Source organism: Gymnoscopelus braueri (genome assembly GCF_963280865.1).
Source record: "Gymnoscopelus braueri genome assembly, chromosome: 14".
Lineage (NCBI taxonomy): Eukaryota > Metazoa > Chordata > Actinopteri > Myctophiformes > Myctophidae > Gymnoscopelus > Gymnoscopelus braueri.
The window spans coordinates 4921288-4993376 of NC_137619.1; the positions used below are offsets into that span (position 1 = coordinate 4921288).

Sequence of the window (72089 nt, forward strand, 5' to 3'; positions counted from 1 at the left end):
ATAGTCATATCCAGAAAATATGTACAGTTCTCCATTGAAGGCAAAGGCTGCATGATCCTGACCTTGTCCTGGAAGAAGCTGTGCAGAAGGTGTGTTCAGCCAATAGTTGGTCTCTGTGTCAAACACTCTGATGTTGTTGTCCTGGTGCTCATCTCCCCCAAATACAAACATCTTTGTCCCGATGATGGTGGCAGAGTGACGTGATGAAACAGGTGCTGGAGTGCCTCTGGTGTTAATTAAAGACCAGATCATTGTGGTGGTGTGCAACTTGTAGATGTCATTAGTGTGTTCAGTCAGCTGGTTCCGTCCTCCATGGATAAACATGACCTTCTCCAAGACACAGGCTGAGTGGCCGGACCTCGCCTCTGGAACAGTTCCAGAAATCTTCGGCTTGAACCATCTGTGGGCGTCGACATCAAATGCATAAAGAAGGTTGTCCTTGTTCCCGTTAACGGTAAAACAGTTACCTTTCACTTCTATCTCACAATTCACTATCCCTCCCCAGATGTAGATGATATCTTCTATCAGGACAGCTGTGTGTCCGAAGCGCATGGAGGGAACATCAATGGAACATTCTCCTCCTCCAGTTGTCACTGGGGGCAACGTCATCCAGCACAAAGTCACTGTGTTGAAGACGTGAACATCAATCTGATCCTTGTTGTAGGTCAGCCTGTTATAGAACCCTCCAAAGGAATACACCTTGTCCTCCACTGGCCCAGAAGCACAACCATGGAAGTGGTCTGTCTGTGGTCCTCTTTTCAGAGGCACCGACCAGCACAGCATCGCTTATCTCTGTATCTCTCTCCGTGTCTCACCCTGTCCACGTCTGTCTCTGTGTGTCTCTCTGTCAGGGTCTCTGTATCAGTGTCTCTGTCTTAATCAAATAATCTCTCAATATTTCTCACGTCATCTCCCTAGATGTCTGCAAATGCTTATATAGGCTGACAAAGCTCTGGTCTGATGTCACTCACAACACAAACTGATGATGTCATGCATGTGTAACAACACCGATTAGTGCAGGTGTTTGCACACATTTCTCTCTTAAATTACACTGGATCCTGAATTCTGATGCTGCTTTCCAGTCAAAACATTTCTAAAGCTACCGGCAAGATAACCATGATTGATAAATTATCAACCTATGTAATCAATATGATTTAAAAAAAGTTTAACTTATACTCTCAGCTTACGATGTGAAATGTAATGTCCTGGCACATTACATTTCACATCGTAAGCTGAGAGTATAAGTTGTTGCTGGGCCAAACTCACTTTGTGATTCCTTCATGAGAGGAAGTAAGAACTTGGCACTATGCCAAATGAAGGCTTGAATGTTAAAAATAAAAAAGATCTTGAAAATGAAAGCAAAACAATTAAAACAACCCCAGTGGCCAGGACGAAATGTTTGCATTGTACGTTTCTGCAAACAAGAGATCGATTGAATTTGCACGTTTCTGAACGCAAACATGTTTCACATTTCTATATGGCTGCCTATAAATAGAATGTTTCTGCTCTTGAAATAGCCTCATATAAATTATATATTTTTTTACACACCACATATTATTTTGAGAATGTGTTACAGGTTTGATGCACCTATGTTTCTGTTTAGTGAGACTCAGACTGCAGCTCATAATATCTTTGCTTGTTTTTTTCCGTATTCAACAAGGCAGTAAACAAACACACAATGTCATCGTACAGCTAAACAGTACACCAAAGGATGTTTTTGAAAACGTTTGAGGCGAGAAATAGGTAATGCTGTAACATAATATGTTATGCTATATTATGTCACTGCATTGAATATAAATATAATTATGAACGTCTAGATTCATATTTAATCAAAATTTCCTGCCTGAGTTTTAAGCAATTAAATACTTTCATAATGAAATCCTAACCATGGTGTTTTGCCAATTATTTGGGGGCCAACTTGCAATACCCTCACGGCCCACAGGTTGGGGATCACTGACCTACAGTTTTAAACATGAATCCACCTACAGGATTGGATCGTAAGATATCTATATATAGGGCATAGAAGTGGTGGCCATTTTGTGATGCCACACATAGAAACCCCATTCAGTTTTCCCATACAGATAAGTTATTTTCAGCCTGGAACCAAGCCATCCTGGATCCTGGTGAATCATGACCATAAAACACTTGATTCTGTGTCAATTTATGTATTGAATATTTAATTATATTATATACTATAATCAATAAATACCCTTTTTTTGGGGCGGTTTTCAAATATTTTTTGGATCACTTTGATATCCAATCTGTGATCATAGAATGATCTCAGCAATCATTTTGTCAATAAGAAATCATTGCTTTCATGTGGAAACCTTGTATGTCCAAAACTGTTACTTTTCAGGATTCAAATAAAAAAAATAGCGAAAATAGCAGATGTCCAAGCTCAAAACGCGCCGCACTGTGACACGATTTGAGCTTGTAGATCTGCATATTTTTTGCTGCTTTTGTGCGACACTGTGACGAAATAGGGCATTAATTGACATGTTAACATACGGAGACGAAAGAGTTCTGCCCGACAGCAACAAGCTATTAGTTTGATTAATCAAATAATATCTTTAACACCCCAAAAATCCAAATCTGATGCACTCGGATAGGGGTTAAAGGTTTTGAACACTTGGGGGAGCATGAAGGTACATAAGCTATCCTCATGGTTACTCCACAGTATTTCAAAGGCATCGTTTAGGAGTATAAATAAATAATATGAACAATATTATTTTCAAAAGATGTTTATACATTTGAAAACTTGTGAAATGGGACATTCTGCATAATGAGTACTTTCTACTTTCTATACTTTAAGTACATTTTGATACCAATACTTTTGTACTTTTTATCCCGGACTTTTACTTGTAACAGAGTATTTCTACATTGCAGTATAGATACTTTTACTTAAGTAAAAAATTAGAGTACATTTTCCACCACTGAAAATAAGGGATAGAGCCCATCTATGTCTCGTCCGTCAGACTGCAGATGGACTCTCCAGATATCTTCCCAAACCTCACGAGAGTGTGTTGCTGGGATAGAGAAAGGTTGATAACAAACTTGATTTTCTCCTGATTTGTGAAAAAAAAAAAGCCATATGAAAATCTTGTAAATATTGTTTATCTTGTGGCGATCGGGTCCAATATTTATTTTAGTTAGTCAGTGACCATGGGACTAAAGAATGGTTCAGAAGCTGTGTTCTCGTTCTCTCTTCCATTGGAATCAATAGACTCCAACCTGCTTCCGCTCTCCTAAAAAGGCGTCCGGCTAAGTCACGCAGATAGGCCTACGGGAAGTAAACCGCAGATGGCATGTCTTGGTATTTCCGTCTTGGTTCTCGGGACCGGAATATTCCAAGATGGCGGGATTTGAATTCGCTGAAATAGTGGCTTCACTACTACAGTAGGTCTCAAGATTCAAGAGATTTATTGTCACAAGGATGTACTGTATGAACACATACACTGTGAATAAACTTAGGTTGGGGTGCTCCATGATTACACAATAAAAACAATACATTAAAAACAATGTTAAACTAATAACAGCCCTATAAAGCCATTTCTAAAACTAGAAAAAGTGCTCCTCGGAGCACAGGTCTCCGCCAGGTCAGGTAGGTTATTATGGCCTCCTGGTGGCGCTATAATAGGCCAATGTGAAAAGGGTGCCATTTATTCTTAGGTCTTTCACGGCAATCAGACACTGCATTCATGATTTGAGGCATTTTGTTCCAAAAATGTGTTTTGCTAAATTAGACCTGCTGGTGGCGCTATAACAGGCCAATTTGAAAAGGGTGGCATTTCTTCCTCGGCCTAGTGGGAATGTGCGTGTGAAAATTCACGGAAATCGCAAGCTGCGTGCATAGTTTGAGGCTTTTTGTTCAAAACGGACCAATCCTGCAAACTTTGGAAGCCAACCATAGGCAATGAGGATGGAATATGGGAAATTGGACAGATTCGTGTTGATCACATGACTATAGAGATACTGTGTACCGATTTGCATGACGTTTGGATAAAATCTGTAGGAGTAATGTAAAAAAATGGGTTTTGCACAAATCGGCCTCCTGGTGGCGCTATAACAGGCCCATGTGAAAAAATTGGGGCAAAGGTTCTGAATTGGCATCCAGGGAGTGTGTGTGCACAGTTTTGGACCGAGATTAGCTGCTAACACACAGACAGGACGGACACACACACGGATGGACGGACAGGGGGCTAAACATACTCTCTCGCCATGCCTTTCGGCCTGGCGGAGACAATAAGGTTCAAAACTGTTTAAAAACCCAGGTCAGCATACAAAGGCCATAATACCACAGATGATGTTCATCATGTTTTTTCTTAGCAGGCAGTGGTGTAAAGTAACTAAGTACATTTACTCAAGCACTGTACTTCAGTAAAATTTTGAGGTATTTTTTACTTTACTGGAATATTTCCAATCGTCTACTGCACTACATCTCAGAGGCAAATATTGTACTTTTACTCCACTACAATTATTTGACAACTTTAGTTACTAGTTACTTTGTTGATTGTGATTATTATTACAAAACATACATTAACCACTTCAGCCCTATATATATTTCGGACTTTTGAAAATAGCCGATCTACAAGCTCACAATGCGTCGCATCGCGACGCATTGTGAGCTTGTAGATCGGCTATTTTCAAAAGATGTTTATATATTTGAAAACTTGTGAAATGGGACCTTCCGCATAATGAGTACTTTCTACTTTTGGTACTTTAAGTAAACGTTTTTACCAATACTTTTGTACTTTTACTTGAATTCAGGAGTTTTACTTATAGAAAAAGCAGTTTTGATACTTCTACTTAAGTAAATAATGTTAGTACTTTTACCACCACTACCGATACCTCAAACCCGATGGCAAACCGTTTGAACAGACTGTTCTGGGGGCGTTGTGGGGGTCTTTGATGCAGTGTTGATTTCGTCGACTAAAACTATGACGAAAAATGTTGGTCGACTCCCTTTTTACACTGACGAAAAAACGGAATAAAAACTAAGCTACGATGACTAAAACTAAGACTAAATATACTGACAATTTCGTAAACAAATAAAAAAAACTAGACTAAAAATGACTAAAAGAGTCCAGTAGAACTAAAAGTCGAGCCATTTTATATTTGGTTGCGCTTCGGGTGTTGCGCTAGAGGTGTAACGATATAGTAACTGCATCGGAAAATCGTTTTGAATTTTCAACGATCTACTATATCGATATGCAAACAGCAAAATATCGATTCGTTTGACTTTGTATCGTATCGAATCGTTTTGCAATGCAAATAATCGTATCGAATCGTTTTGCGATGCAAATAATCCATTTTATCAATACTAAGTACTTTTAAGAAGAAAAAAGAGAAAGAGGGTTTTATATCCAGTATCCAGGTATTTATTTTTCTCACAGAATTTTTGGGTAAATAAATAGTTACATATCGATTTTAAATCATTGAATCGAATCGTATTGTTCTAAATTAACCTGTCCTGTATTGTTCATGTATCGTATCGACTAAATCACTGAATCGAAACGTATCGTATCGTTCTAAATTAACCTGTATCGTTCATGTATCGTATCGACGACCAAGTATCGTGATACGTATCGAATCGTTGTTAAAGCGTATCGTTTCACCCCTGAAAATTTTTCAGCATGCAACCAAGTGTAAAATCAGCCATTAGAGGAGGGCGGGGTCGAACGACGCACCCTTTTCTATTTCCCTTCCTGCACAGAGAAGTTCATGTAACCATACTTTTTTGTGAACAAGAGACACTTGTCCTCTCCCATTACCCGCAGTCCGTTTTAATTTTAGTGAAACGAGTCGAACGCAATCGGTAAGTAAAGTGACGTTGTGCTACTCTCCGCACACGGCCGCCAGTCGGGACGAACGGTGCATACACGGGGGTCGGACGGCGCGGTCGGATGAAATGTCCTATAACAAGCACATACGTTACATTTCTGGCATCTAACTCTCATTGATGCTTCAGTAGAACCCTACGAGCAAATGACCATGCTGATAGTCAAATAAATGTATCATCTTAATGTCCCCTCTGTCTTTTTCCTCAACTTTGTGTTTTACACATGCACCGTTCGTCCCTCCCTGTCCGTAATGCACCGAGTGGCTTAATGCGCCGTTCGTCCCTCCCTGCCCTCCCCGGATGTTTTGCTAGCTAGCACAAAAGCTAATGAATATTTTTCAATGGAACCTTCACTGAGAGTTAGCCCACAGATTAGCCTAACAGACAAAATCCATTTACAATCGGCACCAAATAAACACAGCAGTACAAATGGAAAACACTCAAATAGGGTATTTTTTACTACAGTGTGGAAATACACAAAAGTGGCTTCAACTCTGCCAATTTTGATCAGAACTGGGAAAATTTTAAGTGTAGCATGAAAAAAGGTCTGTGTTGCAACCGTCCCTGCGCGTCGTTCGTCCCGGTTCTACCCTACGACGCCATCAAGCCACCGCCAAAATACATTATAGTCGACTAAATCAACTGTAGTTCTAGTCGACTACAACTAAAACATTTCAGATGACTGAAATATGACTAAAACTACATATAATTTTATTCAAAAGACTATGACTAAAACTAAATCAAAATTTGCTGTCAAAATCAACACTACGTTGAAGACAACTCAGGGATTTCCTCTCGTCATAATTTATTTAACTCACGACCATGTTCACATGGTATGGAGCACAGATATCATAAATCATACAATACATAACAGAATTCATACAGATGTAGCACAAGGCATGGCAAGCTTTATTTGAACAGAGGAAGAACATTTTTCAGAAAAGCACCCAATTTATAAATAACTTTTGGCTTATCACATTGCAGTAGTAAAATTAATTTCAGCATAGATGGGTGGCTTATATAATACTTTGGCAGGTATTTTTGTCTAAAATGCATAATGTTAGTAGTTTTGCACTCAAACATAACATGGAACTCATCTCCAACTCGATTGTCATTACGTAAATTGCATAACCTCTGGCTTCTTTCCAGCCTTTTATATCTACCAGTAAACCTTTGGGATTCTTGTGTTGTTCACCCTGAAATTACAAATGGCCTTTCTATTCTCCTGGTTTTTACACAACAGATATTTTTCCAACTTAAACTCTTGTTTGTACTCAACATAAGTGTCACATGGTGTCATATTATCAAGTTCACTTTGCCACTTTTGCAAGAACTGATCTTTCAACCTTTTGTTCGACTGTTCGTTTCAACCAGTCAATGTTATTACATTTCTGTGTCAGCCAGATGTAAGACATACCACAGTCGTCCAGTATAGGCTTCACCTGTGAAACCCATGGTGACACACACCTACAGTATGTTAAACAGGTTAAGCAGACAGTCGTACATTATTCGGCTCAGTCTGCTCTCTTTGCCCTCGAGCAACCGGGCCCAATAGCCGATAAGTCTCTTTTTAACTAAAATACAAATTGGGTACCTCCCCAGCTCTCCATACACCATATTACTACAGGTGGTTGTTTTTACTTTTAAGATGTAATTGAAGAATTTAAGATGTAATTGTTCTAACCTTTGAATTTGTTCAAACCCCCAGACTTCACATGATTGTGTATTACATAACTGGTGAAACCAACTTGTCGAAAAGATCTAGTGCAATGTTTACTGGTAAATCCAATGTTCTACATTTACAAGGGAGGGAGTTCATGGCACGTGGGGCCTGCTTATGCAGCTCTTCAAAAGTAATCTTAAATTAACCATTATAATTCATAATAATTCCAAGGAATGTAAAACTATGAACGACCTCTAAGTTGTCTCCATTACAGACAAACTTTAGTCTGCTGATGACAGCCTTTCTATCCAAAGACTGTGACATTTGTTTTTTCACTATTGATCATCAATTTTTCACAGAAACCACACATCAGGTCAATTGCCTTCTGTCATCCCTCCTTTGTATTAGACATGACAATTGTGTCATCCGCGTACAACAATAACATAAGCTGGAAATGGTTATCAATCACTGTATCATTAAAGTTGATAGACTGGCAGCCATTGTGTATAAGGTAGTCTCTTACATAAAACTTAGAACTCTGATCTCATGCCGTTAACAAAAACACAATTTAACGTTTTTATACATATGCTTTACTACATCCATAAATTTGCCCTTGATTCCTACTTCTGACAGTTTATACCAAAGAGCATCCCTCCAGACTCCAGCTTTGCTGTAATCTATAAATGAACAGAATAATCTCTTCTTTTTAAAGCAAAACAAGTCAACAATGTATCAGGTAGCGCTGCACAGCTCCTCCAAACTGGGCCGTTGACATCAAGTGATTTGTTCGGCTGTGCGTACGTTACCACCCAGTAGAATCCAACGGGTGATGTCACCATTCCCTTGTGTTACAGACTATGGTTGAGAACCAGCTGTCTCATAGAACCGATTCTGGCTTCTCCACAGACTTCTAAGACAGCCAAGCTCTTCACACTTCCCCCGACCTTTCCCTGATCTTTTTCTGTAAAGTCGTTTTTTTCCCACCATATATATATTGCCATGCCTGATTTGCCTCCTTGTTTCCACTGAACTGCCACCATTGAATTGCCAGGTGTGAAACGGCACCAGTTCACACACATCCCCTTTCTCTGTGACAAGGCTTGGACTTCCCACTGACTTCCCCCTTAAGTGCCGATGGCAGGCCCTTAGAGATGGTCAGATGTCTTATCTGTAAATGTCTCATGAGCGCGAGTCTGGCTTCTCCACCATGCAGTCTCAGAGCCTGGTGCATGGCCTGTGTTATAGAACAGAGTCTGGCTTCTCCACCATGCAGTCTCAGAGCCTGGTGGATGGCCTGTGTTATAGAACAGAGTCTGGCTTCTCCACCATGCAGCCTCAAAGCCTGGTGCATGGCCTGTGTTATAGAACAGAGTCTGGTTTCTCCACCAGCCTCAGAGCCTCGTGCATGCCCGCGGCGGACAGCTTGCGGTTGATGTTGCGGTAGCGGCAGCGCAGCAGGTTGCTGTAGGTGGTGCGGAGGTCCCTGTTGAAGAAAGAAAAAAAGGCGTAGAAGAGGAAGTTGTCAGAATTCCGTACTCTATGTTTTATTTTTTTATAGGGACATAACAGTTTCCTGTTCTGCAATGTTGTTAGCGTTTACTTTATTGTGTTTTATTTTTTTAAGTAATGCTCCTCCTAATGTTTTTCCTGTTGTCTCTGTAGCTGTTAGTCTGTCTTGTCTATGCTGTGATTGTTCATTTGAATCACCGGTGTTTCGTTTGCAGCCAATCTCTGTGTTGATTGTCTTTTGAGTTTCACCTGTGTCTCGTTCGTTCTCTGTGTGTGTATAGACCGTGATAGTGAAATGCAGCTCACTTCTGCCAAGACCCGGAAAAGACGCGCTGTGATTGGCCAGTACTAGTAGTCACTTTGAGTGGCAGTTGGGGCAAACGCTCGCCCCAAAACATGATTTACGATTCTGTCCCTATCGGTAGATAACTCGGACGGCGCCGAGTCGGCTCAAGCAAACATCGCAGCGTTCAGCATGGCAACTCGCTCGCTTTAGCTCGCCCGGTGGTGCCTCTCATGGCTCCAGTTCGCTTGAGACTGCGCACCTCCGTCGCGGTCCAAAACTATACTTTATCGGCCAAAAAAAACTGTCCGCGGTTGTCAGAAAAAGAGTACCAGCAGCGGAATTCGCTGTTGTATTAATTATTTTAAGACTAGAACGGTGAATCATGACCATAAAACATTTGATTCTGTGTCAAAACATATTTGAAAACCGCAAAAAATATATAATATATTAAATATATAATATATAATTGTCGGGAATCGGGACACACAGCTACAAATCGGGACAATCCCGGCCACACCGGGACGTCTGGTCACCCTAACTTTCCACCACCTGGTGTATATTATTACCTGTTGAAGAAGGCGTAGACGAAGGGGTTGATGAGGGAGTTGGCGTAGCCCAGCCACAGCAGCGTGCGCTCCAGCCACAGCGGGACGCAGCTGCACTCCACGCCGCAGACGAAGGGCCGCGCCGCCGACACCAGGAAGAAGGGCAGCCAGCAGAAGGTGAACGCCCCGACCACGATGCCCAGCGTGGCCGCCGCCTTCTGCTCCCGCTTGAAGATGGACTGGTTCCTCTGACGCCTGTGTGACGGGCGGAGGTGGTGGTGGTGGTGGTGGTGATGGGAGGAGGAGTGTGGGAGGTGGAGGTGGTGGTGCTTTTGGGGGTGAGGAAGCTGGTTTTGGGAGTGTGGGAGGTCATTTTGAGAGGGAGGGAGGTGGTGGTTTTGGGAGTTAGGGAGGTGGTCTTGTTGGTTTTGGGAGTTAGGGAGGTGGTGCTGTTGGTTTTGGGAGTGAGGGAGGTGGAGCTGTTGGTTTTGGGAGTTAGGGAGGTGGTGCTGTTGGTTTTGGGAGTTAGGGAGGTGGAGCTGTTGGTTTTGGGAGTTAGGGAGGTGGTCTTGTTGGTTTTGGGAGTTAGGGAGGTGGTGCTGTTGGTTTTGGGAGTGAGGGAGGTGGAGCTGTTGGTTTTGGGAGTTAGGGAGGTGGAGCTGTTGGTTTTGGGAGTGAGGGAGGTGGTGCTGTTGGTTTTGGGAGTGAGGGAGGTGGTGCTGTTGGTTTTGGGAGTTAGGGAGGTGGTGCTGTTGGTTTTGGGAGTTAGGGAGGTGGAGCTGTTGGTTTTGGGAGTTAGGGAGGTGGTGCTGTTGGTTTTGGGAGTTAGGGAGGTGGAGCTGTTGGTTTTGGGAGTTAGGGAGGTGGTCTTGATGGTTTTGGGAGTTAGGGAGGTGGAGCTGTTGGTTTTGGGAGTTAGGGAGGTGGTGCTGTTGGTTTTGGGAGTTAGGGAGGTGGTGTTGTTGGTTTTGGGAGTTAGGGAGGTGGTGTTGTTGGTTTTGGGAGTTAGGGAGGTGGTGTTGTTGGTTTTGGGAGTTACGGAGGTGGTGTTGGTGGTTTTGGGAGTTAGGGAGGTGGTCTTGGTGGGTTTTGGGGCGGGGAAGTTGGTGTCCATGGTTTTGGGAGTGAGGGAGGTGATTTTGGGAGCGTGGGAGGTGGTGTCGGTGGATTCGAACGTCCTGCCGGAGCTTCAAAGTCGCCGACACACAGCCCAGGCTCTCCTCTTCTTCTGCCTCCTCCTCCATGATCTCTCCATGGCCTCCTCCTCCTCCTCCTAGCTGCCGCGCCTCCTCTTCCACCTCACCACCTCCTCCTCCTCCCTCTAGCCCTCCCTCTAGCTCCTCCTCCCCCTCCTCCTCTCGGGGGAAGCCGCTGATGATGGTGTGCTTGGCGGCGCTGTGCTTGGCGGCGCGGTAGATGCGGTGGTACATGAAGAGCATGACGGAGGTGGGGATGTAGAAGGCCACGGCCGTGGAGTAGACGGTGTAGCCCAGGTCCTGGCTGATCAGACACACCTGCAGTGGGTGGAGGAAGTACACATACTTGTAGTTTTTACTTAAAGGCAGTGGTGGAAAGTAACTAAGTACATTTACTTAAGTACTGTACTTAAGTACAATTTTGAGGTATTTGTACTTTACTTGCGTATTTCCAATTTCCAATACTTTTACTTCTACTCCACTACATCTCAGAGGCAAATATTGTACTTTTACTCCACTACAATTATTTGAAAACTTTAGTTACTAGTTACTTTTCAGATGTAAATTATAATATAATGAAACATACATTACCCACTTTAGCCCTATTTTATACATAGGCTATTTGAAAATAGCAGATCTACAAGCTCACGACGCGTTGTGAGCTTGTAGATCTGCTATTTTCAAATATTTAGTACTTTTACTTTTGGTACTTTAAGTACATTTTGATGCCAATACTTTTGTACTTTTACTCAAGTAAATTTTTAATTCTGGACTTTTACTTGTAACAGAGTACTTTTATATTGCAGTATTGGTACTTTTACTTAAGTAAATAATTTGAGTACTTTTTCGACCACTGCTTAAAGGACGACTTCACCTATTTTCAACCTGTCTTCATATAATTGGTCCTCACTAATGCTCATTATGTATGAAACCATTTCTGTCTATGTCTCAGAGGAGGGCTGTGGACAGTTCAGAAACCTGTCTACCAGTGACATCATCGATGGGGAATCCAAGCTAATAGAAACGTCAGGCTTTCTATTTCTGGAAAGTTAGCATGCTATAATGGAAGCCATTGTTCTCACGTTAGCTGAGAAATAAAGAATATAAATGGAATCTGGTAAAAAAAACTAAATAAAAAAATAAAACCCTGCCTAACGATGATGTCACTGGTAGGTGGGTTTCTGAAGTGCCCACAGTCCTCCTCTGAGAAGCAGAGTGAGTAGACAGACACGATACCATATTATAATGAGCATTAGTCAGGACCAATTATATGAAGACAGGTTGAAAATGGGTGAACACCATTAAAGGAGTCGTTCACCCAAAAAGTGACTTATTTTATATCAATTACACACAATAATTTGATGACGAGACTCTGGTTGGAGACTGAAAGAGTCGCCATTGGGTATCCTACTGCCGGAGACACTTAAGTTACACTTTTTTTTTTTTTTTACATTTTTTTCATCTACACCAAATCTCTTTGCCAAAAATAGCTGATCTACACAACCTCACAACGTGTCGCATCTGCTCTTTTCAGCGAAAGCTGTCCCCACTAGATATACGTATATGCTGGGGTTTAAGTGGTTTTAGTGCAGTACTTGAGTAAAAGTACTTAGTAACCTGTCCGTCGTTGACGTTGTGAGCCCAGCCGAACAGCGGAGGGAGGGTGATGGATGCGGACAACAGCCACACACACAGGATCATCCTGGACATGCGGCGGCCGCTCTGACGCACCGGGTAGGTCAACGGCTTGGTGATGCCCAGGTACCTTCAGAGAGAGACAGACAGGCAGAGGGGGAGAGAGAGGGAGAGAGAGAGAGACAGGCAGAGAGAGAGAGACAGGCAGAGAGAGAGAGACAGGCAGAGAAAGAGAGACAGGCAGAGAGAGAGAGAGACAGGCAGAGAAAGAGAGACAGGCAGAGAGAGAGAGAGAGAGAGACAGGGAGACAGGCAGAGGGAGAGAGAGACAGGCAGAGAGAGAGAGACAGGCAGAGAGAGAGAGACAGGCAGAGGGGGAGAGAGAGGCAGAGAGAGAGAGACAGGCAGAGAGAGAGAGACAGGCAGAGAGAGAGAGACAGGCAGAGAGAGAGACAGGCAGAGGGAGAGAGAGAGACAGGGAGACAGGCAGAGGGAGAGAGAGACGGACGGACGGAGAGAGAGAGAGACAGGCAGAGAGAGAGAGACAGGCAGAGGGGGAGAGAGAGGCAGAGAGAGAGAGACAGGCAGAGAGAGAGAGACAGGCAGAGGGGGAGAGAGAGGCAGAGAGAGAGAGACAGGCAGAGAGAGAGAGACAGGCAGAGGGGGAGAGAGAGGCAGAGAGAGAGAGACAGGCAGAGAGAGAGAGACAGGCAGAGAGAGAGAGAGAGAGGCAGAGAGAGAGAGACACGCAGAGAGAGAGAGAGAGAGACAGGGAGACAGGCAGAGGGAGAGAGAGACGGGGAGAGAGAGAGAGAGAGAGAGAGAGAGAGAGAGAGAGACAGGCAGAGGGGGAGAGACAGGCAGAGAGAGAGAGAGAGGCAGAGAGAGAGAGAGAGAGACAGGCAGAGGGAGAGAGAGACGGACGGACGGAGAGAGAGAGATACAGGCAGAGAGAGAAAGACAGGCAGAGAGAGAGAGACAGGCAGAGGGGGAGAGAGAGGCAGAGAGAGAGAGAGAGAGACAGGCAGAGAGAGAGAGACAGGCAGAGGGGGAGAGAGAGACAGGCAGAGAGAGAGAGACAGGCAGAGAGAGAGAGACAGGCAGAGAGAGAGAGAGAGACAGGCAGAGAGAGAGAGACAGGCAGAGAGAGAGAGAGAGAGACAGGGAGACAGGCAGAGGGAGAGAGAGACGGACGGACGGAGAGAGAGAGAGAGGGGGGAGAGAGAGAAAGAGAAAGACAATTGTAATTGAGGACAGAATCAATGAAACAATTCAAACCAGAATATGTATTTTACTTAGTAGTAAAGTAGTTTACTATAGTGTTTTTGTCAGGCAGAAACCTCTTCTATCCATATGTTAACTGTTTTTTTCATAAAGTAACGCCATGCTTGATCGTACTACAGCATCACACAAAAGTAGCAGATCTACAAGCTTGAAACGCGACGCGTAGCGAAGAGTTTGAGCTTGTAGATCTGCTACTTTTGCATTTCTTTTAGTTGAATCCTGAAAAGTAACAGTTTTGGACACATGAGGTTTCCGCCCGAAAGAGACGATAAAGTGTATTATTTTTATGTAACTGTTCATATTAATCTATCTATGGAAATACTTCAGTAAAGTAAAAGTGCCTCAAAATTGTACTTAAGTACAGTACTTGAGTAAATGTACTTAGTTACTTTCCACCACTGGGGTCCCCGGGGAACCCACACTTTGAGAACCAAACCAGGCGTTAAAGGGGCGTAGAGGGCGATAAACGGATGTCACACGCAGTGTACGGTAGGGCTTTCACCAACTAGTGGTTATACTAGTCGACTAGTCAACTAGTATAACCACTAGTCGACTCTGTTGGTACTAGTCGAATAGTTGAAAAAAAAAATGCCTATGTTTTAATGCCATAGTAATGGCCCGTCTTACTATTATTATTATCCTCCTGACTTTATTTTTTATCAAAAGGGGGTCAAAAGTATGCCCAATAAAAGCCTATTATTGGGCAATGGGGATCCTTGGAGACGCTGCTGTGGTGCTGTGCTGCTGTGCCAGAAGCGCTTCCCTTAAAACGCCATAAAAATAAGGGCAGGAGGATAATAATAATAATAGTAATATAGTAGTAGGATGGCATTAAACCAATGCTCCCCCCCCTAAAAAAAAAAAAACGTTAATTTCGACTAGTCGACTAGTCGACTACTAATTGGTCAAAACAGTCGACTCACACAAATCATTAGTTGTGAATGCCCTAGTGTACGGCGTACCTGTCGATGCTGATGACGCACAGCGTCATGATGGAGGCGGTGCAGCACATGACGTCCATGGCGATGAAGACGTTGCAGAAGAGGCGGCCGAACAGCCAGCGTCCGCCGGTCAGGTCGGTGACGCTGACGAAGGGCATGACCGCCAGCGCCACCGACAGGTCGGCCAGCGCCAGGGACACGATCAGGTAGTTGGAGGGCTGCCGCAGCTTCTTCACGAAGCACACCGACGTCACCACCAGCAGGTTGCCACACACCGTGGACAGGGTCAGCACGGCCAGGACCCCCCCGATCACCACCTGTATGGTGACAAAGTGGTGGAAAGTAACTAAGTACATTTACTCAGGGCCGGATTAACCCTTCGTGGGGCCCTAGCTACGACCCGTTTCGGTGCCCCCCGGGACCGTTTTGTCAGTGGGGTTGGGGGGGGGGGGTGTACGCTCCTCCAGCAGCCGCTGCTTCTAAATTTCAGCGCTTTCACTTTCTCCACGCCGTTTGGTGCCCCCCCCCCCCCAAGGTTGGTTAGCCCTAAAGCCTTTCTGTTAAGCTGGCACTGCATCTACTCAAGTACTGTACTTAAAGGGATAGTTCACCATAAAAAAACGTGTTAGTCACCCCATGGAGACTTGAATTCACGGATGTTTTTTTTTCTAAGCCAATAATTTGATGACCAGCGGACCGGTAGGCAGCGGTTCCGGTAGGAGACACAAAGGAGACTCTTTGTGTCTCCTACCGGAACCGCTGCCGGTCATCAAATTATTGTCTTATGAATGAGACAAAAACAAAACCATATCCATGAATTCAAGACTCCGTGGGGTGACTAATCCATAGAAAAAAAGTCATTTTGGGGGTGAACTATCCCTTTTAAGTAAATTTTACTGGAGTATTTCCAATTTTCAATACTTTTACTTCTACTCCACCACATCTCAGAGGCAAATATTGTACTTTTTACTCCACTACAATTATTTGAAACTTTAGTTACTAGTTATTTTATAGATTTTGATTATTATTACAAAACATACGTTAACCACTTCAGTCCTATATATTATTTCAGCCATTTGAAAATAGCAGATCTACAAGCTCACATTGTGAGCTTGTAGATCTGCTATTTTCAAAAGATTTTTATACATTTGAAAACTTGAAATGAGACGTTCTGCATAATGAGTACTTTTACTTTTGGTACAGTACTTTAAGTACATTTTCATGCCAATACTCTTTTACTTTTACTCAAGTACATTTTGAATTCAGGACTTTTACTTGTAACAGAGTATGTCTACATTGCAGCAGTGTTGATACTTTTACTTAAGTGAAACATTTGAGTACTTTTTCCATCACTGCCACTGAGTCTCTGAGACAGACCTGTTGCACTCTTGGTTCAAGTTAATCCTTTTAAATTGTGTCATTTAAGCCTCCTGTTGGTGCAGGGAAAGGTAGCTTTGGTTCCGGGGTATCTACCCTGTTTATTACTGTACGTAGGTACGTTTCTGTTTATCCACACCAGCATAGAGGTGTGCCACCTATTGTAATGTCCGTTTGTTGTTAGCGTAGGGAGGTTTTTGTTTGTCTATGATTAGGTTAGCTCTTTACTTTATTTAGGTAGTTCCTTTTCCCTGTGTTTGTTAAGTTGGCTTTATAGCACTTTGCATTATTCGTCAGCTCTAGGCACTTCATCCGTCTCTGTTCAAATCTGTCATTGGGTATTTGTTATTGTCCATTATCCGCTAGACCAGGGGTCTTCAACGTTTTCATGTCAAGGACCCCCTAGCTGAGAGAGCGATGAAGCAGGGACCCCCACTACATATTGTATAAAATTGTGTTTTAGATTGAACTTTTTTTGTTTACTTGGTCTGCTCTTTTCTCCCCTCTACACCTATACTTCTTTGCCAAAAATAGCCGATCTACAAGCTCACAACGCCTCGCAGCGCGAGGCGTTGTGAGCTTGTAGATCTGCTATTTTTTGGCTAAAGTTCTCCTCAGAAAAAGGGATGCTAGGGTTCAAAATAATCATATCACACAAAGATTAGGCGGACCCCCTGTAGTAACTCTGAGGACCCCCTAGGGGTCCCGGACCCCCTGTTGAAGACCCCTGCCCTAGACCACCTAGGAACATAACATTTATACAGTGCTTGTCATGAAAACATGTGTCCACATACAATCCAGTAGAATTTAGAGCCTCCAGAAAAATGCAATTATGCGATCGCAGAATTTACAACTTTTCACATATTTCGATTTTTTTTTGCAACTTTTCGCATATCGTATATTTTGCATATTGCCGCGTATTTCACAACTTTCAGCATATTTCGCAATTTCCTGCAATTTCACCGCATAAAATTGAAAAAAACCCCGCATATTTCATCGCAAAATCAAGATTTTTAGCCCGCATAATCAAGAGTTTTAGCCCGCATAATCAAGGATTTTTGTCCGCGTTTTTCTGGAGGGTCTAAGAATTATGGTTATCAAAGCGAAATTTGCAGTTGCAGTTATTAAGTCAGAGATGCGACATACGGCATGGATTTCTACTCAGAGGGCATTTCTTTCAACATTAACGCTGCATTCAAGTTCAGGAGAGTTTGGAAAAGACAATTCTTTTGAACGCTGCCTTCAGGTATCACATGGAATTTACATTTCTTTCACCATAGTAAATGCTGCAGTCAGACCATGGTAGGGAGAGAGGATGCTTTTTGCAGACAGGTAAAAGGGCAGGGTCTTGAGCCCCCTGTGATGTCTGTGTGTGCACGTGTCTGGGTTGTGTAGTTACCTTGCCATGATGTAACTCCAAAAGCTTGACAAGAAATAAAAAATAATTGCTCCATTGACTAGAAATTGATAATTCACAATATGCTCCTCACTGACTTACATTGTAGCTCCTGCGGGGCTCAGGAGGAGCTCTTTTAGCACATAAAGGAACACAAATAAAGTTGATTCAGACATAGAACATCACCAAACCCAGTAATGTGTTTTTTTTTTAAATAAAAATTTCAACTTCCTATTGATTTAGCTATTTTTATTAGGAAGAAAACCCGTACTGAATCCGCGGATCCGTATCTTCAAATAGTAAAATCAATAGGAAGTTGACATCTTGTTTTATTTAATTTTTTTAATTTTTATCCCATGATTTTTGTAACCCATTTTTCACCCAGTGCCAATGCCTAAGCTTGTAATCCGGGGCACTACTCTCCCTCTGCCAGCCTGGGGAGAGCCTCGAACTTGAGCTCATGCCTCCTTCAACGCATGAGGAGTGAGCAGGGCAGGCTGCTTCTTATCACCTGACAGGGGGGAGTTTCCCCGGTAGGACGTAGCGCGTGGAAGGAACACGTTATTCCAACCAGTTGCTTTCCCCTCCATCAGGCGCCCCGGCTGACCAGGGGGAGGCAGTATAGAGACCAGGATTAATGCATGTTTTTTGTGACGGTATTAACTACCCTAGGAGACACGGGGAGAACATGCAAACTCCACACAGAGTAGACCCTTTCACCAACCCCACCTAGGGTATGGGCACTGATGACGCAGAGGAGAGGACACGCCCACAGCGTCCCCAGCGGGAATCGAACCCAGGAAAATCCAGATCCAGAAAAAAAAAACAGCACTGGGTTTGGTGATGTTCTTGTCAGAATCAGCTTTATTTGTGTTTGTTTACGGGCTAAAAGAGTGACTTTGAGAGCTGTTTCAGCGTACAATGTAAGTCAATGAGGAGCATATTTTGAATTAACAATTTCTAATCAATGGAGCCATTATTTTTTATTTCTTGTAAACCTTTGGAGTTACATCATGGCAAGGTAAATACACAACCCAAACCTCTACCAAAGTGGTCTTGTCCTTTAAGGGGCTAAATCCAGTAGTTACCTTCTCCGCCGGGCCGTAGCTCAGGATGTGCTCGGCGCACCGGGTGGCGTTGAAGCCTGAGGAGGAGGAGGAGCCAGAGGAGGAGGAGGAGTCCATGAAGACAGGGCCAGTGGGAACCTAGAGACAATGTGGCCACCGCAGGGTTAAAATGCTGTTTTTTTCCCCCAAAATGTAAAACTAGAAAGGACAATGCTTTGGAAAATGGTTGAGGGAGGTCCTTGAATTTATATAGGCTTCCTGAATCTCTGAATATAATTCAAAAATTGCTGCAATTCATGGTAAAACTTGCACTGGTCTGTTGGTCTGTTTAGTACCACCTTGATAATAAAAAAACAACAACTATATTTTGTTGCTTAAACTTATGTATTCACTAATTGATTCACTCATATACCAAACTCTGTTTTAACTGAAAATAAAGTGCTTCTCAGGTTAAATATTGATAGGCAATTAAACATGCGATTAATTTAGATAATTACAAAGCCTCTAATTAATTAGATTATTATTTTTAATGAAGTCCCAGCCCTAATTTTTATACATTTGGAAACTTGTCAAATGGGACATTCTACTAAATTAGTGGGCAACTTTTACTTTCAGAACTTAAAGTATATCTCAATGGGAATCCTTTTGAACTTTTACTTGTAACAGAGTATTTCTACATTGCAGTATTGATACTTTTACTTAGGTAAAACACACGTGAGTACTTCTTCCATCACTGCTGTGCGCTAAGGCATGGCTTTGGCCTCCTATAGTCTATACCTGCTCTGGAGCCAGATAGTATAGGGGATAGTTGATTTACTAATCTCTATTTTTACCTTTAGCCTAAAAGCCTCTGTATTGGAATAAAATAAGGTATTGCTTTGTTATCTACAGTTAGTCAGACTTCTGGTTCATTATATTTGTGCATATTAGCTGCTAGACATTACAGCAATTACAGAGCATTGAGAGCAATAATACTATTATTGCTGTAATTGCTGTTTAATACACATTTGAAGACAGTGATTAACGTTTCACAAAAAAAGTCATTGTAACATAATTATTTTCACCATACAGTACATCATTTCTATGAGGTGTCCAGAACAACATACTAAAAGCCCTAAGAAATCCCAGTTGTGGAAATATGTTTAATTGCCATCAATCCAAAATGGCCACCAATTTTGGTCAAAAAGCCATATAAAATTATGGTGAGTCCAATTTTCATTCATCTGAGATTTTAATTGACTTAAAATTACATTTAGAGAAGAGGAATTCCGATAAAATATCAAGTATATTAGGAAAAAATATATATTGTATGTTGTTCTGGTGAGTTAATAGAAATGGTCTGTGAAGAAAATATCTAGGTTACAATTACCTAGATTTTGAGGTCGAAAATGAGTTAGTTTGCCTGGACTACAAGGATGCTGGAGTTTAAGTGGTTAAAAGCGAAACAAATAAACAAATAAAAATGTGCTTGCTGTAGCCTACTTGTATTATATAAAATGAAATTTTAAAGAAATACTTCTGAATTGATGTGAAAATAGATGTAGTGTGTAGCGCCCAGGATCACTTTGAAAATTGACACCGGGTGAAAAAGGGTTACAAAATAATATATAATAATTTAAAAAAAGCATATATTAACCCCTTTAGCCCTATTTTATACATACGCTATTTGAAAATAGCCGATCTACAAGCTCACAACAGCACCGTGCAGTGTGCATACCATGTCCATGAGCGGCGCTGTGTCCTCTGAGAGCCACGGCCATGAAGACGCTTCCACAGCCTCCACAACCCCACACATCAGCATCATGGTGGCAGCATCATTAGGCCTATAGAATAGTTCACTACAAATGTAATATGGTACATTGTTTGTACTAATGGGGTTAAATCACAAAACAATACAATTGGGGGAAGAAAAGGTTAACAGAAATTAAAGGTAGGGTAAGTGATATTTTTTTTTTTTTTTTTTTTTTTGTAAAAAGGTTAAAGTGCTATATTGTGATAGTAATCATTGCTACAGAGCGTTTGTTCAGTCACAGCTGTCTCTCCAGCTCTTTAGTAAACAGAATATAATACATGTTCAGGTAGGTGACAACATTTAAGCCAATCAGGAGAGAGCACTGAAAATGCATTTTCTGTTTAATAAAGAGCTGGAGAGACATGGAGACTCCTTATACTGAACAAACACTCTATAGCAATGAGTACTATCACAATATACAGCTATTTAACACTTATTTTAACCAAAGTAAATCACTTACCCTACCTTTAAAATAAAGTCTTAAAGTAAACCCATAAAAAAAACTATGAAAACGTCAAAAATAAACAGTAAATTGAAAACAAAAAAGGCAAAATGAATAAAATAACCATAACAATAATAATAAAAACTAATACAATGATAATAACATAAAATAGTGTAATATTAATAATGAAAATTGCATCACTATAAGCCTAACCTTGCCTGGTGGAGGATGGAGCTGTTCTCTGTCTGTCCTCACGTTCCATTCACTGCCAACGGCTCTGTTGCTGCGACCTTTTATCTCTGTGTGTGTGTGTGTGTGTGTGTGTGTGTGTGTGTGTGTGTGTGTGAGAGAGAGAGAGAGCGAGAGAGAGTCGTCACCCCCACCCTCTCCTCTCTGTCTGCTCTGGTGCACTGGCTCCCAAACAGTGGGTTGGGACCCATTTGTGGGTCGCGGACACATTGATTGATTGATTGATGTAGTTTATTTAGAAAGACATGAGAATAGTACATGACAGTACATAACAGTACATGGAAGTACAAATTCACAATACAAGGTCTACTAAACTGGAAACCCTCATTAAGCATTACGCTTGTTTAAGATGAGAACCCCATGCACACAAATCATGATGAAATATAAGGCAGATATACACACTACTATACAGAATGTCATACAATCAGCTTTCAGGTTACTGGTATGACGAGAGAAAAAAAAATATATATATATATATATACAAAAGAGGAAAATGAAGGAGGGGGGGGGGGTAGGGGGGGGTAGGTTAAGACTTAGACAGGGGCCATTTTCGAATTGCAGCCTCCTGAAGGTGTATCTTTAGGGCAGTTTTGAAAGTGAGTAGGGTTTTACACTCCTTTACTCCTTTTGGTAGGGCATTCCACATTTTTGATGAATAGCATGAGAACGAGTTCATACCCTTAGTTGAGCCAAATCTGGGTTGAACATGATCAGTGGAGCTGCCTCTGGTGTTATGATCATGGACTTCATTAACATTTTGGAAGTATTTTGACAAATACAGGGGGATCCCAATGTTGTGGTGTATCTTGTAGACCAGGCCCATAGCAAGTTGCTGTACTCTGTCCTCAACCCTAAGCCATCCAATCCTAGCAAAATGAGCAGGGGTTAGATGGGTTCTGTGATTGAGGCCAAGAAGTAGCCTTACAAGTTTGTTTTGGGATGTTTGGAGCCTTGTTTTTAAGGCCTTGGAGGTGTTGTGATACCATGAAGTGCATGCATAATCATAATGACCTTGAATGAGGGCCCCTGCAAGAATCTTCAGAGTATTCTTACTGACTAGGCGATCAATCCTCCACAAATAGCGTGTTGTTCGGTTGACATTTTTGATCACTTTTTCAGCGTTTTTGTTACCAGAGAGGATGGAGCCCAGGTAGGTAATTTCATCCTTTCTTTTGATGACATCATCACCCACTTTGATCGTGAAACTCTCTGCCTTGCTAGGTTAGGACTGGACCCAAAGAGGATGGATTCAGTTTTACCCAGGTGTAATGAAAGTTTGTTGTCAGAGAGCCAGATGCAGATCTTGTTGAGTTCGGAGCTGAGAGTTTTCTCAACCTGCAGCCTGTCCCTGTCCGAGACTAGCAGGGCCGAGTCATCTGCGAACAGGAACAGCTTGCAGTCGCAGGCCGATGACATGTCATTCACATATATCAGGAACAGTAAAGGTCCTAGTATACTTCCTTGTGGGACACCACAAGTCACAGGGAGGGGGGGGGACTGGGTGCCGTTTACTTCCACCACTTGCTCCCTCCCTTCCAGGTAGGATCTCATCCAGTTCACTGACGTATCATCAAAACCTATTGCTTTGAGCTTATTGATCATAATTGGGTGATTGACGGTGTCAAAGGCCTTCTGGAGGTCCAGCATGACCATGCCGCAATATTTGCCCTTGTCGACATCTTGTTTGATAGAGTCGTTCAAATAGAGAAGGCATGTGTCAGTGGAGTGGTTTGTTCTGAAACCAGATTGGAATTTGTAGATTAGATTTTTTTCGGCAAGATACTTATCGACCTGTTCATAGACTATTTTTTCCACCCCATTCTTATGGGTCTGGAGTAAATATCCTTCACATTTAGTTTTTAATCAATGCACGGTATTATTTCAAAACAATACAAAAAAAATCATAAATTAAAAACAAATTCAATGATTTTAATGAATAATAAAAAATCAAAGCAATTCCGTAAATTAGAAAACAAATGTTTCAGAAGTACTGAAAATAGCCGATCTACAAGCTCACAAGTCAACACATCGATCGCAAAGCCACACACACACATAAGCAGAATTATATAACACAGTCCGGGCACCTATAGGCTCTAATGTAGCCTGACACCGACAGCGCATTGTGGGTTCGAGTCCCGTTCCCGACGATCTTTGCTGCATGTCTCTCTCCATCTCTCTCTCTCTCTCCCTGTTTCCTGTCTATAAATAAAATACAAATAAATAAAGGCCCAAAAAAAGCCCATTGGCAAAAGCAAATTGTCAAAAAATATAAGATGCAAAAATGTTGAAAATATCTAAATTTTGCCAGGATCCCCAGTTCAAATATGATCATTACGGGGGGTCGGTTCAAATATGATCATTACGGGGGGTCGGTTCAAATATGATCATTACGGGGGGTCGCTGGGTCTCTAAAAGGCTAGAGAACCTCTGAACATAGAACACTAATCATGTATATGTGACTCCAGTGTGTTTATGATCCGTCTGTCTGTTGGGTTCAACCATTCCGTTCCGCTCTGCTCCGTCTTTAATAAGTTGACCTTCAAGTTACAATATAAAGTCTAACAGGCGTTATACTGGCTTCTATGTGAATGTTTATCCTGGTCCATGTGCTCTGTGAGGTCACACACTGTCTGGGAGGAGGTCGAACAGAGAGCCAACATCTCTGAGCTCACAGCCAGGAGAAATGAGCCGTGCTCAGCACACACTTATTAGAGTTTTGAAACATTCATTAGTTTGACTATATTTGTCACTGCCCTATTTTATACATTTACTTACATTGTAAGTCACATTTTCAAATAGTTCAACTAGTAAAAGTACTCAAATGTTTGAAAATAGCCAATCTACAAGTGTCGCATTGTGACGCGTTGTGATCTTGTAGATTGGCTATTTTCAAATAGCGTATGTATAAAATAGGGCTAAAGGGGTTAATTTTTTTTCTTTTTTTCCACGATTTTGTAACCCTTTTTCACGCGGTGCCAATTTTCTAAGTGATCCTGGGCGCTACACTCCCCCCACCAGCCTAGGGAGCCCAGGGCCGAGCTCATGCCTCCTTCAATGCATGAGAGCCAACTGACCTTCTTGTCACCTGACGGGGGGGAGTTTCCCCGGTAGGACGTAGCGCGTGGAAGGAACACGTTATTCCAACCAGTTCCCTTCTCCTCCATCAGGCGCCCCGGCTGTCATGGGGGAGGCGGTATAGCGACCAGGATTACATACATGTTATACATGTTTTTGTGAGGGTATTAACTACCCTAGGAGACACGGGGAGAACATGCAATCTCCACACAGAGTAGGCCCTCTAAGGCCTGTTAATGTATGTTTTATGATATAATGATTTATATCTGCAAAGTAACTAGTAACTCATGTTTTCAAATAATTGTAATGGAGTAAAGGTACAATATTTGCCTCTGAGACGTAGTGGAGTAGAAGTAAAAGTATTGACCATTGGAAATACTCCACACTGCCATGTACCATGTACCTGTTTTTTTTAGCTGCTGCCAGTTTTTTTTTACACAGGAGCCGAGTTACAGCATTTTAAAGTAATAAGTTAACCAGGAAGTGGATAGGAGTCTAGATCTTCGAAAAATTATATCTCCTGGGTCAAAAGAAGATTTTTTATTTTTTTGTTTTTTTTAATGTAAATTTACGTCATTGGCAGTGAATTGTTGATTTGCAAAAACGTATAGAGCTACGTTTTCTGGTAGGGAATAAGTACCTCAAAATTGTACTTAAGTACAGTACTTAAGTAAATGTACTTAGTTACTTTACACCACTGCTTATACTTGGCCCTCACAATTACTCACACACAGAGCGAGAGAGACTAAAGCCACAAACAAATAAGTGGGCAGAGGTAATGTGTGTTTTTGTAGTGCGGTTGCCATGTTGAAACCCTTTAAAAGGCTATTGCATCATTGTGGTGCAGAGGGAGAGCGCAGACAGACAGAGGAATGAGAGCATGGCTATAGTCTGCTAATACAAGTTATTGTAGTGGTCAGTTAATGAGAGCATGGCTATAGTCTGCTAATAGAGAAGTTATTGTAGTGGTCAGTTAACACTTTTACTGCAGAAGCTGTAAATGTCTCTAACTCAGTGCATCCATTCTCCCTCTGGCTTCTCAATGAGACTCTGACATGCTACTGACAGTAAAAAAGTATGGACAAAGTGACGCCCATGGACTCTACAGACCGTAAACGAAGCCAATTTTTTTACGATTTCAAATCCGGCATCTTTCTATATATCCTATGCACTCGGAAAGTAATGCTATTGGTTGGGACCGGAGCGGGGGTGGGGAATGAATGCTATTGGTTGTGTAGCTTGTCAATCAAATCATCACAAGGTAGCCACGCCCCTCCTACAGCATACCCTACTTTATCGTCAATTTTAAAATAAATGGGACAATAATTGACCAAAATGCACATCATGGTGATTGAGAGAAGACTTTAAACTATAGCGACTGGAAGCATATAGTATTTATGACAATGTTTATTAAGGTAATAAACTCAAGTGTAACGTTTGGCAAAAACCCATCCGCTTGAATGGAGCTTAATTACTTCTGACACCAGCAGGGTTGAAACAGAGAGACTATACAGGCCATTCATATGAACTGTCACTTCCTATATAGCCTCAATTTACAACTCGGAAGCTGGCCCCTTGGTTTGGAGCTGCAACGTGCACAGGCGTGTGTGTGTGCGCTTGCGTGCAAACGCGCTCTTATTATACAGAGAGAGAGAGAGAGAGCGAGAGAGAGCGAGAGAGAGCGAGAGAGAGAGAGAGAGAGAGAGAGAGAGAGAGAGAGAGAGAGAGAGAGAATTACACACTATCTTTGTAGTATTATTAGCAGTAATATTAACATTAATAGTAGTAATAGTAATAGCATTACATAAGTGTCTTAGTAGTAATGTATTGTATTACTTTTAAAAAGCAGTGTATTATTGTAGTGGAGTACAGGGGTCACATGGAGGTCAATCACACCGTTGTGTAACAAGCCTCTGGGGACCGTGATGATTGACAGCTGAAGTCATGATGATTGACAGCTGAGAGAGCTGAGAGAGCAGAGTGAGAGGAGAAAGATGCATTTACACCTTTAATAACATTTACACCTTTAATAACATTTACACCTTTAATCTATTATACTCTAACCCTCTAATGCACTGATGGACAGTAACTAAGTATATACTTGTACTTCGTACTTTGTACTTGAGTATACTTTGTCCACTACCGCTTACGTATGTACCCCTTGAGATGTTTTGTGTGTATATTTCTTCTACAACTATGCAACAAAATTAAAGGCATAGTTCACCCCCAAAATAAATCTAGCGATTAGTCACCCTTAAATTCATGGATAATGTTTAGTTTTTGTCTCATTCCTAAGCCAATAATTTGATGACCAGGGGACCGGTAGGCAGCGGTTCCGGTAGGAGACACAAAGGAGACTCTTTGTGTCTCCTACCGGAACCGCTGCCGGTCATCAAATTATTGGCATAGGAATGAGACAAAAACTAAAACATATCCATGAAGTCAAGTCTCCATGGCGATTCATTTTGTTGGTGAACTATCCCTTTAATGAACATAATATCATTGATATGATTTTCTGGTCATAGTTTCAGCCTTTTTCCATGTCAAGGAAAGGAATTGGTTTGGTTTGTCTTCCACGGATGCGGCCAAGTTTTCAAATGCATAAAATAGCAGATCTACAAGCTCACAATGCATCGCATCGTGAAGCATTGTGAGCTTGTAGATCTGCTGTTTTCAAATGGCCGAAATGTATACAAGGCTGAAGTGGTTAATGCATGTTTTGAAATAATGATCAAAATCTACAAAGTAACTGGTAACTGAAGTTTTAAAATAATTGCAGTGGAATAAAAAGTATATGTTTGCCTGGAAATGTTCCAGTAAAGTAAAAAAAAAAAGACCTCAAAATTTTACATTGACCGCCAGAGGTTAATCTCATAATGTACTCACCAGTGCCAACGTTTTATTGTTGTTTTTTGTTTTTTTCACGTCGCCATAGACCTCGTTAAAATCCTTAGGATTGAGCTGAGCACTGTTTGTAAACATCGCGGAGATCTCCCTGCGTGTACCAGTCCAAACCACGTGTCAAACGGAGCCGCCATGTTGTAGTTAGAACGGTTTATGTTAAACAGTGATCAGCGAGGAGAAAAACTACAATCGAATAAAATGGCGTTACAGTGTGCGCTTTAGAATGGAGTCCTACGGGATCTGCAAAACGTGATCCTGAATAATTCCATTTCCGGTGGTGTTACGATGAAATGTGCCGTACTAGAAAATTGAAAAAAGTTTTTCTTTTCGGAAAAAAAGGAAAAAGCACCACAGCCCGTAGGCTACGGGATCGGCGCTGTACAGTTGGATTTATCGGCCCGTAGGCTACGGGCCCGGCGGTGAGAGTGTTAAGTACAGTACTTGAGTAAATGTACTGAAGTTACTTCACACCACTGTCATTTAGCCATGTTTGCCTGGTGTGGTTGGTTTGAGTGCAGATTTCACATGAATGTATGGGTTTTGACAGGTGTGACCTCTGACCTCTGCACACATTAGTGTAACACGTGCCTGCTGCTGGGGAACTAGTGGCTACCATTTAAACACGTAGCCTACTGTACATATGTACTGACTTGGAATGAATTGTAATAAATTAATTGCAATAAATGCCCAATCTTTCCACGAAACCCCTGAAAAATGGGATGTCCCAAATGCGGATGGGAGGCATTTCCTTACCAATCCTTCCTTTTTTCCTATCGAGTAGTCACCCCATGGAGACTTGAATTCATGGATATTTTTTGGGTTACTTTGTTATAGCCAATATGACCAGTGGACCGGTAGGCAGTGGTTCCGGTGGGAGACTCTTTGTGTCTCCTATACCTTCACCGCTGCCGGTCATCAAATTATTGGCTTAGGAATGAGACAAAAATATATATATATATATATATATCCATGAATTCAAGTCTCCATGGGGTGACTAATCGATAGAACAGTCATTTTGGGGGTGAACTACCTCTTTAAACCCTACATACTTATTTGAAGATAGCTGATGCTATCAATGCATTTAATGGGAGATTATCACGTTTTATCAGACCATTGAATGGGCGAGTATAGGCGACATACTGACCTACCCGTTATTTATTCAACGGGCGTAATCAGGAGCTACTGACCTACTCGGAGGCGGAGCAGTCCCCACAACATGATTCACCATTCTGTGCCTATCGGTCAAGGACATGCAGAGGGATTTGAAGAGGCAGGGGCTGGAATATCAAAAGGAATTCTTATTCTTAAAGGAGAATTTTGGACTAAAGTTTTCTTACCTTTTCTATGACGTTATGATATCTTAGGATGAATGGTACAGTAGAACATTTTCATAACTCCACCCCTGAGCCGCCACAGCTTAAAAGGTGCGCGGATAGGCCTTAGGTTAGATCACATATTTTAATATCTTTTTTATTAAAATGTTTTGGTGAGATCTGACGTTCATAGTGACAGAACACTATGCAACAAAAAAATAAAATAAAATAAAATAACAGAAGTCTCGCTAGACGAGATCGAAATCTCGAGATTTCAATCTCGTCTAGCGAGACTTCTGTTTTATTTTTATTTTTTATTTTTTGGGGACAGTGGCCCTCATTTATCAACGCAGCTTATAAACCGGCTTATATTTTTCCATATATTCGGCCGTACACCAACGTAGAAGTCACATTTATCAACGAATCCTACACAGCTGATCCGAGCCTACATTTGGTCCCAGGCTTGATAAATGTCACGGCTGGAACCTAGCGTCATTTAAATAACACGCCCTTAAATATTCTCAAAACGCCCCGATTTTACGACATGAAGAAGGACCAGAATACGACCAAAGACATCAAAAGCCAATGAGAAAGAGTTTCCCCCGCCTGCCTCGCCACACACGCACACGCCCCCCCCTCTCTCTCTCTCTCTCTCTCTCTCTCTCACACACACACACACACACACACGCCCACCCAGCTGTGTTTTTCATGTATTGTGCCGCTACGGTACGGCGTAGCGGTACAATCTTTGTCACGTAGGCTTGTAGCCTACATGAATGACATATTATGATACCAATCACATCGCCATGAATGGAATACGTTTGTATATTAATTTATTTAACCCATACCGAGCAGTGCACAAGCAGTCATGTAGGATATTCCCCGTGAGACGGCAGTGGTTTCGGTCCGTCCCGTTAATAAGAGATTGGAGCGTCGGGTTTATATCCTTAACCCAGTCAGGTTGTAGTCTTCAAAACTCTCTATGACATAACTCCATAACTTAGGACAAGCTACTGTAAGTTTGTACACCTCACTGTCCATGAAAAGATCGTCGGCAGTCCCGACCGCGGGACTCCCGAGTCCCGACGCAAAAGTGCTCGTATATTTTGAAAATAGCAGATCTACAAGCTCACAACGAGTGGCGATGCGACCCGTTTTTGAGCTTGCAGATCTGCTATTTTAAAATAGCCAATGCAACTGAATGACTGTTAAAGCAGTTTGTTTAAATTACTTTATAAAATGTTATATTTTCACAGGGATTAATTATTAGTGTGTAGATATACATTTAGGAGTGGATTATGTGTCCAGATGCCTGTCAGACAGTCAGACAATGCTGCTCCGCAGGTCTAGAATGGAATAAACGGGCGCAGCCAACGTCAACAACTGGTCTCGACCAGACGTGAGATCTCAGCGTATGGTAGGATGAAGCCCACGTCAGGATATATTGATAAATGCCGAAAGGTGCGGTGATCTCGCCCTACGCCCATTATTTGGGCTGCACCGCGTTGATAAATGAGGGCCAGTGTTCTGTCACTATGAACGTCAGATCTCATCAAAAAAAAAAAAAAAAAAAGCTATTAAAATATGTGATCTAACCTAAGGCCTATCCGCGCACCTTTTAAGCTGTGGCGGCTCAGGGGTGGAGTTAAGACATTTTTCTACTGTACCATTCATCCTAAGATATAACGTCATAGAAAAGGTAAGAAAACTTTAGTCCAAAATTCTCCTTTAATGTCCTTAATGTCACGCATCCAACAAGCTTTGAACTGAGCAGATTGGACCTTCCGTTCCAGAGAAATGGCCAAAACATCTTGAAAGCGTCACATTTTTACCGACGGGTAAAAGGGCAGGGCCTCGAGCCCCCTTTCATGTCTGTGTGCACGTGCCTGCTATCGGTACATAACTCCGACGGCTCTCCGTCGGTAGGTCAGTATGTCCTGATAACACCCAATGAATGGTCTGATAAATCGCGGGTAGGTCAGTATGTCGCCTACTTCGCCCATTCAATGGTCTGATAAAACATGATAATCTCTAATTCAATGCATTGATAGCATATCCGAATGGGGTGCAAGCTCACAAAATGTCACAATGCTGTGCGTTGCAAGCTTGTACATCGGCTGTTTTCACCATTAAAAAATATATATTATAATAAAAATTGAAGAATTTCATATTTTAATGAAGTGGTTAAATTGTGAAATTATCAAACATAAATATCAAACATATCAGACACTCTACAGTTCTCACAAGGAAATGCATGTATTCAATTCAGTCTGACAAGAAGCAGGTAAGCAAGACAAGGAGGACATGAAGGAAGAAAGAAGAAAATGCTGATGCGTTTGGGCTAAGTAGCCTTTGTTAGGCTGACCAAAACGCATCAACGGGTCGGACTTTTTTCCCTTCGTTTCCAACCTTTCTTTCCTTCTCCCTCACCGACAGTCGCCTTGGACGCAACGAAGACCACCACCACCAGTAAGTGGCCTTTGGCAGTGGTGGAAAAAGTACTCAAATGTTTTACTTAAGTAAAAGTATCAATACTGGGATGTAGAAATTATACTCTGTTATAAGTAAAAGTCCGGATTTCAAAACTTACTTGAGTAAAAGTACAAAGGTACTGGTATCAAAATGTAATTAAACTTCCAAAAATAGAAAGCACTCGTTATGCATGATGTGTAAATGCATAAAATGTTTAAAAATCTATTGAAAATAGCAGATCTACAAGCTCACAATGCGTCGCATCGCGAGCTTGTAGATCTGCTATTTTCAGATGGCCGAAATGTATACAGGGCTGAAGTGGTTAATCTATGTTTTATAATAATAATCAAAATCTACAAAGTAACTTGTAATTAGTTTTCAAATAATTGTAGTGGAGTAAAAGTGGAGTAGAAGTAAAAGTACTGAAAATTGGAAATTCTCCAGTAAAGTAAAAAAATACCTCAAAATTGTACTGTCAGTTTTTCCCCCTTATTACCAGGAGCATCTCGGCTTTACAAACAGACAAACACGACAGAGCACGCCAGCTTTTTTAGTATTTACAGAGTATCACATTCACCACAAAAAAACTAAACATACATTTAAAGGTAATATACAGTATGTTGTCATAACTATGACATCTTAAAGGAAAACTCACCCCTTATGCCTAAACATTTGAGGCATTTCTTACTATTTTGAGAAATATTTCTAAATAGCCGATCTACAAGCTCACAACGCGTCGATATGAATCGGCTATTTTGACACATTTTTTAATGTTTTTAAAAATGGTAAAAAAAAAAGAAAATCCTAAAAAGTGTACGCATAAGGGGTAAAAAAAAAAATATATATATATAGAAAATGTCTTTTCTGTGCATTTCTCCAGGAAATGTTGACAAAACGCTGACATAAACATGTCAGCGTGGATAACATGGATGACGTAACAAATAGAGACGTAGGACCAGTGGTTCTCAAACTTTTTCATTCTCAAGGACCCCCCACATTGACACGTATTAGCCCCGCGGCCCCCCATTTGAAAAGATATGCCAGGGACCCCCATAAGAGAAGATTTTTTTAACGGCTATAGAAGTGATTCTCAACCATTTTAATATCAAGGACCCCCCCAGTTTGATATGCATGAGGCCATGGACCCCCATTTGATGGCATTTATATCTGTGGCAGCCCCGATCTACACTGTAAAATCTGTGTTAATTTAACTCTGAGAGTGTACAAATGGAACCAAATGGACCCGTAAGGGTCCATTTGGTTCCATTTGTACACTCTCAGAGTTACAGACCTGTAAGGGTCCATTTGGTTCCATTAGTACACTCTCAGAGTTACAGACCTGTAAGGGTCCATTTGGTTCCATTTGTACACTCTCAGAGTTACAGACCTGTAAGGGTCCATTTGGTTCCATTTGTACACTCTCAGAGTTACAGACCTGTAAGGGTCCATTTGGTTCCATTTGTACACTCTCAGAGTTACAGACCCGTAAGGGTCCATTTGGTTCCATTTGTACACTCTCAGAGTTACAGACCCGTAAGGGTCCATTTGGTTCCATGTGTACACTCTCAGAGTTACAGACCCGTAAGGGTCCATTTGGTTCCATTTGTACACTCTCAGAGTTACAGACCTGTAAGGGTCCATTTGGTTCCATGTGTACACTCTCAGAGTTACAGACCCGTAAGGGTCCATTTGGTTCCATTAGTACACTCTCAGAGTTACAGACCCGTAAGGGTCCATTTGGTTCCTAACTACCCCCCGGAACCCTCTCAAGGCTGGGGGTCCCCGGACCACACTTTGAGAACCACTGGTCTAGGTGAAGGCCACGCCCCCCTCTGTCACCCAGAAGGAGGCGTGTCTCGACGCTTTTGTCTTATTGGAGGTGCAGTGACACGTGAACGCCTGTCTGCTCTGCTGATTGGCTGCTCCTCCCGACCAGGCTCCTCCTCCTCCTCCCGTGGAAGAAGAAGTAGATGAAGAAGGAGCAGGAGCGGCGGCCATCTTGGCTCCTCCTGCGCAGTCGGCCATCTTGGCTCCTCCTGTGCATAGGGCCCGGTCACAATTATTGCATTTATTACAATCGTCCGGTCGCAATTATTTGCAATTATTTTGCATAATCACCATAATCATTTTCATTCATCTCTATAAATCCATCCGTAGAACATTTTTCAGAAATATTAAAAGTATTGAAAAATAGAGAAAATAGCAGATCTACAAGCTTGTAGATCTGCTATTTTCGCTATTTTTACAACATATTTTGAAAGAACAAAACGATTAAATATGGCCTACTCTGGCCATAGAATATTATTTATGTATTTATTAAATTAATTTATTGTATGGTAACTGTCATTGTCAGTCATTTCTTTGTATATTGAAGTTATTTTATGTTTACAAAAACTTAAAAGGCAACCAGAAATGTCATTTTTATTTGTATATTCTTTGTTCAACGTCAAAAAACACAACTAAATCGTTAATCGCAAATGTTTTCACAGCAACAAATCGTCAAGTGAAATGCCATGGTCATGACACAGCCCTGTGTACCTGGGCAGGCGGCCATCTTGGCTCCATCTGTGTGGGCGGCCATGTTGGCTCCAGGCTGTCTGGCGCACAGCAGTCTGTGGCTGACCAGCCGTTGCCACGGGCGACACAGGTACTGTCTGTCCCACTGCCAGGAGGCGGAGTTACAGGAGGAGGAGTGGGCGGGGTTAGATGACGAGTGGGAGGAGCCAGAGGAGCGGTAGTTCTTCAGAATCGCCTGACAGCTGGCGAACACCGTGAACCTGTAATCTCTACACGCGCACACGCACACGCACGCACACACACACACACACACACACACACACACACACACATACAGTGTTAACAAACTGCATGTGCAGGGGTGCACATAACTTTTTAGGTCTAGTACTCAGAAGAGCACCTGGAGATGTGACTTGGTGCGCACCAAATAAATGGTCCCGTCCCGTTTTGTCAAGGGGGGGGGGGGCGCCGCGCGAGAAAAAAGGACGCTCTGCTTCCAAATTCCCCCCAAGGTTGATGCCCTGTGCTGCGCTGCTTTTATATCCGTTGTGAGCTTGTAGATCTGAGAGAGACACAGACAGACGTACAGACGTACAGACGTACAAACAGACAGACAGACAGACAGACAGACAGACAGACAGGCACCTCAGACAGACAGACAGACAGACAGACAGACAGACAGACAGACAGACAGACACCTCAGACAGACAGATAGGTCAGACAGACATACAGACAGACAGGCACCTCAGACAGACAGATGGGTCAGACAGACAGACAGACAGACAGACAGACAGACAGGCACCTCAGACAGACAGACAGACAGACAGACAGACAGACAGACAGACAGACAGACAGACAGACAGACAGACAGACAGACAGACAGGCACCTCAGACAGACAGATAGGTCAGACAGACAGACAGACAGACAGACAGACAGACGTACAGACGTACAGACGTACAGACGTACAGACGAACAGACGAACAGACGAACAGACGAACAGACGAACAGACGAACAGACAGACAGACGTACAGACAGACAGACAGACAGACAGACAGACAGACGTACAGACGTACAGACAGACAGACAGGCACCTCAGACAGACAGACAGACAGGTCAGACAGACAGACAGACAGACAGACAGACAGACAGACAGACAGACAGACAGACAGGTACCTCAGCAGTCTCTCCAGTTGCTCGGAACACTTCCTGAGCGTCTGCTCCTGATTGGCCAGACTCTCCCCGCCCGCGCAGCGGTCCAGCCAATAGAAGGCCGAGATGCTGTCGATGAGGAGCAGCGACAGGCCGGGCCGCGAGGAGAAGGCGGAGTCCAGGGCGACCAATGAGAGGAGGAGCTGAGAGGAGGAGGAGCACGAGAGCAGGAGGAGGCGGGACAAGCAGCGACGAAGAGCAGCAGCATCGTCTTCCTCACTGTCTGACGATCTGCTGCTGCTGGAGACAGCTGTACGCACGCGCACACACACACACACACACAAACACACACACACACACACACACACACACACACACACACACAGACACACGGACGTCCACATTTGAACCATTTTTAACACATTATGCCATTTTTAACCGCAAGCCTAAAGCCGAAAAATATCAGATCTACACCCACTGTTTTACACCCGTAAACCTGTGATGTGACCATAAAGTTAAAATCGTTTTGAATGAACAATCGATATTGAATCGAGCCCGTTTTTTTGGGAATGACGTCACATCCGCCTACTGCTTCTCTGAGTGACGAGGGATCATTCCTAAGCTGTGTTAGAGCGCCCCTTGTGGAATTTTCTAAAGAAATATAATTTGATAATATTACGCATATCTGCGTCCTTGTGTTAACACATTGTATGCCAGAGGTTTATTAAAAATAGGGTACGTTCAGTGCCAGCATATCTTCCATCCACTTACGTTGATATGTTTCGTGCTGTAGAAGCCCCGACGCGGAAGTGCATGTAAACAAAGCGTGCGTGCGAGACGGCGGAGGGTCCTGACCAACGCCTGGAACAATAATATTTCTAACGTGATCCTCCATTGCAGAGTGATCGCCGATCGAAAACGGCTCACTTCCACCACGTTAAAAAGAAATGGAGATATTAAGCTTTTAGTCAAGGAGATAACATTGGAGCAGCCGAGCGGAAGCATTTTTTACATGGATCGACATCCGGCCTCTCCTTCTCAGAGACTCCTTGGATGATCCCAAAGTTTTGTTAGAGCGCTCCACGTGGTCTCCACGTATTTAAAAAAAAAAGGTCCAAAAACTGTCCGGACCGTTTATGGCACATGACGCATGGCTTCTCAAAACAGTCCGGACCGTTTATGGCACTCAATGTGTTAATTAATCACCTTATGTATGCGGATGATTTGGTCATCATGTTTGTTAGTGTTGGGGTACCCACCTGCTCTGTGCTACATAACCTTATGTAAAGGTTTATGTGTTTGTTAGTGTTGCGGTTCCTGCTCTGTGTTACATAACCTTATGTACAGGTTTATGTGTAGGGCATCCGAGTCAGTAAATGACATCATCGCTGTCATAACGAACCCTACGCGTAGTTCTGTCAGGTTCTCCTCTAGACCTTGTTGGTGCCTTGCCACCGGCTTCGAATGGTATCAATGCATTGAATGGGAGATTATCACGTTTTATCAGACCATTGAATGGGCGAGTAGGCGACGAGTAGGCGATATACTGACCTACCCGCGATTTGTCAGACCATTCATGGGGCGTAATCAGGAGCTACTGACCTACTTGGAGGCGGAGCAGTCCCCACAACGTTATTTACGATTCTGTGCCTATCGGTACATAACTCCAACGGCGCTGAGTAGGCGAGACTGCGCGCCTCCGTCATGGTCCGAAACCGAAACCAAAACCGAAACTGAACTATTTAAGTCATCTCCGTTGGTAGGTCAGTATGTCTTGATAACACCCAATGAATGGTCTGATAAATCGCGGGTAGGTCAGTATGTCGCCTATTTCGCCCATTCAATGGTCTAATAAAAGGTGATAATGTCCCATTCAATGCATTGATAGCATCCGAATCAGGTGGCCTTGCATGGTTTCCACCGCCATCGGTGTATGAATGTGTGTGTGAATGTAATGCACAATCTATGAAAAGCACTTTGAATAAAAGCGCTATATAAATGCACCATTTAGCATTTACATGTTTGTATGTCAGAAACTGAACATTCTATTTTTATTTTCCTTTCTGTTATTTTATAGTGATTTTAATTGTGATTTTAATTGTGATATGGATCTGCCTGCGTCTGAAATAAAGATTCAATTGAATATCCATCCATCCATCCATCCATCCATCCATCCATCCATCCATCCATCATCATCACCTGCAGTCAGTCTGGCTTCCAAGATGGTGACCAGTCTCAGGAGGTCAAAGTTCAGGTCGGTGTCGATGAACACGACCTCTAGCTGCAGACCTCCGGCCTCTAGGGGCAGTATGCACCTACACAACACATGGTACAGCAGCTCTGTTTTACCTGCACACACACACACGCACACACGCACACGCACAGCCACACACACACTATTATTAATGCTAATACTACTACTAATAACCCTTCTGTGATTGGTTGAATTGTTTAGTTAAATGTGTCACCTGTTCCCTCTAATCCATGGATCTCTACGACCTCACCTGTTAGAGAGAGAGAGAGAGAGAGAGAGAGAGAGAGAGAGAGAGAGAGAGAATATATTTATTTGGGTCATGATTTAAGAAAACAGTTGAACATACAGAATAAAGGCAACAAGATAACTATTGGCTGAAAAGGTATGTGGGCTGAAGCTGAAGCTTATTATGCCTTATTAACGTTTTAATGAATTGTCACCATAGAAGAAAGGAAACAAAAGAGCAAAATATAGACGACAAAGACAGACAGGCAGACAGACAGACAGACAGACAGACAGACAGACAGACGCCTACCCTGATCAGGTCCTCCATTGTCAGGGAACAGTCGTGGTTCGATGTCCCTCAGACAACGTCTGCCCTCCAGTCTGGAGAACAACTGACACACACACACACACACACACACACACACACACACACACACACACACACACACACACACACACACACACACACACACACACACACACACACACACACACACACACACACACACACACACACACTTTAAATGGTTTTATTTGGATCTGCACAAAAAGCGCATACGTAACATAACAGATACACACACTGATCAGAAGAAGGTTACATTATGGTCAAACCAGATACACATGCTTATTGACACACAGAGGAAAAAGATAACACATTGATGACTTCATATTATACTGTATACACAAAGTGACACATTTGAACTGGGGACCCCTCAAAATAATCTCATTTTAACGGGGGACCCCCCACCCTGACAAGCACTTGGAATTGTAGGCATTACATTTAGTTTGAATCGATCCGACAGATAATTATTGTAAAAAAAAATAGCAGATCTACAAGCTCACAAAACGCCTCACACTGCGCGCTTGTAGTTCGGCTATTTTCACAACGTTTGCCTCTTTCCTACGTAATATTTGACAATTTGGCAAAAAACACAACGACAATTTGAGAGATACAACCAGTGGAATATAATATTTGAATGAAATACTACATGTATTTTATACTACTAAACTTACTAGTAAGATTAATAAGTACTGCTAATAATACTACTATTACTACAACTACTACTAACGTTACTCTACAGGCCTTAGAGCCTTAGATCAAGACTATAGATGTATTTTATTGATTTTGACATTCTTTATCTCTACAAGTCTTAGCTCCACCCCACCGGTTTGCCCTGGAATGTCACCAGTAAAGCCCATAGTTCTCTAAACATATACAAATGCAAAATATAAGGTGTTTACCCGCTTGATCCAAATGTTAACTAGGTGTCCGGTGTGTCTGTGTAATGTATTTGTCCATATTCTTTAATAAAGAAGTGTTTTAATCCCGTCTGTGGCCAAACCCATCCCCCCCCCCCTCGTTTACTTTCTGTTTACATTGAGTGTACTTCCGTCTTTCACCTGATGCGCCCCGTCAGTACCACCCATTGGAAACGTCCGACAGAATCGGTCACAGACGGGATTAAAACACTTCTTTATTGACATATATGGACTAATACATTACACAGACACGACGGACACCTAGTTAACATTTGGATAAAGCGGGTAAGAACCTTATATTTTGCATTTGTACATGTTTAGAGAAATACAGGCTTTGGAGCGGACATTTCAGGACAAACTGGGGGGGGGTGGAGCTAAGACTCTCGTAGAGATAAAAATGTTAAAAATCTATCAAATACATCTAAGAGAGTCTGGATCTAAGGCTACTCTACTAACTCTAATTTAACAATTATAAATAGTGAAAATAGCAGATCTGCAAGCTCACGTGAGCTTGTAGATCTGTGCTACACTCCTGTATGATGATGAAGTAGGAGGTTAATTTAGTTTAATTTAAATTGAATTAAAAAGTTGAAATATGGAGATACGAGGTTATAAATGATATAGTATGACCATATATATATATAATATAGATTATAATAATTATAAATAGATTCTAACCTGAGCTCCAGTTTCTGTCATCTTAAAGACACGCTGCTTTGTTTACATCCGGTTTACTTCCTGCTTCTGTCACTGTACCGTAATGTTTGTTGTAGAGGAGCAGCCAGCTATGTAATGTATGGCCACCAGACGGCACCACTTTACCGTGATGTGGGTGGTAGAGGAGCAGCAAACCTCTTCTCTTCTCTTCTCTTCTCTTCTCTTCTCTTCTCTTCTCTTCTCTTCTCTTCTCTTCTCTTCTCTTCTCTTCTCTTCTCTTCTCTTCTCTTCTCTTCTCTTCTCTTCTCTTCTCTCCTCTCCTCTCCTCTCCTCTCCTCTCCTCTCCTCTCCTCTCCTCTCCTCTCCTCTCCTCTCCTCTCCTCTCCTCTCCTCACCTGCTTGATGCCATGGAGCATGTCTGTTCTACCTGCTTGGTACTCACTAGAGTATGAATACAGATGTTGTTGTTATCCTCATCATCGGCGAGTTCCATGCCCAAGTATAGCTACAGACAGACATCCGGGTCGCTTTGACCTACACCTATCTTTATATAAATAGACCTACACCTATCTTTATATAAATAGACCTACACCTATCTTTATATAAATAGACCTACACCTATCTTTATATAAATAGACCTACACCTATCTTTATATAAATAGACCTACACCTATCTTTATATAAATAGACCTACACCTATCTTTATATAAATAGACCTACACCTATCTTTATATAAATAGACCTACACCTATCTTTATATAAATAGACCTACACCTATCTTTATATAAATAGACCTACACCTATCTTTATATAAATAGACCTACACCTATCTTTATATAAATAGACCTACACCTATCTTTATATAAATAGCATCTGCCATGCTCTGGGCAAAGTCCACAGCACTTCCCGTCCTCTACTTTTACAGAGGCTGTTTTACCCCTGCTGGTGATCGAAATAATTAATTTTAACGCAAGCGGATGGGTTTTTGACAAACTTTAGACTAGATTTTCTTACCTTAATAAAAATTGTCATAAATACTATATGCTTCCAGTCGCTAGTTTAAAGTCTCCTTTCAATCGTCATGATATGCGTTTTGGTAAACTATGGTCCCATTTATTTTAAAATGAACGATAAAGTAGGTTATGCTCTGGGGGGGGGGGGGATGATTTGATTGACACGTTACACAACCAATAGCATTCATTCCCCGCCCCCGCTCTTGATTGACAAGATACCCAACCAATAGCAGTCATTTCCGGTTGCAAAGGATATGACACGATATTGAAAGATGGCGGATTGCACACAGCTGAACAATCGGCTTCATTTTCGGTCTGTAGAAACCAATGGCGTGACGCTGTCGATTCTTTTTATACAGTCTATGGTTGTAACCCAGGCCTTAAACTGCATGGCAGCAAATCCATACACTTTTGTGACCAAAGATAAGATATAATACTTGCTTCACAGTCATATTTAAACGAGTGATTATGAATCTGTCTATGAAGCACCAGGTAGCTCAGGTTGGGACTGTCAGGTCTCTGCTCTACATGTAAAGTGTCTTGAGACAACTTGATGTGATTTGACACTTTAATAAAATTGAATTGAATTGAATTGAAATTGAATAGAGAAAAAGAGCAGATCTCTGTGAGCAGAAGCTCACAGAGTGCCGCACTGTGACGCACTGTGAGCTTGTAGATCGGCTATATTGCCACATTTTTTGAATATTTGTGAGCAAGCATGACATTTTTTTTGAAGACATTTTAAAATTCTCTCCAGTACTTTAACTGAAAGTACAAATTTGACTGAGCAATTTTAACCCATTAAAACCGGGAAAGCATCTGTGTCATTTGAGATTTTTAGACTTTAGCTATTCAAAAATAGCAGATGTACAAGCTCACATTAAGTCACCTTGTGCCGCACTGCGAGCTTGTAGATCTGCCATTTTTTGATTGTGTGCAAATCTTTGAATATATATATATTTTTCAAAGCGAACATTTTTTGCCTGTGGGGGGTCCCTGGAACAAAATATTTTGAGGTGGGGGTCCACGGCCAAATACATATAATTTTGGGAGTGCTTGACATGAAAACGTTTGAGCACCACTGATATAGAAACTATGAACGGGTTAACTTCTATACTTTGTCTAAAGTAATGGAGTGGTTCGTACTTTGTCCTCCGTTATCAGTGTTATCAGTCCATCACATGGACACGCCCAACGTCACATGACCATCATGTGACCACATTATGCCCACATATGGAGAATAACGCTAAATAGACTTTGTTATGATATTGTTCTGTCAATCAATAACCTCAGGAACCTTGTGGGTGTGAAGATCTGTTTCTCAACGTGTGGTCCGAGGACCGCCAGCGGTCCAAATGGACCCTTAAGGGTCTGTAACTCTGAGACTGTACACATGGAACCAAATGGACCCTTAAGGGTCTGTAACTCTGAGAGTGTACACATGGAACCAAATGGACCCTTAAGGGTCTGTAACTCAGAGAGTGTACAGTACAAATGGAACCAAATGGACCCTTAAGGGTCTGTAACTCAGAGAGTGTACAGTACAAATGGAACCAAATGGACCCTTAAGGGTCTGTAACTCTGAGAGTGTACACATGGAACCAAATGGACCCGTGATTATTTTAGAGTGTAGACTGGGTTTCCAGTTTAGTTTAGTTATTCTCAACCTTTTTTAGTTTCAAGGACCCCTAGTTTTGATATGCATTACACCATGGACCCCCATTTGGACCCCCACTCTACACTGTCAAATCCTCAGTGTTCATTTAACTATTGAGAGTGTACAAATGGATGGTTCCATTTGTACACTCTCACAGTTACAGACCTCTAAAGGGTCCATTTGGACCCCTGGTGGTCCCCGGACCCGCCGTTGAGAACCAGTGTCATTGACGAACGGAGAAAGGTTCAAAGGTCATTCCTTTCAGCGGTTTCCTGTCGTGTGATTTTCTCTCCAGACGTTAGTTGATCATCAACAGGTTCAACTTGAAGCTCTTATGGTAAGATCTTCTTTCTCTTCTTTCATCTTTCTCTCATTTGTTACCAGACTATATTGCTTACAGTAACTTTCTCGTGGCATTATAGTTATAATATAACCAGGACAGACACTATAACATCAGCAGCATGAAGTTATGTCGTAGAGAATCGATTCTCTAGACCAGTGTTACTCAAACTTTTTCATGTCATGGACCCCAAATGAATATGCATTTGGCCGCGGACCCCCATCTGAAATTATTGTGTGCCCCGTACAAGATTGGTGCTGTTAAAATGTTTTTAAAAAATCAAAATTGTTCAAAGATTTTTTTTCAAGATCTTTTGAAAATAGCAGATCTACAAGCTCACAAACGAGTCACGATGTGACCGTGAGCGGCCGAGTGGCTGGGGGTTGAACCCCGACCTCCAGGGCCGGATCTAACATATGGGCACTTTGGGCACGTGACCAGGGGCCCCTGTGAATGAAATGGTCCTCTGTGTTAGGAGAACACAGAGTTTTTTCTTTTTAGTTCCGTGAAAATATCACCCATTCTCTTGATCCTGATATGATTATCCAATCGGAATTAAAGTCGTCATGAAAGCTAAGTTTAGCTCAGAAATTAGGGTGTGTTTTGATGTAACCAATCATAGTGTCAGCCGACGGTCCCGTTCCCTCTGAGCTATGGGATTGCTGGACTCACACACTGCACTGATCAGAGCGCAGCTGAGGGACAGAGAGGGGAGAAAATAATGCTGATGTAGCACTTTTGTACTGCATTGCTTATTCCTCACCTCCAATGTTTTCAGATACATATTTTAATGTACTGTTTGAGTTTAAAACAAGTAATGCACCATCTGACCGCCATTTTGAGTTGGATAAAGAACGTAGCAGACCAATTGTGTCTCCCTAATTAAACTCAGGTGCGAGTGGAGGAATGTGCAGCTATGTGAATCAAACAGCTGAATGGAATCAAGATTTATTTATATCCATAAAGGCCTTATCTATGTCAGTGGTTGCCAAACTGGGGGTCGGGGTCCCCAAATGATTTTAGGGCGGTCCCCAGATGATTAGCTTAAACAACATTGTTTTCTCACTCAACAGTAAACAAACCAACGTACAGTATAAGTGTATACAGGTTATCTGCACATTTATAAAGTTATAATTAAGGACTTTTATAACCTTTTTAATACCAAATTGGAAACATTTACAAATATTTCATAAGAAAGAGGCAAATAGCCGATCTACAGGCTTGTAGATCAGCTATTTTCACAATATTTATCTGTGGAACCGAGTCAAACTAAATGTAATGCCTTCAATTCCAAGTGCTTGTGCATATATGACAAGCCCCCCCCCCCATTATTTTGGGGGTGCCCCATTTCAAATATGATTATTTTGGGGGTGCCCCATTTCAAATATGATTATTTTGGGGTGTCCTGGCCTGAAAAAAATGGGAACCCTAGATCTTTGTCATCACGCAGTACGTTTGCATTTACAGGAAGTTAAAACAAATCTAATTTGATGGACTTTTGATATAAAAATAGTAAAATACACAAAAAAAAATGTTTTGCATCGCTTCCACCCACCGATGGAATAAAGTGAACACCAGTGACTTTAGTTGTACAGTAAAGCCCCTTTACTGTGTTGTATTATTATATTTGCATTGTTGTTTGCCGTCATAATTGCTTGGGATGATTTAAGCCATTGTTTATATTGTGAGTGAAGAAATGGCTGTTGTTGGTCTATGAACCTATATAGACTGTGTTGTATAGACATGAACTGTATAGACTGTACTATATACTATACTACTACTATGTACTATGTATAAACTACATGTATCTTTCCTACAGAGAGTACAGAGGGTGACTGGGTTAAATATTAACATTTTATCTACCGTTGAATTGCTTTTATTGAGAGCTCAGAGTCTGTCTGTCTGCCCGCCCGTCTGTCTCTTTCACTGTCTCCCAGACACAGTGGTGAGTGAAGCCCATAGGTGTGTTTAGTTAAAGGGAAGAAGAGGGCAGCATCTTTTTCCAGAGGGCCATACTGACTTCAATAAAGTGAGCCAATTCAGGGCCGAAACGTAATACACTTGGTGCTGAAAATATTTGGTGTAAATAAAATTCACACTTTTTTTTGTGTTTTTTACAGCTATAAGTCTCTGAGGCCACAATGAAAAGATGACTTAAAACAATTCACCTCAATGCATGTTCAACTTTTAAATTAGCCTATTTTCATCTTGCCAGGTGTCTTATATGCACCACTTCATAGGTCATTGATGAGACACCATTGCATTATGTTAAATATAGACTCAAGACAGACTGTTTCACATGTATAAACATGTGATCTTTACCATGTGAGTACAGACAGTTATCTGCATCAGTGGAATGCATGTATGGACTCAAATTGTAAGCATTATCTGCCAATATTTGGAATCGAGTTGAAATAATTTGCCTCCAAATCTTCTGTCTTTTATCATTTAGATTTTGTTGTGTGGGTCGTTTTGTTTTCCTTTGAGAAAGTCGCGGGCCGGATTGAGGTTGTCCAGGGGCCGGGTCTGGCCCTCGGGCCGTATGTTGCCCATGTGTATGTTAAGCTGTAGGAGCATGGGGAAGGGCTCAAGGCTGTATGTAACATGTATGTTAAGCTGTAGGAGCATGGTGAAGGGCTCAAGGCTGTATGTAACATGTATGTTAAGCTGTAGGAGCATGGTGAAGGGCTCAAGGCTGTATGTAACGTGTATATTAAACTGTAGGATTTCGTCCAAACCTCAGGCAATTTGGTACACCTTATCTCTGTAGTCATGTGATCGAGACATATCCGTCACATTCCTCCTATTCCATTCTGATTGTCTACGATTGGCTTCAAAAGCTTTCAGGAGTGGCCCATGTTAAACAGAATGCCACACATCATGAATGCAGCGCCTGATTGCTGTGAAACTTTGCATCAAACTGTACTATCATGTGCTTTTTTCTGCAAAAAAAATCAATCAATCAATCAATCAATCAATCAATCCACACTCACAGTAGGCTAAGGAAGAGCGTCCACCCTAAATGATTTCACATCGGCCTCATGGTGGCGCTACAACAGCCCACATAGCGTTTTGGCCAATAAACTCCTATTGGTAGTACAATAAAAGTATGTTTTCCATGGATTCCATAATTGGATCATCACTCTCCATATGGGCCAGATTGTGCAAGATTACATTTTCCGGCATTTTGCATTTTCTTCAAAACACATTTTTGCCACTATAACACAGATGTTATCCAAAACTCACACAAATTGTTACACATTATCTTTAGGATAATGTGCTCAAGATGTATCATACTATAATTCTACAAACCTCTACCCTCCTGTCTAAACCACATTCCTTTTGTCTGACCGGTATGCCCTTGGTATGCCCTGGTTGTCTGACCATAAGCAGACAACGTGCAACATATTTTTTACCTTTTTCCGAACCTGTATAATTCCACAGCGAGTTTTCACCATTACTGCGCATGCGTGGCCACGTGCGCATGCATGTACGGCCACGTACACGTGCACATGCACAGCCATGCGCGGCCACGGAGTCCCCAGACCACTATGTTAGCTCTGTTGATGCTAACAGTGTTAGCGTGGGTTGTTAACTATTGTTTACTCATTGCCATTGATACAATGGAGCACAGCGCAACGGAGGAGTGCGTCGGGTCTGTGGACCACTTTGGGGGTCAGAGAGAGAGAGAGAGAGAGCGAGAGAGAGAGTGTGGGTTCGCGACGGGACGCGCGGGTCTGGCTGTCTGTGTGTGTATGTGTGTGTGTGTGTGTGTGTGTGTGTGTGTGTGTGTGTGTGTGTGTGTGTGTGTGTGTGTGTGTGTGTGTGTGTGTGTGTGTGTGTGTGTGTGTGTGTGTGTGTGTACGTGTGTCTGTGTGGGTTTGTGTGTGTGTGTTCACTGTGGGTCCAGGACGCGGCGACGGGACGCTCACGCGGGTCAGTCCGGCCGTGTGTGTGTGTGTGTGTGCAAGTACCAACAGTCACTTTCCATCCCTGATATACTGTCTGTGCACAGAGCATAACCCAAACAGCACATATTTTGGGTGCTCATATATCCCGACGGGTATGGTCTAGTTTAGTTAGATTTTTCCGATCCTACTCCAAGTGGCTATGACTGACATCCAAAGTTTGCGGTCCCTGGGTAGGCAACCCGGCCTGGCGGAGACCTTTGCTCCGTGGAGCAAACTCTTCTAGTTATTATTATATACAGTAGGTTATATATGTATTATATATGTGTTGCTTGTAGGTAATTACCTGCAAGCCTTAAGTCGAATTTAAGTCACCCATATAGGACTGGTTGAATAGCAGCTTGACCCAATTATATCCAGAAATTTGTTGAGTTCTAGCACGCTCCATACTGTACCCATGTTGTTATTCTTATTTCTGTTATCTTGTACTTTGGATATTATAGAATATAATCAATACTTCTCTCTACTAACCTCCCAGCCTCTACCCCACAACATGTGGCACTCAGTTTACACACACTTACACTCAAAGCAACACAATGGCAAAAAGCTCTCTAGCTTTATTGTGTTTGATCCCTTTGAATCGATTAAATTAGGCTGCGGCTCAAGGAAAGAGTGAATCGGCTACGGAGAGTGAGAGCAATGTTGAACCAGGTCCCCCCCCAATGCCTGACAACTGGACTGTGCTGAGACAGCTGTTAGACATGGTGCGAAGCCTGGGAGACACCGTGTCAAAACAGGGAGCGATGCTGGAGTTCATGGAGAAAAAGGTGGCAGCCAGCGAGGCAGAAGCCAAGGAGCAGAGGAACTTAGTGACTGAACTTCGAGTGCAGGGTTCAGGTTAGGACGGTCAAGATGCTATATGCTTATTGTGCAAAAATAAGTTAAAAGAAGTTGTATTGGTACAGACTGATACTGTGTATGTTTAAAATGTTTCATAGTTTAACATTTAACTTATTTTGTGATATGTTTCAGACATGGCTGATAAATTGAGTAACTTTAAGACCAGACTCACTGCTAGTGCCAGACTCACTGCTAGTGCTGAGGACAACGTGGACGACCTGAAGACCAGACTCACTGCCAGTGAGAACAACGTGGACGACCTGAAGACCAGACTCACTGCTAGTGAGAACAACGTGGACGACCTGAAGACCACACTCACTGCCACCGAGACCAAGGTGGACGACCTGAAGACCACACTCACTGCCACCGAGACCAAGGTGGACGACCTGAAGAGCACACTCACTGCCACCGAGACCAAGGTGGACGACCTGAAGACCACACTCACTGCCACCGAGACCAAGGTGGACGACCTGAAGACCAGACTCACTGCCAGTGAGAACAACGTGGACGACCTGAAGACCAGACTCACTGCCAGTGAGAACAACGTGGACGACCTGAAGACCAGACTCACTGCCAGTGAAAACAACGTGGACGACCTGAAGACCAGACTCACTGCTAGTGAGAACAACGTGGACGACCTGAAGACCACACTCACTGCTAGTGAGACCAAGGTGGATGACTTGAAGAAAGACAGTGAAGGTAATTTGAACAGGAAAGTGTTAGTAAATGCTTGTAGAGGGTATTGTTGAAGAACATAAAATAAATACTTTCTTCAGGGTTGTTTACTTCAGTTAAGCTCACAAAAATAGATGCTGTTTGTGATCTGATTTTATGAGCAATGTGACGATGGACTAGCTGACACCTACTCTGGACTCATGTAATTTAGTAGCAGTAATAGTAGTTGTAATAGTTTATTTAGGTCATTAGCCATGTAACACTTCATACAACTAAACTAAAACAAAACAGTGACCAGACTACCTGTGAGGGCCAGATCCAAGACTTGAAGGAAGAAAGTGAAGGTAATTTAAACAGGAGATGTTCAGTGAATGCAGCTAGGAGAGAGGACAGTGTTGAAAAACTAAATAACAAAATAGTTTGGTGTTAATTACTTTGGTTGAGCTCAGCCTCAGAGAATAGATGCTGTTTTGATATGATTTACTGTATGTTTGAGTGGCTAAGCTTTCTACATGGGAAAACTGCATGAGTGTTTTATCTGATTTCAGCCCACCATGCTCAGCTGTCCACCAAGCTGACTGCTGCTGAGGACAAAGTGCAGAAACTGTGGAGTAAGTATGTTCAGCAAATTAAAAAACCTCTTACTTGATTGATGCTTTGAATGTTCTAGCCGCCCAGTAGCTCAGAATGTCTGTCCCACTCTTACTGAAGTTAGTGAACTAAGATCCCACAGTAGATCATCATCCTATATTTCTACAAAGCTCTGTGGCTCTGTGTGTCTGTCTGTGCATGGCCCACAAACTTTTCTGCCCGGTTCTCATTGGTGGCAATTGCATTTGCACAAAGCCATTGACCATTACCATGTGCACGGAACACCAAAGCCCGTTCTTCGCTTTCCCCAAATGTCAGCTGTTTATTAGCGTTTTTCTGTTCGCTGGCTCCCGGGTTGCCAAATCGTGTGCCTGAAACAAGCACCGATGTTGCCACATCCGTGAAACAAGCGTGGGTGCTCATATCCCCCGACGGGTATGGTCTAGTTTATAGAATCTTAACAAATAATGTTCATAAGAATACCACTAGTGCAATATCCTGATCTGAAAAAGTAGTTTATGCTTTTATTTGTTCACGCCTTGACTACTCTGATGTCTCTGTACACTTACTCAAACGTCTCTCCATCATCTGAATTTTGTACAGAACGCATCAGCCTGACTTTACTGACTACAAAACAATGGACCACATTTCTCTGATCCTGTATGTCTGTCAATCTCTTTTAGAATAGATTTTAACATGTTATTCATCACATTAGGCCAGCTCTGCTCTAGCTCTGACATACAGTACATTAGTTTGTATGCATTTAGACACAGACCTCCATTATTCTGAGAGTGGGACCCCCTCAAAGTGAGAACCACTGGCATTACTGACCTACTAGTCTACTCTATGTAAACACTGCTGGTCAAATAGTGACCTACTAGTCTACTCTATGTAAACACTGCTGGTCATTAGTGACCTACTAGTCTACTCTATGTAAACACTGCTGGTCATTAGTGACCTACTAGTCTACTCTATGTAAACACTGCTGGTCATTAGAGACCTACTAGTCTACTCTATGTAAACACTGCTGGTCATTAGAGACCTACTAGCCTACTCTATGTAAACACTGCTGGTCATTAGAGACCTACTAGTCTACTCTATGTAAACACTGCTGGTCATTAGTGACCTACTAGTCTACTCTATGTAAACACTGCTGGTCATTAGAGACCTACTAGTCTACTCTATGTAAACACTGCTGGTCATTAGAGACCTACTAGCCTGCTCCAGAGGTGGACAGAGTACTCGACCCCAGTACTTGAGTAAGAGTACAGATACTCCCTGGTTAAATTTACTCCACTACAAGTAAAAGTAGCTCAGTCAAAATGTTACTCGAGTAAGAGTAAAAAAGTACTTGCTTTTAAATGTACTTAAAGGAGGAGTTCACCCAAAAAATTACTTATTTTCTATCAATTACACACCCTATGAAGCCTTGATTTCATGGATTTATTTTTGTTTTTGTGGCATTCCTAAGACAATAATTTGATGACCGTGTGTATTGCCGGTAGGAGACACAAATAATCTACTTTGTGTTTCCTACCGGATACATTAGCCGGTAGGAGACGGGAATCAAATTATTAGCTTAGGAATGCGACAAAAACAAAAAAGAATCCATGGATTCAAGGCTTCATAGGGTGTGCAATTGATAGAAAATAAGTATTTTTTTGGGTGAACTCCTCCTTTAAGTAATCAAGAGTACATGCTTTTAAAAACACTTAAGTAAAATACTTAAGTAAAAGTAAAAGTACATTTCTTATTTTTCAATGAATTGCTTTGAAATTAATTTTTTCACAATACATTTATAAGACCTTGTAACTCTTGTTTCAGAGAAGTAACTCTGAAATCACCTGCACTGATGTGCTTGCTTGTATAACCACTACCTTATACAAAGCCTGCAGAAATGCCTATAAAAACATAGAATTGAAATTAATGGTATCGAAGAGGTTGTCATTGTCATTTTCATGTTTTATTAAACACCCCCCACACAGTACACTCATTTTTAGAACACATGTTCAAGAATATCAGGTAACAGCTGGAGTAGAGGAACACATTTTGTAATGCTTTTAGAAGGCTTTATATTGGAGGAAATGGGACTCATCACAAACAGTGAGTGCGATAGTAGAATGAGCTGTGACAAGCCTGCATGTATCTGCAGGTGGTCCCTTTACAGTGGAAATGAAAACAACGTTTAAAACATTGCTATAACAGTGTCCACACATACAGTAAATGGACATTGTAAAGCCATCATTTGCACCTACAGTAGGCTTTCAGTGGCGCACAGACATTAGGCAGGGCATTTTCTATCTCCCCTTCACTGAGAGGAGCAGTGAAGAAATTCCTAAACAAACTACATCTCTGCTTTCAAGAACTCAACGGTTGAAACCACTGCACAGGAAGAACATAGCATATATATAAGTACCACAACAATATTTGACCTATCTGTCTCTAGTATGGAAAGGCATAACACCACACACTCGCACACCTTTGATGTAAAAAGACACAGTATAGCTTCAGTTAAAAATAGTTAACACAGATTAGCATCAAAAAGTTAACAGAACATGGTAGGAGACTGCTTTAAAAATAAAATAAATAATTGAACACATTTGAGAATTGTGTCACTTTCAGGATTTTACATTCCACCATTTTTATCCCCAAATCTATTATTTGATTATTCAATTATTGTTGTATATACCATTGGTTCTCAAAGTGAGGTCCAGGGACCCCCAGGGATCCTTGCAAAATTAGTTTAAAAAAAGCATCACAATAATTTTAACCACTTTAACCATTATAGACTAGGTCAGTTTTCCAAAAATCTTAACCCCGAAGGCAAATCGTGTTAATTTATGACACACATGTTTTTAGGGGTATTAAGGTGTGCTGAATCCAAATCTGCTGTGTGTCAAGCTCAAAAATGGTTGCTAAGCCCTCAAAATGGACCATTTAAAGATGGCGGCCACCACTATGCTGAAACATAATAAAACCCTATATGTTTGATTAAACAAGGTAGAAAATAGACTGAAATGTGCTTTTTTATGTTTACATATATGGGGAATACAATGAAATATTCTGATATAAGATCAATTGTGAAGGAACCACTTTTATATCATTTATATTGTGAAAATTGGCCTCTTTGGTAATGAATAATGTTTTTTTCTTTTCCTTTTTTTTTGGGTTGAATAATTGCTTTAAGATGTATAATTGCCTTAATTTGTGTTTCTGACTTGTATTTGCAGGCAGCAGACACATGGACTTAGTCCCAGTCATCCTCAGTGTTCTGGCAGGTGTTGCCAAGTTTCTTGCAATTACACGCTTCAATGCACTCCATACGTATTTTCCTGCAGCCACAGCGTTGGCTGAGACATCCCTTTGTGCAACTGCATGACGTGATCTCCCTGCATGCTTTTGGCATAGGTGGCAGAGAAAGCAGCCGTGGCACCAACTGACCATTCAGGTGCATCCATCCCATTTCGGTCACTGGAGGAAGATCAGGATGTGGCAAGTGAGCTTGGTTCCAGACAAGAGCTTGATAGTGGGAAGTGGGAACGCATGATGTGAAACTTTGCTGCATCTGAGGTTGGTGGCAGAGTCTCTTGTGCACGACCTATACAAAACAACTTGACTCTTGCTTCATTGCATGTATCAACTTCAGGCACACCGTATATCTTACAGATGAATTTCTCTGTTGACCTCGCTATGTCTACTGTGAGAGGGCCTTTTCCAAGCCCAATGAGATCTGTGTGATGTTGCTGGAACACCTGCCAGGCTGTTTTCTTACTGTGGCCACTGAACTGAGACACGCTGTCACAGCCAGTGACAGCATGGAAGGCAAGTAGTGTGTCAACTTGATCAGCAGAAAGCAACATGCAAATTTCATGTACTGGAAGATACTTCGGAGCCTTTGATGTCCCAGCTTTCATGTAGAGACGCTTACATTGCATTCTGTCATAGTGTGCCAGAAGTAGAAGAAGCACATCTGTATCTCGTGCTGACACAACTAGTGTTTCCATTTGAGCATGGATGCAATGCAAAATCAGTCGTGTGTCAGCTTCCTCGTGGTCAGCACTTAGAGAAGAGACTTCAAGATCTGGATCCGATGACTTCACAGTGGTCACTTCGGCAAACCCCCCTGATACAATGATGGTTAGATTATTAGGGCTGTGTTTAATCAGAAGGTCTGCTTTATTTTCCTCAAGTGCCATGAAGCTAGACCAGTCTGGTGGAAGAGGAACGGACTCGTTCTCTATTTTACGACGTATTGGTCGGTGTCGCTGCTTGCGTTTAATCCTTGTGCCTGCTTTGATCGTTAGCTCTTGATACCTGTCAAAGACTACATCAATCCTCTGGCAGTTTTCTCCCATTTTAAAAACAGCTCCAGCAAACATGTTGGCATATTCACCAAATGTTCTAATGCCAGGTTGCTTTCCTAGTGCCATCACGAGTGCTTGGCCATCAATGAGCAGGCAGCTGGAATCATCAAGTGTAACCTTTGCAGGGGTTTGGACTTGTTCTGTCAGTATGTTTACTAGCACATATTTGTTTGTGGAATGTAGACTACCATTAGTTGTCGCCAAAGATAGTGGGATGGTCATGAGTTCATGTGTAAGGATGTTTTCAAGGTTTACCTGGCGCCCTGCTCTGTAAGCTGTAATGAGCCTTTGTAGAATGTTCCTATCCACTTTGATAGTGTTTTGCTTGCCCTTGGAAAGTTGCTCAACTTCATATAAAGAATATCTTGGCCTTATTCTTTCGAATAGGTGATTTCAGAGCCAGCTGCTGGTCACTATCTGGAGGCTCACATAGACGTTTCTCGACAAAGACTTTCATTTGTGCTTGTCCAAGTTCTTCTGCATTAAGCAGAGATTCCTGAATCTCAGATGTGACTACATCCTTGTTGATCATGTTTTTCAATGTGTCTCCACCATCTTGAAACACACCATGCTGTTTCAATGACACAACTATTCTGCCTTCATCAGAGTCGTCTTTCTCCATTCTTTTTTTTGTGCACTCATTGTGTGTGTACTCATCATCTTCATTGCCTGATGTCATTCCTAGCAAAGCTATTGTCTGAGAAACTATGTCTGTCCTCAGATTATATGACAATGTCCATCTACTCAGTGCAGACGCTATTCTGGTAATACCTACTAAGCCTCCACTCTTCTTTCCTGTAGCATTTAGCCATTCTGTACTTTGGTCCGCTGATACCTGATTGCAGTGTCGATCAGTGCGTTTAACACAAAGTTGCCTTCCTGGAACTCAAGGAGGACCTCTGGTGGAAGAACTGACATCTCAGCCAGGTATACAGTACCCCATCTGGCATAGTTAACATGATCATACCTGAAGAAGAATGGCAGCATACGTTTGAATGCATATACTGTAGGTGGAGATCCCATAATCCATCACGTTGTGCTCTTGTGAAGCAGAGTAGGATGCTGACCATAGTCATATAGTTCCACCAGAACTCAGCATTTGGGTCATCAACTACAAGAGCTTCAACAAAATCTTTCAAGGGCTGCTGAAATCTGTTGCTATTCAGTTTGTCGATCTGTGCAATGTGGTCGGCATCTATGGATGTACAGACATCTGACAGTTCGGCTCTCAGTGTAACATCAATCTCATCCAAATAAGTATAGAGCCGTGGGAGTAATACTTGCGAAAGAGCCTGTAGAGTAATTTTGTGCGTCCTAATGGCACGTGCATACGGGGTCATACCTATGTTCCCCGGACCTATGTTCCCCACAGACATGTTGTGCAGCATTAGCTCCCAAGAGATCACACCCTACCCATAGCTCACTCAGGCCAGAATCAGCCATGTGTCGTCCTATTATACCAAGAAAGTTCATGGCAATATGAAGGCCTCCAAGGCAAGGTATAATCACCTCCTTGTATTCCTCTACTGACCACTTCAGCTCCATCACTTTTGGATACAGTGCCTCATCCACAGTCAGAACAACATGCTGCTGTTCCATTGCTTTGGCAACATGGATCACTCGCTTTACGACTGTGTTCAGTGTATCGAGTTCAGATGCAGGAGCCTGTATGATAGGTAGGTACCCAACTGTAGTTTTCTCAGGGTTAACTGTGCTTGCCTGTTGGTTGTAAAATGTCCAGGATGGCATAGGTTCGTGAGATGTCCTAGATACGATGAAGGCCAGCAGCATGTGCTTTCTGTGCTGCAGGACATTCTTCAGGTGATTGTGTGAAGCAGTCAGCTGCCATCACACCACCAAACCTGTGTGTGTGTGTGTGTGTGTGTGTGTGTGTGTGTGTGTGTGTGTGTGTGTGTGTGTGTGTGTGTGTGTGTGTGTGTGTGTGTGTGTGTGTGTGTACAATTGTATTGTGAACAGTCGTTTCTCTTTGGAGCGGATAAAGTTGGTTGTAACAATATTCACCAATAAATGACAATTTTCACAATATATATGAGTTTTAAGCAGTTTCCTCACACTTGATTTCAAATCAAAATATTTAATTGGATTCCCCATATATGAAAACCTAACATTTTTATTAAAAAAAAATCAAGTTTCTACCTTGTTTAGTCAAAAAGATGCTTTGTAAAATATTACAGCATAGTGGCGGCCGCCATCTTTAAATGGTCCATTTTGAGGGCTTAGTGGCCATTTTTTAGCTTGACACACAGCAGATTTGGATTCAGCACACCTTAATACCCCTAAAAAACATGTGTGTCATAAATTAACACGATTTGCCTTCAGCACTTTAAATAAGCACATTTTCTGAAATCCTGCCTAGTCTATTATTGTATACTTTGGCTATTCAAAAATAGCAGATCTAGTCTACTCTTTGTAAACACTGCTGGTCATTAGAGACCTACTAGTCTACTCTATGTAAACACTGCTGGTCATTAGTGACCTACTAGTCTACTCTATGTAAACACTGCTGGTCATTAGAGACCTACTAGTCTACTCTATGTAAACACTGCTGGTCATTAGTGACCTACTAGTCTACTCTATGTAAACACTGCTGGTCATTAGAGACCTACTAGTCTACTCTATGTAAACACTGCTGGTCATTAGAGACCTACTAGTCTACTCTATGTAAACACTGCTGGTCATTAGAGACCTACTAGTCTACTCTATGTAAACACTGCTGGTCATTAGTGACCTACTAGTCTACTCTATGTAAACACTGCTGGTCATTAGAGACCTACTAGTCTACTCTATGTAAACACTGCTGGTCATTAGAGACCTACTAGTCTACTCTATGTAAACACTGCTGGTCATTAGAGACCTACTAGTCTACTCTATGTAAACACTGCTGGTCATTAGAGACCTACTAGCCTACTCTATGTAAACACTGCTGGTCCTTAGTGACCTACTAGCCTACTCTATGTAAACACTGCTGGTCCTTAGTGACCTACTAGCCTACTCTATGTAAACACTGCTGGTCATTCTAAAGTCCTGGTTAAAAACTAAAGGAGGAGCCTTGTTTTAAACACATTTCTACAATGTAGATTTTAGCATCTCTATTCTGGGACAAACATTCAGCATTAAATTGTAGATGCTTAGAGTGGTTTTAGAGTGGAGCACACATACATGAGTAACTAAGTATATTTACCCAAGTACTGCACTTAAGTACAATTTTGAGGTATTTTTACTTTCTTCAGTATTTCCCAAATTATTATCATCCCAAAACATATTGACCACTTAGGGCGCGCTCTCACCAAAAGTTGGCTGGCCGCTGTTAAACGCAGGTTGTGCGCGGCCACAGTTTTTTGCAGCCAGCGGATTCTAAAAAAACGCTGTGACGCACCTGTCACTCACATTCAAGACCGTCCCCGTAGCCCGCACCGCCTTCTGCCTTGAGCACCATGTTGCTTCCTGAGTCTTGGGACGGTCCGCCTTCGACTCACCCGATTGGACAGAGGGGGAAAATCAGCTCCTGCCTCCAGCAGTTTTATGCTTCCAATGGACAAGTCGTGTAGAGCAGATAAACGCAAGGTCTGCGCGACAAGCGGAAAAATCCGCTCTTGCGTGAATCCACGCATTTACATTGACAATGCATTAGCAGATTCTGCCCCAGAGGTAAAATAAAAGTGCGGTGAGAGCGCGCCCTTAAGCTCTGTATATATTTCAGTCATTTGAAAACAGCAGATCTACAAGCTCACAACACGTTGTGAGCTTGTAGATCTGCTATTTTCAAAAGATTTGTATACAAATCAAAAATTCAAATACTTTTTCCACCACTGCACGCACACACGCGGACACACACACACACACACACACACACACACACACACACACACACACACACACACACACACACACACACACACACACACACACACACACACACACACACACACACACACACACACACACAGTATAATATATCATCGCTGTCAGACAGAAACCTTTTATCTCTGTTTTGGACATACAAGGTTTCCTCCTGACAACAATATGTTTTTATAATATTAAACAATATGATAATGTTGATGTGTTGACAGACAAACCAAAGGTGGCCTTCTCTGTGGGTTTGGGTGGAGTCGTTGGACCATTTAGTTCTGACACCACTGTGATCTACAAGAACGTTCACACTAACATCAGCAACGCATACGATCCATCTACAGGTAGGTGGAGATTACATTATGTTAATTCACTTTACACTATCAACTAATTAAACAACTTATATAACAGGCTATCAGACATAAATACATTACAGTACAATCTAAATCAGTGGTTCTCAAACTCTTTTCATTTCAAAGACCCCCCCCCCCCCCCACATTGATATATATTTGGTCTTGGACCAGGGACCCCCAGAAGAGAGGATTTATGTTAAAAATGTTTGCTTAAAAAATAAGTATTAAAAAAATGTCACTTATACGTTCAAGTGACGCGCTATGAGCTTGTAGATCTGATATTTTTGAATAGCCAAAGTATAAAAGGTTAAAGTGGATGAAATGATTGTACGCTATATTAACACATTTTGCTGGGGACCCCCTGGAACCTCCTGGGGGTCCCCGGACCCCACTTTGAGAACCAATGATCTAAATACATCTTTAAAGAATGTTTAAAAAGTGTCATCATGATCAAAGAATGAAATATTGGTTGAAACTACTGACTAATTTACATAATATGAGAGGAGGGTTTATTAACACAGTATTCACTGTGTGTGTGTGTGTGTGTGTGTGTGTGTGTGTGTGTGTGTGTGTGTGTGTGTGTGTGTGTGTGTGTGTTCTGTCTCAGGTATCTTCTCAGCACCATTGAAAGGAGTCTATCAGTTCAGATTTACTGCATGTAGCACGTGGGAGTCAGAGTCTGTGTGCGTCCGCATGTATAAAAATGAGCAGAAACTCATGAATAACGGTTCAAAGAATAATGGTAACGGTAATATATACGTGTCTAATGGAATGATCCTAGAGCTGGAGCAGGGAGACAGAGTTACCATGCGTTTACAGGGTGGTTCCTACAGGCTCTGGGATGGCTCCTCATACAACTTCAACACATTCAGTGGTGTTCTGCTCTATTCTATGTAACACTGGGACTGATACCATTACTTTAAAGGGTCCTTGGAGGGGGCTTTCAGAGGGTCTCCAGCAAAAAAAGCAATCATTTTAACCACTTTATCCATATTGTATAAGTTGCAGATATTCAAGCGTCACTTCGTGCCGCACTGCGAGCTTGTAGATCTGCTATTTTTGAACATTTTGTAAAGATCTTGCAAGTATTGGAACATTTCGAATAATCTTAAATTTCTTTAAACACAAATCTTCTCTTCTGGGGGTCCCTGGCACAACACATTTACAGATGGGGGTCCACAACCACATACATATTAATGTAGGGGTCCTTGACTTGTAAAAGTGTGAGAACCAGTGTTTTAAAGAGCTCCCATGATGTTCATATTCAGCCTCTCAATAAACTCATATTAAAACGTAAACACTGTTGTCAGCGTCTATTTTATGTGTTTCTGATTATTTGTAATAGAATACATCTAGAAGACCAATGATGATGTGTTTTTATTAGGGCTGTCAAACAATAACATTTTTTTATCAGATTAATCCCAGCTTAAAGATTAATTAATCATGATTAATCACCATTCAAACTATGTCCAAAATATGCCATTTCTTTCTGTATATGGGAATAGAAAGATAAATGACAGAAGCCGGAAATATACATTTAACATACACTATGTATGTATGTATGTATGTATGTATGTATGCATGTTAAAACAAATCCACAGTGTGGTATTAATATTGAAAAATCAATAATATACACCATAATACACTGACATCATTTCATAATCTCATTGCTATTCCTCTAAACAAGTGGTTCTCAACCAGTGGTCCGGGGACCACCAGTGGTCCTTGAGGGGGTTACAGGTGGTCCCCATATGAATGATGGAGAGTTGTTAACCAATGGACCCTTATAGATCTTTAACTCTTGAGAGTGTAAAATGAAACCAAATGGACCCTTATAGATCTTTAACTCTTGAGAGTGTAAAATGAAACCAAATGGACCCTTATAGATCTTTAACTCTTGAGAGTGTAAAATGAAACCAAATGGACCCTTATAGATCTTTAACTCTTGAGAGTGTAAAATGTAACCAAATGGACCCTTATAGATCTTTAACTCTTGAGAGTGTAAAATTTAACCAAATGGACCCTTATAGATCTTTAACTCTTGAGAGTGTAAAATGAAACCAAATGGACCCTTTCATTTTAGGCTCTCAAGAGGTAAATTATTGTTAAACATCTGCATTACTTAATTAAAGAATTGTTATTTTGATCAAGGTTTGCCTGTTATCTCTCCTATGATACAGACATCAATACAGCATGAAATTGAGGACAAAATCTTATCCAAAGATAACAAAATATTATTTCACTGCCCAAGTGGTGTAAAGTAACCAAGTACATTTACTCAAGTACTGTACTTTTGAGGAATTATTACTTTACTGGAGTATTTCCAATTTCCAAAGCACTTTGAGCTTGTAGATCTGCTATTTTCAAAATATATATATTTTGTGAAATGGGACATTCTGCACAATGAGTACTTTTACTTTTGGTACTTTAAGTAGGCCTCTTGATGCCAATACTTTTGTACTTTTACTCAAGTGCATTTTTATTATCAGACTTTTACTTGTAAGAGTATTTCTACACTGCAGTATTGATACTTTTACTTAAGTAAAACATGTGAGTAGGCTACTTTTTCCACCACTGGTTGTGGGTCTGAGAGTCTAAATCTCATTAAATGGTGGTTCCGTGGCTCAAATGCTGAACAAATAATGGACCTTGGTATGAAAAGGTTTGAAACCCACTGCTCTAAATAAAACAATAACATCATTTCGGGTCGTTTCACGGACATCCGTGGTAGCGCAGGCTGCGCAGCCTCTCGTCTGTAGTCAAAATAAAAAAATACACTTTCGCTACTCACCAAAACAAAGACGGTTTGACGGAGTTGAAAGCCTACTGTACTTAGTGCAAACCGTAACAAAAAAAAAGACGGATGTAAAAAAAAAAAAAGCTTTGGTTTTTTACGCTCTTAGAATAGAGGCTATGCGCGTGACATCATCGTACTCGGAAGTTATTTGGGAACGCCTACTGAGTGGCAAAAACAACGTTAAACTCACCAACATGGCAGCTGTACGGAAAGCTTGAATTATCATCTTTCTATCTGCAAAGTTTTTGTTTCAGATAAATCCACCGTAGAGACATGTTATGAGATACTTTCTGTCAATACATTATGTGCAGGTGATCATTTTTCTAAGTGTCACAGTTTGGAAGCGCTTGTTTTCTATAACGCAGCGTCCTGCTGCCTCCTGCATCATGTGACATTTATAAACAGGTGGTCCGCAGGACCGTAGAGTGATTTACAACGAGCGCTTCCAAACTCCAACGCTCCATGATGCTCAATGTTTTTTTTTTTCAGTCTAGGTGAGGGGGGGGGGGGGGTGTGTCCCGGTGGAAAAGGGATGCATGTGCATACTCTTTGTAGATGTTGACCTATTTGACAGTTGCAGAAACACAATTGCCTTCCTTGATGCATTAATGAGCGTCAACGAGCATCAGCTGGACACACACACACACACACACACACACACACACACAAAATAACAGCCACAACACTGCCAACATCGTACTACAACCTGAACAAAAACGTATTAGGGTTACACTACCAACATAGTCGTAGATTCAACCTGAAAACAAAACCTACACTCTACCAACATAGTCGTAGATTCAACGTCGGCGTTCGATTCCACAACCTGAAAAAACAATTACCCTGGAGAAAAACAGCAGCAGAGCAACATCTTTAACCACATCAGCACGCATACGACACAATCAGCATCCAACACCAACAGCATACGCCACAAGCACCATCCAACAAACTGCAGCATGAAGCAGCTGCAGCATCCAGCAAAGGAAAAGGAAAAAATTAGGCCTGTCACAATTATTACATAATAATCGCCTAATCGCAAGTATTTGAGATAGTCGCAGTACTTTTTGGGGGATAATAAGTCAATCGTTTCCACGTTGAAACATGTTCAAACATTTGGAAATAGCCGATCTACAGGCTCAAAACGCATCACGACGTGACGCGTTTTGATCTTGTAGATCGGCTATTTCCACTATATATAGTATAAAGTTATTGAATTATGCAATATATCTGCATCATATCTGCCCTGTGCGGCTTTTGTTTACGAAGCCTAAAAAAAGACAGACAAAGTTCTATTCATAATGTTAGTTCGACGCAATTAAGTCGTTAATCGCAATTATTTGAGTGACAATTAATGGTCAAGTTAAAGACAGGCCTAAAGAGGTTCCTACTTAGAGCCGTCTTCAGAGGAAACCCCGGGCATTGACCTGGTTGAAGGACATGAAAGGCACTAACTCCCGAATCACTAGGTGGTTCCTGGCTATGCAGCCGTATGACTTTGTGGTTCTTTACAGGAAGGGGTCTGAGAATTGCACCGCTGACTTCCTGTCGAGGACGCCACAGGGGGCGTCTTCAGAGGGAGGGGGAAATGTCACGGGGCAACCCGTGCCCTATACATAAAGACATGAGTTAAGGGCATTGCACGCACACACCACACAGCTGCGTCCAATTCATAATCAAGACCACCGGCCGGTTTGGAGCAACTGTTGGAAGTGTGGCAGATATGTCCTAACCAAATATCAATACTATAATGTCAATACTGTTGAATGCATTCACAAATTCACAAGTAATTCACACAGACTTTACAGGGATAAAACATTCAGTTTATTGTGTAACCTGTGTTAAAAGGAGTTGCTCATTGTTTGTCACCTGTAACTACTCTGCAGTACTGGCACTGTGGGTTGAACTGCTAAACAGAGCATGGACCAAACCATGTAGCTTAAGTAGGGGTGGTCCCAGTGGAAGGTGCCATGTACTGTAGAGGAGGAGGGGTGTTTCACAATGTTTATGGGCAAAGTATTTTATGGTCTTCAGAAATGAATTCAAACACAAAATGGTGTTCAGTCTGAAAGTACAATATCTATTTATGTGTTGGGTTATTCATGATATATGTGTCAGCTTGTAGATAAGCTATCGTTGAAGGTTAATTGCTGCCTCTGTGGTGGTAGGATCCTCTCCTATAAAAAGGAGACAGCAGAGTCAGAGCTTGAGTGATGTTCGGGCAGGCAGAGAGTTAAGAGCCCAGTCAGAGCTGCCAGGGCCCCCTCATAGGGGTGTAGCCTAGTGCGCTTTGTTTTGTTCTTTTTCCTTTTTGTTAAGTTTTGCATTAATTTCCTGAGTTCATTATGTTTGTATTTTTTGGCCAGTATTATTTTTGTTATTCTACGTCTGCACTGTAAAAAGCTACACGGACTGTGGTGGAGGAGAAGTGGGGAGAAATAAAAACCACAAAAGAGCAATTTCTTTTTTTGGAGTCTCGACCTCCGGTCAACTTTACATGTGGAAACCCCCGGCGGGCCCAGGTCTTTGGCGGAGACCACCAGTGGAGACCGCCGTGGGGCGACCAGACACACGTGTGGATACACACGTGGGATCACTCGGCGATCGATCCACGGTGGAGGAGAAGACCAGGGTCAGCGGCACGGAGGAATCCCCCCCCCCCCCCCCCATGCAGACAAATCCAGATCTCCATCTCTAAGGGCATCCTCGGGTTGAGCCGTCCAGCGGTGTCGGGGAGGGTGTTATACTTTAGGTGAGAACCTCAGTCTTCTGGGCATTTATGACACAAAAACCAACCTCGGCACAGGCTGTCTCCACTCTGAGAAAGAAAGAAAGAAAGAAAGAAAGAAAACAAACAAACATTAATTCAAGTGACCGAGAGCCAGATATACCTAAATTGTATCCTGTCACAACATACACAGCCTAAAAATAGCAGATATACAAGCTCATAGCGTGGCGTCGAGTGCCACGCTATGAGCTTATATATCTGCTATTTTTTGTAAAATCGTGAAAATGTGTGCAAATCTTTCAATATATATATATATATACATGTATGTATATATATATATATTTTTTTTTTAAAGCTGACATTTGTAACTCAAATCTTTGTCCCTGGAACAAAACATTTTCAGATGGGGGTTATTTTTTCAGAAAACTGATTTAGAAGACATTTGTAGAATCCCCCAGAAGCAAAGATTTGAGTTAAAATGTTCGCTTAAAAAAAATATATATATATATTCAACGATTTGCACAAATTTTCACGATTTTTCAAGAAATAGCAGATCTACAAGCTCATAGCGCGGCTGAGCTTGTAGATCTGCTATTTCAGCGAGCAAAGGTGCGGCCGCCCCTGGTCTTTTTGCTAGTCTTTGGAACGAGGAGACCTCAGAGCCCTAGCTGGGGGGGGGGGGGGGATGTAATGGTTCCAGGAGCTCAGCGAGGTACAGAGGAGCTATACTAGCCCGTTTAGAGGTAAATGTGGAGGAGGGGCACATTAACTTCCCCACAAAATATGACAAAACAGAGTCAGCATCACAAACAAACACAGCTCAATACAACAAACATACATATTCACTTCACATCAAACACAATGCTTCATCCAGACAAGACGTAGCTTTTTATCAAGTCAAATCAAAGTTAAATGACACGCATTTTAATCAATTCCTTCATACTAAGCAGTTCATTAGCTATGCCAATGGTTCTCAAAGTGGGGTCCGGGGACCCCCAGGGGTCCTTGAAGGGGTTCCAGGGGGTCCCCACTCGCCAGCCAAATGATTGATATAGTTAGGAATATGAACCAAATGGACCCTTATGTGTGTCTGTAACTCTGAGAGCGTACAAATGGAACCAAATGGACCCTTATGGGTCCATTTGGTTCCATTTGTACGCTCTCAGAGTTACATTAACTCAGAATCAGTTTTATTGTCACATCACAGGTTTACAAGGTAAAAAAGTGGGTGAAATTCTTTTTTGTACATCGTTCCCATCGCAACGATAGTTTCCATAGAAAGAAGAGGGGGGGGGGGGAGAAGAAGAGGGTGGGGGCAGGTGGGAAGGAGATCAAAACAAGAGAGCAACAGAAGGCCAGACAAGTTATCTACATATTTACAAATTACCTGAGATAATAAAAACAAAAAAAAACTAAACTAAGGTGCCTGAGCATAGCAGCAATGTATTGTATACTGTGCATGTTATACTTATACTGTGCATGATAGACAATGGACGTTAAGGTGCTTAGAGGAAAAGGAGCACAATAAAAAAGACCAAAAAAAAAGTCAGAGCGTTATACAAGGGATTAAGGTGCAAAAGGTCAGTGTGTGTCCACCTAGAGTGGACCGACCCTAGTATAATCCGCAAGTAGCTCCATGAGGGAGTGCAACAAAAAGTCATTTGTACCTGGTGTAGTCCACAGGTGTGTCCGAGGGGGGGCTAAAGTCCAAGTCATTGTCCCTGGTATAATCCACAGGTGTGTTCAGGAAGAGCCAGAAAAGTCTGCGCTGCCTGTTGTCAGGCTGCTGAACAAGGCCTATGCCTCATTCAGGCTTATGCCCCATTCAGCATTCTGACAGCAGCCGGATTGAAACTACACCAGTACCTGGTGGTGGAACTCTTGATACTGCGGTAGAGCCCCTTGCCCGGTCGCGGTCGTTGTAGGGGGTTGAACAGTCTGTGACTTGGGTGGTGCTTGTCCTTGATGATGCACTTGGCTTTGACCACGCACCGCTTTTTGTACAGTTCCTGGAGCGCTGGGAGCTCGATTCCCATTATCCGCTCTGCCGATCGCACTATTCGTTGTAGGCTGATCTTTTCTCGGGCAGTGCAGTTCCCGTACCAGGCCGTGACACAGCCTGTTAGGATGCCTTCGACAGAACTGTTGTAGTACAGCCTGAGGATGCGACGTCCACAGATGATACTACAGTGTAAACTGGGGTCTATTTGATAAATATTTCATCAAATGGGGGTCCGAACACTTTAGTACTTTTACTTTTGGTACTCTTAAGTACATTTAGATACCAATACTTTTGTACTTTTACTCAAGTAACATTTTGAACACAGGCCTTTTAGTTGTAACAGAGTATTTTTACATTGTGGTATTGCTACTTTTACTTAAAGGTAGGGTAAGTGATTTACTTTGGTTAAAATAAGTGTTAAATAGATCTATATTGTGATAATTATCATTACTATAGAGTGTTTGTTCAGTAACAGCGTTAAATAGCTCTATATTCTTATAGTACTCATTACTATAGAGTTACTAAAGAGCTGGAGAGCCCCCTGTGACCGAACAAACGCTCTGTAGCAATGATTACTATCACAATATAATTCTTTAACCTTTTTAACAAAACAAAAAAATACCCAAAAATATCACTTACCCTACCTTTAAGTAAAATATCTGGGTAATTCTTCCACCGCTGGCAAAGTACAACGTACAGTACTTAAGTAAATGTACTTAGTTACTTTACACCACTGCGTATCAGCCCGCGGACCCCCGTTTGAAAAGATATGCCAGGGACCCCCCATACAAGAAGATTTTCACGGCCATAGCAGTGATTCTCAACCATTTTAATGTCAAGGACCCACAGCTTTTATATGGATTAAGCCAAGGACCCCCATTTGATGAAATGTTTATCAAATGGACCCCAATCTTTTAATATATATATGTTTTAGAGCGAACATTTTTAACTAAAATCTTTGCTTCTGGGGGATCCTACAAATGTATTCTAGATCCTAACAGTTTCAAAAACAAAACGTATGCTGCTATAATATCAGTGGTTCTCAAACTTTTCTCATGTCAAAGGACCCCCACAGTGATATGTATTTGCCACCTGGCCATCAGTGCCCCATTATAACTCTCTGGTTTTACTGTGTGTTAGGGGTGGGTTCAATTCATCGATACGGCAATAATCTTATAATCGTATTCCTTGCCGATAATCGTATCGATACAGAGGCTACCATATCCATACGGCACGAAATGATGTGTGACACGGCTTTAAAAAAAACAAAACATCAGCATCAATTTCTGCCCGACAGTGACGATATACATGATTACATCTTTTGCAATTATCCATCAAAACATTATTTATTTGTATCTATTTTTCCCTGCTTTCTTTTTTTCTCAAATTGATTTGGAAACTTTACATTTTCTGACAATATATTGGTCAAAACATCAGCAATCGGTGGTCTAGGACAGTGGTTTTCAACCTTTTTCATGCCAAGGACCCCTACATTGATATACATTTGGCCGCCGGACCCCCAATTGAAAATCATTTGTGCCAGGGACCCCCAGAAGCAAAGATTAATTTTTCGCTTTAAATAATATAAATATTCAAAGATATGCACACTTTTTCAAGGTTTTTTCAAAAATAGCAGATATACAAGCTCATAGCGCGGCACTCGGTGCCGCGCTATGAGCTTGTATATCTGCTATTTTTTAATAGCCAAAGCTAAGTTGTTAAAAATTATTGTGACGCTATTAACTCATTTTGCTGGGGACCCCCTGGTACTCCCTCAAGGACCACTGGTGGTCCCCGGACCACTGGTCTAGGACTCTGCTAAAGTGAATTTAGTAGGACACGCGGTCATTGTTCAAAATCAACGTGTATATCGCGATACGTATCGTATCGTGGCCTTTGTATTGTGATACGTATCTATCGTGAGGTTGTAGGCGATACCCAGCCCTACTGTGTGTGTGTGTGTGTGTGTGTGTGTGTGTGTGTGTGTGTGTGTGTGTGTGTGTGTGTGTGTGTGTGTGTGTGTGTGTGTGTGTGTGTGTGTGTGTGTGTGTGTGTGTGTGTGTGTGTGTGTGTGTGTGTGTGTGTGTGTGTGTGTGTGTGTGTGTGTGTGTGTGTGTGTGTGTGTGTGTGTGTGTGTGTGTGTGTGTTTCCTCCTCATTGTCTGCACCATGACCACACTCCAGTTACTGAAACTCTGTCACATGTTCTGAACGGCTGCCATGTGTATAAGGGAATGTACATGGCTAGGCATGACAGAATTGTTGACCTATTAGCTAAGGACATAAGTTCATTATGTTTCATCATCTGCCAAAATGTATAAGCACTCTTGTGTTTCAACTGCCATGTTCATGCGCAATAATGAAAATGATAGATGTCACAGCAAATACACCAGATGTTGTTGTTGTTGTTGATGAGGACAGTAGAGAAGTGACCATTTTGGAAGTGGCATGTACATTTGACCACAGCCTGGAAGAGGCATTCCTTACCAAGGTGCTTAAGTACCAACGTCTTAAGGATGCTATCATACAGCTTGGTTACAAATGTAAACTGCTTGTGTTCATATTTGGAAGCCTCGGTAATGTCCATAAATCAGTTGTGAGAGGGCTGCAGATTGCAGGAATGCCCAAGCCAAGAGCTAAGGCATTGGTCAAAATTCTGTTCAATGTCTGTGATAATTGGCAGTCGCCATATATGGAGGAGGCGATGCTTCCTGTACCCGTGATCTGTATTCTGAAGTACTTGTGGTTGAGTTTTTTTTCCAAGTTTGTGCATCTACCATTGTTTGTGTTCAAGAATGTATTGTTAAAATGTGAACGCAAATAAAGATGTTAAATGTGTGCTACTACTGTACCTCCAGCTGCTCGTCCAGCAGTAGTTGCATCACCAGCGTCCCGTATGCGTCAGCACCCTTGGCAGACAGAGACTGAGGAGAAGGTGAACAGGTTGTAGAGAGAGACACCATGATGATCTACACGTAAGTCAGCACAGAGTAGAGACTGAGGAGAAGGTGAACAGGTTGTAGAGAGAGACACCATGATGATCTACACGTAGGTCAGCACGGAGTAGAGACTGAGGAGAAGGTGAACAGGTTGTAGAGAGAGACACCATGATGATCTACACGTAGGTCAGCACGGAGTAGAGACTGAGGAGAAGCTGAACAGGTTGTAGAGAGAGACACCATGATGATCTACACGTAGGTCAGCATGGAGTAGAGACTGAGGAGAAGGTGAACAGGTTGTAGAGACACCATGATGATCTACACGTAGGTCAGCATGGAGTAGAGACTGAGGAGAAGGTGAACAGGTTGTAGAGAGAGACACCATGATGATCTACACGTAGGTCAGCACGGGGTAGCGGGCAACGTGCCACCACCTGTTGCTCTCCATCTAGAGAGAGCAGAGAGAGGGTTTTATGTGTTATTGAAACCTTTATTTAACCCATTAAAACAGCGGGAACGCGTCTGTTTAACCACTTAAACCATTATTTTATACGTTGGGCTATTCAAAAATAGCAGATCTACAAGCTCATAGTAGCTCTATGAGCTTGTGGATCTGCTATTTTTTTGAAAAATCATGAAAATGTTTGCAAATCTTTGAATATATCTCGTAAAGCGAATATATCGATATTTTTTTGTTACTTGTAGATCTGCTATTTTTGGCTAAAGTTCTTCTCAGAAAAGGGACGCTAGGGTTCAAGTGGTTAATGTAAAAAAAAAAATCCTATCACACAAAGGTTTGGTGGACCCCCTGTAGTAACTCTGAGGACCCCCTAGGGGTCCCCGGACCCCCTGTTGAAGACCCCTGCAGTACATGATCACACTGACGGACAAATCTATGTACTGAAAAGACACACTTCTGTATTGCCACTGTGGGAACTTGCATGAACTGCTTGCCCACACAGTGATGTGATGTAATGTCTCTCTCCTCTGAAAGGCTTGTTTATAAATAATGTGGTCACAAAAAATATAGTGAATCTAAATCTAGTTACTTTGCAGATATAAATTATTACATTATAAAACATACATTTTTACCACTTTAGCCCTATTTCATACCTATGGCTATTTGGAAAATAGCAGATCTACAAGCTCACCTTTGTTGATTCTTGTGGTCATTCTGGTCCAGTAACCAGGCCTGCCTCCTCCATCTTCCTTGGAACTGTGTCATTTTTAGATTTGAGCTAAAAAGCATTATTTTACACTTTGGGCTATTCAAAAATATCAGATCTACAAGCTCATAGCGCGGCACCGAGTGCCGCGCTACGAGCTTGTAGATCTGATATTTTTTGAAAAATTGTGAAAATGGGTGCAAATCTTTGAATATATATATTTTTAAAGCGAATTTTTTTAACTCAAATCTTTGCTTCTGGGGGTCCCTGGAACAAAATATTTTGATGGGGGTCCGCGGCCAAATACATATAATTTTGGGGGTCCTTGACATGAAAAAGATTGAGCACCACTGATATAGAAACATACGTTTTTCAGAAAACTGTTGAGATTTAGGAGACATGTAGAATCGGCTTCAGGTCTCAATGGGTTAAGTAAGTACAGTATGTTTAGCAAATTAAACATAAAAACAATCAAAACATTCTTACTTGATTGATGCTTTGAATGCTCTAGCCCCCCAGTATCTCAGAATGTCTGTCCTACTTTTACTGAAGTTAGTGAACTAAGATCCCCACAGTAGATTTATTGCATTTTCACAAGTAATGTTCATACACTAGTGCTGCCCCCCCCAGCCCCCATACTTTAATACGCTTGCAATGCAATTTAATATCTTTATCTGTATTTGACACTTTCTATTGAGTAATGTAGTGTCTGTTTAGATTTCCCTAAATCTAACATATTCTATCCTGATCTGAAAAAGTAGTTCATGCTTTTATTTCTTCATGCCTTGACTACTGTAACTCTCTGTACACTTACTCAAACGTCTCTCCATCATCTGAATTTTGTACAGAATGCATCAGCCTGACTTTACTGGCTACAAAAAAATGGACCACATTTCTGTGATCATGTCTGTCAATCTCTTTTAGAATAGATTTTAACATGTTACTCATCACATTAGGCCAGCTCTGGTCTAGCTCTGACATACAGTACATTAGTTTGCTTACATTTAGACAAGGACCTCCCTTATTCTGAGAGTGGGAACCCCTTAAAGTGAGAACCACTGGCATTAGTGACCTACTAGCCTACTCTATGTAAACACTGCTGGTCATTAGTGACCTACTAGTCTACTCTATGTAAACACTGCTGGTCATTAGTGACCTACTAGTCTACTCTATGTAAACACTGCTGGTCATTAGTGACCTACTAGCCTACTCTATGTAAACACTGCTGGTCATTAGTGACCTACTAGTCTACTCTAAGTAAACACTGCTGGTCATTAGTGACCTACTAGTCTACTCTATGTAAACACTGCTGGTCATTAGTGACCTACTAGTCTACTCTATGTAAACACTGCTGGTCATTAGTGACCTACTAGTCTACTCTATGTAAACACTGCTGGTCTAGCCTCGCGTGGCCAGACAATATCACACGACACACTGCGTGGATATTAGTCTGGTCCCTATCAACGATAGATTTTTTTCCAAGGGGCGGTTACAAAAAGATCCAAACGGACTCTATTGGTTAGACCTAAACCAATCAGAGCAGTGCTTCCTTGTTCACGAACTAATCAGAGCAGTGCTTCCTTGTACGTCATTGCTCCAAATAAGGTGATAAGCCCGCCCACATTTGGATACTGGGCCCTGGTTGGCTCCACACCACTGCGGAGGGAGAGAAATGGAATCTCTATGGAGGGGGGCCAGACCTAATCTGCCGAGGGCTAAAGTGCGATGCGATTTTGCAAAGGCAGATTCGGCTGGAACCAGGCTACTGCTGGTCATTAGTGACCTACTAGCCTACTCTATGTAAACACTGCTGGTCATTAGTGACCTACTAGCCTACTCTATGTAAACACTGCTGGTCATTAGTGACCTACTAGTCTACTCTATGTAAACACTGCTGGTCATTAGAGACATACTAGCCTACTCTATGTAAACACTGCTGGTCATTAGTGACCTACTAGTCTACTCTATGTAAACACTGCTGGTCATTAGTGACCTACTAGTCTACTCTATGTAAACACTGCTGGTCATTAGTGACCTACTAGCCTACTCTATGTAAACACTGCTGGTCATTAGTGACCTACTAGTCTACTCTATGTAAACACTGCTGGTCATTAGTGACCTACTAGCCTACTCTATGTAAACACTGCTGGTCATTAGAGACATACTAGTCTACTCTATGTAAACACTGCTGGTCATTAGAGACATACTAGCCTACTCTATGTAAACACTGCTGGTCATTAGAGACCTACTAGCCTACTCTATGTAAACACTGCTGGTCATTAGTGACCTACTAGTCTACTCTATGTAAACACTGCTGGTCATTAGAGACATACTAGCCTACTCTATGTAAACACTGCTGGTCATTAGTGACCTACTAGTCTACTCTATGTAAACACTGCTGGTCATTAGTGACCTACTAGTCTACTCTATGTAAACACTGCTGGTCATTAGTGACCTACTAGCCTACTCTATGTAAACACTGCTGGTCATTAGTGACCTACTAGTCTACTCTATGTAAACACTGCTGGTCATTAGTGACCTACTAGCCTACTCTATGTAAACACTGCTGGTCAAATAGTGACCTACTAGCCTACTCTCTGTAAACACTGCTGGTCATTAGAGACATACTAGCCTACTCTATGTAAACACTGCTGGTCATTAGTGACCTACTAGTCTACTCTATGTAAACACTGCTGGTCATTAGTGACCTACTAGCCTACTCTATGTAAACACTGCTGGTCATTAGTGACCTACTAGTCTACTCTATGTAAACACTGCTGGTCATTAGTGACCTACTAGTCTACTCTATGTAAACACTGCTGGTCATTAGTGACCTACTAGTCTACTCTATGTAAACACTGCTGGTCATTAGTGACCTACTAGTCTACTCTATGTAAACACTGCTGGTCATTAGTGACCTACTAGCCTACTCTATGTAAACACTGCTGGTCATTAGAGACCTACTAGTCTACTCTATGTAAACACTGCTGGTCATTAGTGACCTACTAGTCTACTCTATGTAAACACTGCTGGTCATTAGTGACCTACTAGTCTACTCTATGTAAACACTGCTGGTCATTAGTGACCTACTAGTCTACTCTATGTAAACACTGCTGGTCATTAGTGACCTACTAGCCTACTCTATGTAAACACTGCTGGTCATTAGAGACCTACTAGCCTACTCTATGTAAACACTGCTGGTCATTAGTGACCTACTAGTCTACTCTATGTAAACACTGCTGGTCATTAGAGACATACTAGCCTACTCTATGTAAACACTGCTGGTCATTAGTGACCTACTAGTCTACTCTATGTAAACACTGCTGGTCATTAGTGACCTACTAGCCTACTCTATGTAAACACTGCTGGTCATTAGTGACCTACTAGTCTACTCTATGTAAACACTGCTGGTCATTAGTGACCTACTAGCCTACTCTAGGTAAACACTGCTGGTCATTAGTGACCTACTAGTCTACTCCAGGTAAACACTGCTGGTCATTCTAAAGTCCTGGTTAAAAACTAATAAAATAGGTTTTGTGATTAGAGCTCATACACTTTGGAATATGCTCACTGAGTCACTGCTTTGTTTTCACACAAACACACACAGTGGTGTAAAGTAACTAATTACATTTACTCAAGTAGGCTACTGTACTTAAGTACAATTTTGAGGTAATTTTACTTTCTTCAGTATTTTCAATTTGTAATACTTTTACTTCTAATCCACTACATCTCAGAGGCAAATAT

The 72089-nt window shown here is 41.9% G+C and overlaps 3 protein-coding genes across 4 annotated transcripts; 1 reads left to right on the forward strand and 2 right to left on the reverse strand.

Annotated features, from left to right (window-relative positions):
* Nucleotides 1–6625: 6625 nt before the first annotated feature.
* htr7 (5-hydroxytryptamine receptor 7) lies at nt 6626–20602 on the reverse strand. Its single transcript, XM_080448573.1, has 7 exons — nt 20456–20602; nt 18760–18876; nt 14920–15215; nt 12656–12803; nt 11141–11356; nt 9864–10081; nt 6626–8985 (listed from the first exon to the last, which is right to left on the reverse strand). Exons 1-7 carry the CDS (start codon nt 20540–20542, stop codon nt 8862–8864), a joined length of 1206 nt encoding a protein of 401 aa, XP_080304699.1. The 5' UTR covers nt 20543–20602; the 3' UTR covers nt 6626–8861.
* Nucleotides 20603–31576: 10974 nt separating this feature from the next.
* LOC308100094 (DNA repair protein XRCC2-like) lies at nt 31577–39107 on the reverse strand. Of its 2 annotated transcripts, XR_013934407.1 has the most exons (8): nt 39071–39107; nt 37443–37524; nt 37122–37157; nt 36853–37002; nt 34678–34963; nt 33524–33771; nt 32661–33021; nt 31577–32196 (listed from the first exon to the last, which is right to left on the reverse strand). XR_013934407.1 is itself a non-coding variant. In XM_080448995.1 (7 exons), exons 1-7 carry the CDS (start codon nt 39089–39091, stop codon nt 32795–32797), a joined length of 1050 nt encoding a protein of 349 aa, XP_080305121.1. In that variant the 5' UTR covers nt 39092–39107; the 3' UTR covers nt 32342–32794. The 2 variants fall into 2 exon arrangements, 1 of the variants encoding a protein (XP_080305121.1); XM_080448995.1 differs by lacking the exon at nt 31577–32196 and having other exon boundaries at nt 32342–33021.
* Nucleotides 39108–41917: 2810 nt separating this feature from the next.
* On the forward strand, nt 41918–57994 carry LOC308100400 (uncharacterized protein). The gene is made up of 6 exons (XM_080449440.1): nt 41918–42056; nt 46621–46864; nt 47000–47566; nt 48091–48153; nt 56589–56711; nt 57328–57994. The coding sequence occupies exons 1-6, from the start codon at nt 42054–42056 to the stop codon at nt 57615–57617; spliced, it is 1290 nt and encodes a 429-aa protein (XP_080305566.1). The 5' UTR covers nt 41918–42053; the 3' UTR covers nt 57618–57994.
* Nucleotides 57995–72089: the final 14095 nt, after the last annotated feature.

Coding starts and splice junctions, on each gene's coding strand:
- LOC308100094 (XM_080448995.1), bottom strand. CDS start 39,091: ATGACAGAAACTGGAGCTCAG. Junction 37,003..37,121: donor CCATGGATTAGAGGGAACAG/GTGACACATTTA, acceptor GTGTGTGTGCAG/GTAAAACAGAGCTGCTGTAC. Junction 34,964..36,852: donor GGAAGCCAGACTGACTGCAG/GTGATGATGATG, acceptor GCGTGCGTACAG/CTGTCTCCAGCAGCAGCAGA.
- htr7 (XM_080448573.1), bottom strand. CDS start 20,542: ATGATGCTGATGTGTGGGGTTGTGGAGGCTGTGGAAGCGTCTTCATGG. Junction 11,357..12,655: donor ACAACGTCAACGACGGACAG/GTTACTAAGTAC, acceptor CACCCACTGCAG/GTGTGTCTGATCAGCCAGGA. Junction 8,986..9,863: donor GTCTACGCCTTCTTCAACAG/GTAATAATATAC, acceptor TTTCTTCAACAG/GGACCTCCGCACCACCTACA.
- LOC308100400 (XM_080449440.1), top strand. Junction 47,567..48,090: donor CTTGAAGAAAGACAGTGAAG/GTAATTTGAACA, acceptor ATCTGATTTCAG/CCCACCATGCTCAGCTGTCC. Junction 56,712..57,327: donor CGCATACGATCCATCTACAG/GTAGGTGGAGAT, acceptor GTTCTGTCTCAG/GTATCTTCTCAGCACCATTG.